Genomic DNA, 66984 nt, shown 5'->3' with positions numbered 1-66984 from the left:
AATCATCACCTTTAATGAAACCAATAGTGAACCTACCCACTTGCTGTTATGATTCACTGACCACAACTTATATTTAAACATATGAAGAATATGAAACATTAACAAGTCATGAAATGAAAGCTCATACTAGTGGTTCCAGATTATACATTCATCGTCTAACTCCATAAAACACCACAGGATCACGCGAAGACATAGATCAAGAAAAAACATAAAAAACTTATTTAGATTCCAGGTTTCACCTACCTAGAACCTGGAACCTACCCGTTGAAACGGGTTCTCTAATTTTTGGAATCTGAAACCTACCTTGCATATTTTGGAACCCGTAATCTACAGGTTCCCATCGGTCAGGTTCTCGGATTCCAGGTTCTACCTTGGAACCATGCTCACCCCTAATTCGTGGTGCATCAAGTGACGTCTGCATCTCGTAAGGAACTTGGAATACGTTTGCCTCGTGAAAAACGAATAATTTGAAAAATATTATTTTAAAAGATGATCTCTTATATCACTTATAAAATCGAATGAATGAAAATATTTAAACATAAATTATTTATGATCAATTAATTACTCCAGGCAATACTAATAATTATTTTTTTTTAAAATAATTATCTAAATAATTTATTTTTCGCGAAATAAATAGTATTTTTGAGTTTCTTTTTTTGATAAATTTTTTTTTTTGGAGTTCCTTTAATTGGTAATCGTAAATAGAAAAGAGTATACTCCAATTAGGTAAAACACGTCAATTATCACGTGATGCCAGCAGCAGCCAATCGACCTGCGAGTCACGTCATCGCGGGAGGAACGGCTCCGTCCAGTGCATCTACGTGGCAACTCTTGAAAAGTCAGGATAAGGATGCCAAAAGTCAACTCGGTCCACGGCCATACACATGAGAAAAGTCGCGGGTGCTGTGGGAGGAGGAGTACGACTTTCAAGACCCCCCCTCCCCTCCCTTCTCATTGATTCTATCCAACGACAAATGTACATTGAATCCAATTCTTCAATTCATGGGCATTAAAATTCCACTCTACCCTCTAAGACTTAAGACTCCACGCTGGCTTTTCATTTTTTCGAAACATTAATTACACATTACACGGAAAACATAATGACATCCGAGAGTACCGCGATAACTCTGTCGTTGGCAAAAGTTGATACAGCATCGTAATCATCGGTCATACAGTTGATTCGACGGACGGCTCTACAGTTCCGTTTAAAGAGAAGCAAAACGTCAAAAGTCTTCTTACATATTCCACGAGGGCCGAGGAGATCGGGAGAGCTCGCATGTCTCGAGACGGGGCAACGGTTCTCTGCCCTCGACACTGACGGAGGCGGATGCGGCAACTCGGTGGGACCATCGACGCGACAACCGTTGGGATGGATATATGATTGGGCAATTCTTTTGCTTATAAAGATTTATTTCACGAGCGAACATTGTACGAAGGCACGTGATACATGTCTCGGCGCATCAGCATAAACGTTGTTCGCGTCGACCCGGCCGGTCGGAATCTACGTCTCTCTCCTACGTAGCATGAGATGGTGCGTGTGCAAAAATCTGTGTGTACCATTCAAAACCGCGTCCCTCGCCATTTGTCTCTCTCTCTCTCTCTCTACACGACCGCCTTTCTTTTTCTCTCTCTCTTCCCGTATATATATAATACAAAAACCGTCCTCCGCAAAACCTCCATTTCTACCTTATCTCTTCATCTTCAACCTCTCTCTCTCTCTCTCTCTCTCTCTCTTCGAGAACCCCCACCTAAACCCAGATTCTGTATTCGCCGCCATCGCAACCCACGACCCAGAACTTCCATCCATGGATCTTCGAAGACCGGAGGAAGTTGTAGAAGAAGAAGGAGGAGGAGAAGGAGGAGAAGACCAGATCGGTCGCATACCGGACGACCTCCTCCTCCACATCCTCGGCCGTGTCCACGACGCGAGGTCCCTCGCCCGCTGCCTCGCCGTCTCCAGGCGCTTCTCCTCCCTCGTCCCCCTCGTCCCCACCGTCTCCCTCTCCTTCCCCTCTCGCCTCCTCCGCCGAGCCTCCTCCGGCCGCTGGCGCCCCCGGAGCAGCGGCAGCTACTTGTCTCGTCTCCTCGACAAATTCGTCCGCAGCCCGCTCCGCTCCCTCTGCCGCGTCGTTTCGCCCAAATTGGCCTCGTGCTCCGGCGGAGGAGACGGCGGCGACGACTGCGACTGCGATAACGGTTCCCGTCCCACCCCGGGCGAAGTGCTGAAACCCTTCAAAGGGATCGAGTCGCTGCGCGTGGAGCTCCCCTCCTGCGTCGACGCGGTCGGGCTCAACGGCAAGCGCACGGTCCTCAGGTGGACGGCTCGATTCGGGGGCGAGATGGAGAGCTGCGTCGTCCTCGGAGCGAATTCGCTGCGGAGGAGAGACGCCGCCGCAGCCGCCGACGCCTCCTCGGGAGAGGAAGGCGCGCCGGAACCGAGTCCGAGAGCCGTCGGAGAGGTCGAGCTCGAGCCCGCGCCGGTGATCGCGGAGGAGGAGCTGAAGTTGCGAGTGGTCTGGATCATTTCCTGTCTGATCGCCGCTTCCGCGAGGCACTACCTGCTGAAGCAGATCGTAGCGGATCATCCGATGCTGAAGAGCGTGTCGATCGTCGACTCGGACAAGCAGGGGAAGGTCGGGATGCGCGAGGAAGAGATCGCCGAGATGAGGAGATCCTTGGACTCGGCGCCGGCGGCCGCCGACGACGACGCGGCGGCGGCGGAGAGGATCCGAGTTCCGGACCTGAGGATGAAGCTGTGGTACGCGCCGGAGTTGGAGCTGCCGGAGTCCGGGTACGTGATGAGAGGGGCGACGATGGTGCTGATCGCGCCGGCGAGCAAGGCCGGCGGGGAGCAGGGGAAGGCGAAGGAAGGGGGCGACCTGGGCGATGCGGCGGCGAAGAGCGCGAGCTTCGAGGGAGGCGACGGGGAGGAGGAAGCGGCGTTCGGCGAGGCGGTGAGGGAGATGAGGAAGATGAAGAAGACGTACGTGCTGGAGATGAATTCCTTCTGAGATGAGATCGGACGCGGCAGATTGTTTGTTTTTTCTTTTTTTTTTTTAATGTTTCGACTTCCTCGGTTTTTTTTTTTTTTGGCACACATGTGTATGGTCGAAGCACGGGGTCGATTTGTTGATTCATTAGTGGAACAAATAAGGTTTCAAACTCTGTCGAGACGCTCGGTGACGAGATCACGGCCTCTTCATCTTGTCCATCTCTCTCCTCCTCCTCCTCCTCCTCCACTTTTTTTCTCTTTCGTGCGGCAGATACTGCTTGTGAGGTCCGCCCCGAACCTTCGTTCCCGACGCGAAACGAGTCGTGTTGCCGACCCGCAGGCGCTTGTAATTCCCTTTCGGATAGATCGAACTCGTCGAATTAATTAGATTCTTAAGGCAGGGCCCCCGATTAAATCGTGGGAGTTTGGTTTTAAAATCCTTGAACACGTTTTTTCTTCCTTTTTTTTCCAAGTAAGACAGCTCAACATAGCTGCTGCAAAATGTACTTGCCGTCGGACAAAGGACAAAAGAAACACGTATGCGCTGCGACCACCGTAGAATGATTGGAATGGTGAGGACGGAGCTCATGATTAAAATCAACGCTGACTCGAAATAGGTCATCCGTGATGTCAAAAAGGGGCCGCTGCCCTGCTTGCTTTTGAAGAATTCGCAGCTTTCACAAGGACTTAAAATGTTGATATTCTTCTGGTTCAGAGGTCGACTAAAGAACATGAAGTTAGATCGTCTTGTCTTCTGTATTTACATTCACTCGTTCACCCGAGAGAATTAACTCTTTTTTTTTTTTCTTTGGGCTAGTAGAAAGTGGTTGGGAGGAGACTGACCGGCCGCCCCATCGGCGTTATCATGGAATTTCCACATCTTGCGGTTTTAATGTTTGGCTTGTAGATCGGTCGAATCTCGATGTTGCATCGGCCCCGCCAAACCATTGTACGATGTAGTGGCGGAGTGACCTCTAAAGACGTTTGCTTGAGATGAGCTTAAACCATTATCATGAACTAGCTGCACTGTCGATTGGACGTGAGCCTCGTCTAGTGTGGGAGCTTAGCTTAGCGATCGATCTTCACACTTGCAATACTCAAAACTCCTGTTATTTGAAGGGAAATTGCTTGAGACTTGAGAGTAGAACTGTCAAAATGGCCTCAAACCCATTTGTGAACTCAAATTTGTTAAAATGGATCATATATGGATTACCTCAAATTTGACGGGCCTAATCATGACCCATAACGGCTTCTAAAATGAAAAGCCCAAAACAAATGGATTTAAATGAGATTCTTCGTTTTCTTCTCACATTACTCGCGATTTTTATTTCATTTTGCAGATTTCTTTTATTTTTCGTTAATTTATTTTTGAAGATCCGTTGGGCATTTCTCTCTATGTTTGGGTTGGGTCATGTAAGTGGGTTTGGGTTGGGTTGGATTGGGTAGGAGCCATCTAATTTGTTTAGTAAATAAATGTGCCAATATAAGTTAGAACCCATTTATGACCCACCCAAATTCATCCCAAACCACTTACTTGCCTTCTCTACTTGAGAGTAAGTTTTTATCTAAGCCATTTGTCACCTTAATTATCTTCGACTTATGTGAACGATCTCCTCGTCATAGCATCCAACCGAGATGGGGAGGCGCGTTGATTTGAGAAATTAAACTCTACATCGCTTTCTCATCACTATTTGCATTCTCTATCGATTGCCGATCTCGTGTTATCTTTTTCACTCTCCATTTGACAATTGATGTGAGGGATGATGGATTAAAATCGGGTGGCATCTCAACCGTTGATTACGTCGATCAGATCGGAATCCGAGATCATTTAACGGTGATCGCATGCCGAAGTTGCACGCGCAAAGCGCAACTCCCAAACCATCCGGACCCCACCTCGGGCCCGTTTGGTTCGGCTTTGGGGAAATGCAAATACCTTTGGGCTAAAGGGGTTTTCCGAAATGCAAGTAGCGTTTGGTAAGTGTTTTATAAAATCAACTTGGGCTAAAGGACTTTTGCTATTTTTTTTTAAAAAAAAAACTCCGGTGGAGCTACACGGCCGGCCACCGCCTCCGGCCGGATCTGGTCGCCGCAACCGCCGACGGCCAGATCTGTCGCCGGCGACCACCGCCTAGGGTCGCGCGACCCGCAGCCGCCGCCCTGGGGTCGCGCGACCCGGCGACCGCCGCTGGGGTTGCCAAACCTCGGGCGGTCGCACAGGTCTCGCAACCCGGGCGAAGCGTTACTGGGTCGCGCGACCCGGGCGATCGCCGAGGTTCGCGACCCGAGGCGGCGGTCGCCAGGGTCGCGCGACCCCTGCGCGGTGGTCGCCGGAGTCGGGCTAGCCCTCAGGCGGCGGCCGCCGGACGTCGGTTTGGGGAAGATGAACAGTGTTGATAAATAGTGCAAGTTGCATTCCGAAAATGCAACTTCCCAAAGCACCTTCAGAGGTGCATTGGCCTAAGGTCTGTTGGCCAGCATTCCAAATGCAATTGCATTTCCCCAAAGTGAGTAAAAAAAATTGCCAAACGCCATTTGTATTTGGCCAAGGGGCTTTAGAGGCCAAATGAGCATTGGGAATGCTGAACCAAACGCCTCGTCTCCGCCGGGCGGTGGCACGGGTGCCAAGGACCGAATCCAACGACGCCACGCTTGAGATTCGCAAGTCGTCCCCCATCGTCCGTTGCAGCGTACGCATTATATCGTCAAAAGACTGGCTAAACCAAACAGAAGGAAATCACATTACTTGACCGCTTAATCCAAATTAACAGAGATTACATTTCTTTTTCAGCGGTTCAGAATAATAAAACCCGTCGTGGTTAGCGATTGATTAACATAAGAACGACGGGAGTAACAAGCCAACGGCCAAAAAAACCAGAACAGCGGCCGACGCATTAGCTGTATCCACATACACCGTAGGCTGCCTCTCGCCTTCGTTTTGACAGGGAGTATTCAGGGATTGTTAAAAAAACAGAAGAAGATCTGCAACAGCCCATGGTTGGACGACGTTCATGACAAGAGAGAGAGAGAAAGAGAGAGAGAGATCAGGAGGAATGGATTTCTCGACGGACAACCTGACCGGCGTCGTGTTGGCGCTCCTATCGAGCGGGTTCATCGGAGGTAGCTTCATCATCAAGAAGAAGGGCCTCCGGCGAGCTGCCGCCGTTTCTGGGGTGAGAGCTGGTAAATATCTTCGGATTTTCCCCGTTCCTTCAACAGAACGTAAGCTTTGACGAATTGGGTGTCTGGAATTTCTGATAAACGGGGACTGATTCGATGTCTTGATCTCTTGGTGAAAGGTGTTGGTGGGTATGCGTATCTGTTGGAGCCTCTGTGGTGGGTGGGCATGATCACGAGTAAGCTCCCGGATTTAATTTCCATCATTTATCTCTCCGGCTCGATAATTAGTGCCAATAGCTCGCTAAATCGATTCTAACCATTGAAATCAAGGTTGTTCGATGAACTTGGAGCATGTGCGTTGCTCTTTCGGCGGTGATAGTTAGTGTAAAACTGGCTTATGTTGCTTCGTGTTGCATTTTGTTGGAAATAGAGTGATAATCAGAATAGAGGAGAAACCAAGAAATTGAGCTATTAGCTTCATGCTTCAGTTTCTGAGCATCCCAGTGGTCCTGACCTGTTTCATCAGCTGAAAATTTGCAGAATTTGTTCTTGTTTTTTAATGTTTTCCGATGTAGTGATTGTTGGAGAGGTTGCGAATTTCATAGCTTACGCGTTTGCCCCGGCGGTGCTCGTCACTCCTCTCGGTGCTTTAAGTATAATTGTCAGGTAGTGTTTTTCTCCTCGGGTTATTGGCATGTTCTTGTGGGTGTTCGTTGCAGTATCTCAATATGAGCCCTTTTCGATTGTCCTCAATGTCTGTACTTTGGCTCGATTGGTTAGTGCCGTGCTGGCGCACTTCATCTTGAAGGAGAAACTACACAAGCTGGGGATCTTGGGCTGTGTGATGTGCATTGTTGGGTCTGTCATAATTGTCATCCACGCACCACAAGAGCGTCCCATCACTTCTGTTCAAGAAATATGGATTATGGCGACTCAAACAGGTCAGTCTTCGGGCTTGGTTTATTATGCGTTCTTTATACGATCACCGATTTGCTGATAACTGACTTCATTTATGGATTTTTCAGCTTTTCTGCTCTACGTCGGCTCAGTAATCATGCTGGTATTCGTCCTGGTTTTACATTTTTCACCTAGATGTGGGCACACGAATGTGCTAGTTTACACTGGCATCTGCTCGTTAATGGGCTCTCTCTCGGTAAATTACTTGCTTCGGCGTCTTTTGGATTTTTTTCTTCCTTCCGACCTATACTTTAGCGTATACGCGCCAACCAGATTGTTGGAAGCACCAATTAAACACAAGAGTTGATCTTGCATTATTAGCGTTAGGTAGATCATTGATTTGGGATACGGGGAGGCTCATCACCAGGGACACATTGTATTCTTTTCTATTTCTTTTTGTCCTGTCAAAACAAAGTTAATAAGTTACAATAATTACTGTGGACACATGCTTAATTTTCTTTTGCGTGTGGGTATTTTTTCTTTCTCAGTTCTCATCAGTTGTATGATCTGTCTGCAGGTGATGAGTGTGAAAGCCCTTGGGACTTCTTTGAAGTTGACTTTTGAGGGGAAGAATCAGTTGATCTATCCAGAGACTTGGTTTTTTATGTTGGTGGTGGCTACATGTGTTATTACCCAAATGAATTATCTCAATAAGGTCCGTTCCCTAGTTGTTATCCAATTTTGATTAGCTAACTGTTCCCAATGATGAATGTGTAAATTTTATTTTGTCATTGCCGCACAGCCACCGATAACATTTAATGACTCGCCAGATTTCCTCTTTTATTGTGACTTTTCCTTTTCCCTTATGTTGAGATTACACACAACATTGGGAGAAAAGGAAGTCATGGAATATCTGCATCTTTCTTAAGTAGATATGGTGCTTGTTGTCCTTTTTTGTGGTGCCCGATCAATTCGATGTTTCTTGTTTCTTGGGACTGTAGGACAGGTAAACCTTCTTTTTTCTTTGTTAGAAGCATTTTGTTGGTGATATGGTAAATTAACCAACTGGTTTAAAGTTAGCTCTGAAGATTATGATCATGAAGAAGTCGAATTCTTCTTTATTGACATTCTCTCTTTTTATTGTAAGGCTGTTTTGAGACTCCAGCCTCCGTACCTCTAGTCTTTATTTTGTGCATACTGATCCATTCGCAAACCTCATAAGTTGTGCTTAGAACAATCAGGAACTGTGGAGGAATTTCAGCCTTCTTTTCCTTTGAGTCTATGATAATCGAGGACTCTGAGTTTCTGACTCCTGCAATTCTTAACTAGATTTTCACATGTAAACTTGCATTAGTCTAAAACATATCTATCTTCCTGTGGCCTTTTGGCAAGGTTACTGCCCTCTATTCTTCATCGCTGAGATACAGTGGTGTAGCTTTTTCAACACCTAACTGGTAATTCTTTATGTTAGGGTCAGGGAGTCAAAGTCGTTTGCTTCAGAAACAATTTACAGTTGTTTTTTTCATGCAAAAGCTTTCTTTGCATTGCTTATGGACAAAATACTTGCTTGACGAGCTCAGTTTAAGAGCATTTCTTGGTCAGCTTGGTTTCTTTCTCATAAGTTTTGCTTTAGACATATAATAGTATCTGATAGATCGCAGTCAAAATGCGATCATCCTGTCATGCTTGCACTCCATGCTTACGACATTGTCCTGTCCTATCTTTGGTTTTGATGTTTCAGGCACTGGACACATTCAACACTGCAATTGTGTCGCCTATCTACTATGTTATGTTCACGACCCTTACAATCCTTGCCAGCGTTATAATGTTTAAGGTATGGAAAGGCACGATGCTCATTTTCATTTCATAGCGGCTTTGCTTATTCGACCTTCTAGTCTCTAGTGGAGTGGTGTCCTCGAGAGAGGATAGGCTAGCTGAAAACGGGAGCTGCAGCCACCCACCCCCACAATCCAATTATCTCGTTTTGAATCTGCACATTTCTAATACAGGATGTGCACGAGTTGACTAGTTACATAAGTTATATTTTGGGTTTTATTTGTTAAGACATGTTTACTTAAACATGTAGTCTTATAGTCTGTTAGTTGTAGTGTACTGTGTTGTAGTTACTAATATCGGCCATTTCCGTTCTAGGACTGGGATGGTCAGAGCGGTGGGGACATCATTTCAGAGATATGTGGTTTCATCGTTGTGCTCTCTGGGACCATATTGTTGCACACAACCAAGGATTTCGAAAGGAGTTCGTCCTTCAGAGGTGCGAAACTCGCTATTATTCTTTGTTTGAACCTTCATTTTCCGTTCTCTTTTAGTCCGATCAGATCATGTCATGTAACATTATAAGCAAATGCAGGTAACTTTGCGCCCGTGTCGTCTACCCTATCGACCCGGCTCTGCAGCGGAAACGGCGATTCCAAATATGACGAGGAAGGGGCACCACCACCCGAGGAAGTTTGCATGAGAAGACAATAGCGGTACTTCTTAGATGGTTTCTCGAGAAGAAATAATGGTCACTTCACTTCAAATTTACAAACTAAGCGGGAGGTAAGATGTACGGAATGCCCGTGATGATTCTTGCTCCAATTGCATCCGAATTCCAAAACATGCCGAGCCACCACGCGGCGCCCCTCAGCTCTCAGGTGTGGATTAGGTTTACTAATGATACTGCAGTTGTGGAGGCTTGTACAGCCAGTGAGTGAAGTGAAGGAAGCAAGATGTCGAAAAGAGTTGGGATCTTCAAGGCGATGCAAAAGCACACATTGTCATTCATCGGACGAGCCGAGTCTAATCCTCAAGCAGAACACGGAGCTGTCTCGAGCCCCGAGCGAACGGCGGTCGCTCTCGCACGAACCTTTTCTCGGGCACGCCCCCGGTATTGGGAAAAAAGCAACGACACTATGTGAATGAATGCCAGTTAGCTATTCTTTTCCTCCAGCAGATGACAGGGTGTTTTTGTTAGATGGATTGAGATTGATTCGTGTGGATAGAGAATTCTTTTCAAGATCGAGGTAGCTTGCCTTGTAAGTTCCAGCAAATGCTTCTAATCTGTTGTCCGCGAGGGCCCAGCGGAAGCGCGATCGCTGGATTTTATGTCCTTTTTCGACTATTAGTCGAGAAAAAAAAAAGGGTTAATCCGTGAAAAACAAAGTATACGCTAAGCTTTCGATACGAAATTCCCTATAAATTGAGACACGAAAATTAGCTTGGAGCCGATGTAATAAAAAAAGGGATAAGTGCACTAAAAGTCTTAAAATTTGTTAGGAAAGTGCAATTGGGTCCTAAAATTTTCAAGAAGTGCAAAAAAGTCCTAAAACTTATTAGGAAAGTGCACTTAAGTCTTAAAACTTTCAAAAAGTGTAAACAAGTCCTAAAACTTGTCACGAAAGTGCACACAAGTTCTAAAACTTTCAAAAAGTACAATCAATGGAAGGACTTGATTGAATCAATTTGACAAGTTTTAGGATTTGTTTGCACTTTCTTGACAAGTTTTAGGACTTGTTTGCACGTTTTGAAAGTTTTAGGACTCAAGTGCACTTTCGTGACAAGTTTTAAGATTTGTTTGCACTTTTTAAAAGTTTTAGGACTCAATTGCACTTTCGTGATAAGTTTTAGGACTTTGAACGCACTTATCTCATAAAAAAAAATTAGAAACAAAAAGTAAAAAGATGTGAAATCAAAGCAAGTAAAAACACAAGGAAAATGCGTCATCGTGAAGCGAAAGCCGAAACCGGCAGCGCTACAAGAACTCCGCCACAGCCCAACCGCTCTTTCTGAAAGTGAGATTCCATATCTCTGCTCCAATTCTGAGCTGCTTATCTCGTACTTCTCTCTCTCTCTCTCTCTCTCTAGGCGGAAGAAGCAGAGAACGATGGAAGCGAAGATGAGCAACTTCTTCGGATCGGTCTCCGACTTCTTCACCGGCGCCGATCACATCCCCTGGTGCGATCGCGACGTCATCGCGGTCAGACTCTCGCTCGAACTCCTCTGTTGTTCATTCGTCGGTTCCTTCTTGAATCGTGTAGCTATCGGAAGCTGAAACTCGCGTCCTTCTTAGTTGAACGACCTTGAACGCCGTGCTTTGCTCGCGAAACAGTTGATCGGTACTATGTTTTTGTTCGCTGCGGCGTCGGTCGGTAGTATTTTGAGAGTGTAGTGCCTGAAAACTACCGGATGTGGATGTGATTGAGAATAGAGGTACCGTTTAGAGAGCATAGCGAAGGACTGCGAAGTATAGCCCGAGCGGCTGGGGATTGCTTATCTATTGCCCTTTTTCTCAGTGATGTATGGGCTCTGCTTCGTGAACATATGATGGGGAAGCTTGGAAAATTTGAAAGTGTTAGCTCCGGCTATTACGGCGGTTGGTGGCTTTACAGCGAGTAATCGAGCGACACAACGAATCTTTCGTGAGATCGCCGCGAATGGTGTAATAATAGTTGCGTAGAGATGGGAAGTGTAAAGGACCACGATGATAGTAGATGAGCTTAGGTAATAGATCCACGCATTTGGACTCACTTGAATCGGCTCGCTGGCATTTGCATATGGATTCTGTCGTGAGCTGATTCCTTGGTTTCATTTTGTTGTATCGGTCTAAAGCACGCTTAGGTTATTGATGATATCGAATCATGCCGTGTTGCTTGTTTGTCAGGTTTGTTGATGGTTGAGGAGACTGGAGGTTGTCATTGTTGTTCAGGATAGGAGTTGGGATGATTGGTTTTGACCAGTGATGTTGTATACTCTTTGTCAGTGCTTTTATTTGAAACTTCGTGCCGTATCTCCATGTCGTGCTTATTTGCTGTTTTGTGTTGCTTTCACTGTCCTCTTTTGCTCAGGGTCATTCTGCCTGAATAGTCATAAACTTCCTCCTGTAGCATCAACAAATATCTATCAAAAGTGATTAGACTTCATTCGAACGGAACGTTCTTATTGACTCTTGTTCAAGCTTTTAGTTACTAGGCAATTGCTAACTTTCCGCCTCTTGATATGAAAAATCTCTTGCTCATTATAGCTGGCGTATATGATCTTCATTTCTTTTTGTTGTTCCCATTAAAACTTTCTCTTGATTAGGGTTGTGAGCAAGAAGTTGCCGAGGCTGAAAAAGGTTCATCTGATGAGCTTATCAGTGAATGTATTATGCGTTTATCGTGGTCACTTGTTCACTCGAGGCAACCAGAAGATGTCCAGCGTGGAATAGCAATGCTTGAAGGTAAAGAGTGGGCTGTCTCATTGTTATGGCTAGGTTCCATAGTGGCAGTTTTGTTAGAAGTATGGATCGATTACACGTAGGTATACTTTATGTAATTTCTAATTGGATAATTTTGTGACTGACATCTATCTGCAGCTTCCATTTCTGGCACTAAGAGTCCTTTGCAATTGAGAGAGCAGCTTTATCTTCTAGCTGTTGGTTATTACAGAAGTGGAGACTACACAAGGAGCAGGGACCTTGTGGAGCAGTGTCTGCGGGTCAGGCTTAAGTCTTTCATATCTGATAGCATGATTAGAGTCCTTATGTATATTGCTGCTTGCTTCAGATTGCATCTTAACCCTTAACAATATATTGCATTCTCACTCCTCAATCTCTTCGTTTATCATTGCTGTCTGGACATCAAAAATTGTTTTAACAAGTGTTGAAACACCAGTCATTTACTCCAAATGCTTAAATTCATCTGATTCTCGAATAATTTAGAGGACAATGAATGAACAATTCAACTTCTTGATGTATGATTGTTGTCTTGGTATGATATTGCTGTTAGTTACTTTATGTTCTTCATCAGATCTTTCAACAGTAGGTTTTCATATATGGGTGATATAGGACATTTACGCGATGCATCAATTACTTGATTGTCGGACAAGTTGTTAGAATTCTTATGACATATTTAACCAAATTCTACCTCAGATTGCTCCTGATTGGAGACAGGCCCTCACGCTTAAGAAAACAATCGAAGACCGTATTACAAAGGGTAAGGATCAAATGACCGATTATTATGCTCCCAGTTTGTTCCAAGTGTAGAAATCTCTGACTATCCTACCTTGTTTGATTGTAGATGGGATAATTGGCATTGGCATCGCTGCTACTGCTGTAGGATTGCTGGCAGGTGGACTTGCTGCAGTTCTCTCAAGGAAGAAATGACCCACGCACGGTCGCCCTTCAGTACTCTGTTCATATGAACGATCCATGCTAAAGTTTGTTAAATTTTTTTTCTCTCATGTTCTTCGCTAACCTCACTAGTGATGTGGTAAGTAAACCGTCTACTTTGATGAAGTTTTGTTACTTGTAGTTTGTTTAATGGACAGTGTGAGGTAAAAGTAGTTCTTTGAAATGTCTCTCTTTGCTCACCTGAACAAAAGTATGTGACGAGCTTGTGCTGCCCACTTGTTCTCTGTTCTCTTGTTCTTTTTTCTCTATCCAAGATATTGCCCATTTAGCAGAGAAATCAGCAACTCTGGACCTTCCACCATTGCTCATCTTGTATTGCGCGATGCCATTTGGAGTCTTTACAATTGAAATGTTGTATCAGGGACTTGTTACTTGTATCTTTGACCATCCCCGGTTGAGCCTTTCTCATGAAAGCTATATATTGACTATTGAAGTTCCTCGCTACCATCTTCTCTCCAATCTTCCGTGTGCCCCCCTCCCCTTTCTGTTCCACAATGTTCTCGACTAGCAGGCGTTGGTTGGAGCAAATGCGCTCTTTAGTAAATTTAAAATGCACCTCCTATCGGATGTTACTGGGAGTTCTTACCTTTTCCGCTCGTCTGCTCAGATGCATTGAACGTCCAACGACAAGAAAACCTACGCCAATCCACGGCTAGTGCCATTTGGAGGCTTTGTCGATAGTTCATGCTTCCATTCTGTTCGGACACTCAACTAGTCAATTTCTGTTGTAGCAAGTAGCCAGGATGGGAAAATGCACTTTCGCAGCCGAATTTGACAATACAATCTGATCATCATCGAGACAAAATCAAACGTAGCAGCTACTTCGGCCAAGCCACACCAACAGGATGCACAGGCTCCAGCCTTGTTCTTGTCGAGTGCAGTTAACATCGAGTTTGAAACTCATACTCCCACCAATTTAGCGGAGACCACTGTAGTAACACCAATTTTTTTCCTTTGTGCTGACATTTCTAAAGCATGGAAGTGAAGAATCCAAGAATGTCGAAGGGCCAACCAACAACTTCAGAGGCAAATTGTTAGTCTTTGAGAGTTCAAAAATTTAAAAATAAAATGAGACTTCTACAATCCCAACAGGTCTGGAAACTACAGCGACTAAAGCATTAAGTACTGTGTCAGAACAGCAGAAATTTTTTCTTCAGCTCTTCCCAATCCTTCGCCACCCGCTCAATGTCCCTCTCGGCCTTCCTCTTTTTAAGACTCCACTTCGCTTCTTCTTCAAAGTACTGCCTGAAAAGCACCCCCTTCTCTTCGGTCTCCTTGTACAGTCTCTTCATCTCGAATGAGTTTTCCACTTTCGCTTCCTTCTCCTTCTTCAGCTGGGCTTGCAGCTTGCTGATCTTGGCTTCGAGGCTCTCGATCTTCTTGTCGCATTCTGTATCGATCTTCTGTAGCCTTTCGAAATGAATGGTCTTCTCGTCAAGCTCAGCCTGCAGGGAATCTTTCAAAACGAACATCTCAGTGACTTCCCGTATATCGGTTTGTGCACGTTTGAAGTCCAAACAAAGAAAAGAAATCTGCTTGCAGATTCTGTAGAGAGCTGAGCATCCGTTAGGCGGGTGGCTCTTGTCGGACAGAAGAGCAGAGATCGCTTGCTCTAATCTATTTGAGAAATCGGGGTCAGACAGCGATTTGAAATCCATGGACTTCAAGCTCTCGAACACAGTCCTAGCCTTCTGAGTCTCCTCATCATTAGATTTGATGAGACTGGCAAGTTCTGCCTCTGCAGAGACTTCAACAGGCTTTCCGTTGATGAGTTGTCTCATGTTCGATAGCCATGTTTTCAAGTCCTCGCTCTCAGAGAGCGTGACAGTGCTGCTGGTAGCAATCTGGAAATACCCCAACACATTTAAACGGGAAAATGCCATAAGTGAAAAAAGATGAAAATGCACTAGCTTTAATTCCAGAACATATGCATATCAAAGTAAAGAAAGTACCATGTCGACGGATTTAGATGAATCAAAGGTAGTATCTGAGGTGGCTGAACTTTCAGCTGATCCTTCTGCCTTTTCCACTGTAGTCTTGTCAGAAACCTCCTCGACACAAATGGCAGATTTAGAGAGATCAAGAAGTATATTTTCAGTTGGCTCCTGCTTGAGATCTTCTTCCATATCATGCCGAGGACTGGACATTCCATTCCCACTCCGCAGTGACAGCTGAAAGGACGGAAAATTCAGAAAATATGCTCATAACAAAAAATAAACAGCCATGATGAAGTACCTCAAACTCCAAAGACTCGCTTTCTTTAAGAGGCGATGACCTTGCACCTGGTGATAAGGAACTACTGGTCTTCGAATGCTTTTTTGGACGCTCATCTACTAAAACCATCGAAAAACTGCCGAGATGGAGATCGGCGGACAGTGGCTCATTTAAGGTTGAAGCATCTGCAGAGGAATATAGATACAAAAAGCATGAGGTTGCAATGACTTGCCATGAATACATTTGTTTCATTGACATATGGTAGCCAGTTCACAAGCCAGAAAAGATGGTAATAGCATGAAGGTCACTCAAATACTAGCCATTCTGCGGATTAAATGCCACTCAAGATGCTTCCAACCGTTTTCTTGAACAGTACCAGCACAAGCATCTTAGCTTCCATTAGGATTCATGCAATTCCAATGGTGTATTTCATGTTCATCAGCATTCAGCAGGTACACTCAGCTTTTCAGCAGCATAGCCAAATTCTGGTAGATCTGATCCCTAGGAGAGGCTTCTTTAGAATTCATGAACTAATAAGGAGAACCAAAACACCAATAAGACATTTCTCTCTACCTCCAGGTTTGAACAACTAATTGATTTGGAGACTGTAATGCCAGAATCAGGAGATTGTACAGGTTCAGGATATGCTCAAGAAAAGCTTTTCATGTTTTTGCGTGGAGGTCAGCTTTTGTTGGCAACAGTACTTCCAAGAGAAGTTCCCTATGATAGAGTCCAGTTGGCAGAGTAAACCCAAGCAACAGAATAAACTCAGAGACCAACAGGGAAAACTTAATATTACCAACAGCCAGTTATGCTTCCGACGTGACTCACTTGAGTCAGATCTAGAGCCTACAATGGAAGATGAGATCTCAAACCAATTAGTTTATGCTCAAGAATAAAATGGGACAATGTTGATCTTTACTCTTCTTTAGCAGATGCAAATGGGAGCTCTAGGATAGCGCCAACAAAAAGTATACTGTTGATATCCTCACGGAAATATCATAGATCAATAAGCCTAAACTATAACCAGAGCTCATCATACTTGTCCTAATGGCATAAAGAGGTTCCCAGATAACTGAATTTCAAAGTTATTTCGATGCAGCTACACCATGCCCTACAGCTCTGCACCTTTCCTGCTTTCCCCCTCAAGTCTTTTCCTTTTTTTTTTCCTTAGCTTAAATATTAGAATGCACAACCGAAAATATTTTCGTGATACCTTCCACCACATTCCTTCGAAACCTTCCCGGTTTCCTACAAGATCACTTCAATTTTTAATCATGCTCATCAGCCTTCAAAAACCACCTTCCGCTTGAGCCACCGCTCAAACACTATGTGCAGTAAATTTACCACCTAATCTCCAAGAAACCACAGCAAATAAGTACCCGTTGAACAAAACAAAAATCAAACACAAAACCCAAATTGGGTACACCCCAAAAACCACAAAGATGGATAATTTACAGAGAAAAGTCAGACCTTTCTCAGGAGCAGCAACAGTGGTGGAAGAAGAAGAGTCCTTGGAGGAGTCCTTGGAACTCAAACCGAGAGGGAAATTCAACCTCGCAAAAGAGCCATACATTGCACTCGCGGCCTTGTCATAGGCAAGAGCAGCCTCAAGCGCCGTCGGGAACGTCCCGAGCCAGAGCCTGCTCCCTCGGCTCGGCTCTCGAATCTCGGCCACCCACTTCCCCCACGTCCTCTGCCTCACCCCTCTGTAATTGCACCTCAGATTCTCCGGCCCCCCTTTGCCCTTCATGCAGCCTTTCTTCGACCCTTTCGCATGCACCCTCCGGGTCGGCACCTGGACCGGCACCGCGACCGCCGCCGCCCCCCCCGCCGGCCGCGGCGGCGGGGGGGGGGAGGCGGCGGCGGCGGCTGCGACGACGTCGAGGATTTCGGGCTGGACCCAGATGGGGAATCGCCGCCGCCCTGGATGCACGAGTTGACCTTGTCGTTGTACTGCTTCCATTTCGCGAGGATCTCGGCGGCGGATTTGGAGATTTGGTCGATCGAAGACGCGCCGGAATCCATCTCTCTCCCCGGGGGCGGCGCAATTGGGCTCGAAGGAAGGAAGGAAGAGAGAGAGAGAGAGAGAGAGAGGAGAGAGGACGGAGGAGGGTCAGTGATCCGAGCAGCGCGAGAGAGGGAGGCGGCGGGGGAATCGCGGCGGGCCGCGGGGGAGGGAGGGCATTGGATCGTCGCCGGCGGGCGGCGGCGCACCGCCTTCACTGTCGGTGGGGTGGGGGGAAGAGACGGTAAATAAGGAGGGGAGCCGCCTCTGTTTTGGGACTTTTTGCGAGGGAGTGGAGAGTCACATGTGGTGGTGAATTTGCGGTTTTAAGACCCAAAACAAAAAAAATTGTGAGTCATTGACTTGGCAAAGTCTTTTGGCTTTTTTGGTCCTTTTCTTTTGTTCCCGGTGACACGTCATATTTAGCCGGGGGGGGTTTGTTGATCGTTATTTTATTTTATTTTTTCCTCGAATTAATTCAGGCTTTTTTTTTTTTGGAAGTTTTTGAAACATTTGTTTGTTTGGGCAGGAGTGGCGATAAGTACTAGGAACTAGGAAGCAAGCTGTTCTGCAAAGGACCGTGATTAAAGAGCTAAAATTAAGATTAAAGAACTAAAAAAGATTATCTTCTTTTCGTGATCTGGAATCTTGGACTATGAAAATGTAGAGAGAGAGAGAGAGAGAGAGGAGAAAGTGACGTCAACATTGTCTGTTATAATGGAGGGGAAAAATGCATGTTTGATTCATGAAGATTCGAGATCCGATTGAATGAACAAAAAGACTTATTGCATCTGCAACTTCACATCAAAAGGAAAGTTGGGTAATCTCCATATTTTTCCAAAGAAATGCCTGTTGAGTGGCAACAATGAGATTTTTCATTTTTCCTTTTTGGATATCCTATCTGTATTGATTGTATAGAGTGACATCTATATCCGCATGATTTGAGATATTGGCTGTTTCACAGTGTCTGTCTGAAAAAGGTATGTTTGATGTCTGACACTGGTCCCTTAGATACTCAGGAATAACTGCAATAAGTGCAATCCATGGTAAGATTTGGTGAAAAAGAGGGCGGTAAAGGCAATGCCATCAGCATGTAGGTGCCGAGATTTCACACCGATACAGTTATAAGCACTTTTGTCCTCCTCCAATTAAAGAGTTCATTGATATCAGGCATCCTCAAGATTCTCAAAAGTCGTCATCCGGGCCAATACACCAGCAAAGGCTTTCCAACTCGAGAACTGGCGAATCCCCATTACTGAAACAAGGTGTCTTTTCCCACTTTGGGTATGGAAGGGAAAGTCAAAATTCAAGCCATGGAGAAAAGGGGAAAAAAATCAATCATTTGGCAGTGCTAACTATGTTGTACTTGGACGCAATGCGACTCCACTTATTCTATCTAAAAAAACACCGCTGCGAAGGAAGAATCCTCTAAATGTCTTCACTCCCAAGTAAAGTCAGAAGGAAGTCCTTGAAGTCTCCTGAGGTGTTGTTGGCCACGGCTTCCTCGAGAGAAGTGCTGTTTCTCTTGAAGAAAAGCTCTTTGATCTCCCCCATGTCCTTCTCTGCGCAGGTGACGATGACTCTGCTAAGAGCGTCTTCGTCGGTTACGACCGCATTCACGGCAGTGCGAAGCACCTGCGTACACGCGAGTTCTGATGTTAGAACTTCGGGGACTGGTATGAAGTTTTAAGAGAAATTGGCGGAGCCGTTGACATGAAACAATTTGATCTTTTGTTATTGGCATGACATTCACTTACCTTTGCAAGGTATCTCTTCGGGTCCTTGATGCATCTGACAGCGGTCCGTAGTCCCGCTAGATACTCGTTTGCCGGGTCTCCTGACAATCCCTGTGAAAGATTGAATTCCATTACTGGCTTATCGCGCTTTTACTACATGGAATGCTATTTGATGAAATTTTCTTCTTATTGGTATGATAGGGAAATGTCTGACGAATTTCTCGACCAAGCTTAGTGCCATTTCAAAAGTCTAGTACTGAATTTCAAAGAGCAAGTGTCATTTTTCCTCTTGTTTGTAATCTGATGCACTTTTTCTCCTTTGGCGTAGAATTGTGTACCTGGGTGATAGAAGTGCCATGGATGTCTCTGTAGTGATTGAAGGTTGAATTGAGCTGCACCTTGCTTCTTGTACTCAAAATTCTGTTCAGCTCTTCATGGTTAAAAGCATTCCCATGGATTTCGTCATGAAGAATACTCGCTTCCAATTTAACCATTTCCTTATCAATGTCATCACCATCATATCTATAAGCACTCGCTAAAGCGACGAGTATCTACGCAACAACCATAGAGCCAATAGAGGAAAAAAAGTCATACTTTAACTTTGATGTTTCTCATATTGAACTATTCTTTTAGTCTTAATGCCTTGATAGAAAAGCACAAATCATGGGCTCTGAGAAGTTACTTTTCGAACATCTCCACTGGTGTGAGCGGCCACATCCTCTTCCAAGGAACGCCTGTACCGGAATTTGTACGCTCTCCTAATTCCCAACAGCTCCTCTGGGGACTTGAGACATGCGATCTCTACAATGACCCGATGATCGGGTGTCGCCTTCTTCAGCGCCAAGTTAGCAAACACCGCGTCCCGATCAGCCGGGTCCAAGATCCAGTGGCACACAGCTCTCTGCCGCGACATTTTTATCACTCGTTCAAAGAGAAGCAAGGAATTCACGGTGCTTAAACAACATCGATCCAAATCGAATATATTCAGGCCGGGTTAGCCGCGACGCAAAATGGGATGGGGCATGTACAGAGGCGGGATCGCATCACGGACCTCAAAATGACCAGAGAGCTCAGACTGGAGTTGCCTGATGAGGTCTTCGTGGTAGACTTCCTCATAGGCCAACCTGATGAGCCTTCTCTGGAACATGTTCCTGTGTCCTAGGACTGAGATTATGGCCCTCTCATCCGTTCCCCATCCTATCAAAAGAACAAAGGAAAGAGACCATGGAGGAGGACAGACGAACATAACCTCTAATGATACTTCAATGCTTTTTACAAAGGCAAGTGGTTTTGAAACATACAGCAGAAGCATTAAAGTCAGGTCTGAGAAATGGGACATGTCTGCCTCAGTAACATAATCAAACCAAGCCGATGCAAAAGTAAACCAACAATGCGAAAAACGCCGAGTAAGAGCGGAGGAAGGGGGTGTGAAACGAGACCTTGGCAAGCCTTCTTGATGGCCTCCGCATCGTCAACAGGAGAGAAGTCCTTGGGAGCAACCAGCGTGCCCATCTTTTCATTTCATTTGAAACTGAAGCTAGACCACATTTCATTGACCCTTTTTTTATAGTTGTTTTGTTAGAGTTAATCAATGACGATAATAATTAATATCCAGGCGTTTTGTCAAGTAATCAGTTTCCCGAAAATAAATCCATAATACACGGATTGTAACGTGAAAGGTTTATCTTGGGTTGAAAAAGTATTAATTGTTTCACGATTGGTAAAAGGTCAAACGCGGGACTCCATGGCCCAATGGATAAGGCGCTGGTCTACGGAACCAGAGATTCTGGGTTCGATCCCCAGTGGAGTCGCTCTTCACTCCCTTTTAGGTTTTGACTCCCTTATTCAGATTGCAAATGAAGCTTGGTTGCCTTCTTTTTGATGCCTTTACGTCCCTAAACAGGGCATGTCACGTTGCCGAGTAAAGCGAGCGAGGAAGACCGCGCAAATTTCACCGACCGCCTAACGTTTCGCGGTCACATATGCAAAAGCAATTGATGAAAATGATGATCTGCGCTAACCGCACAGCAGATAAGCTCCTTGGGGAAGCTCCCCATGCTGCTGTTTAATCTCGAGCCCCGACTTCGGTTTTCATTTCATGAGAAGTTCTGAGAAAGGCGATTCGATGAATTCCGCCGGTCCACTGTCTGCATTGTTCGAAACTACCGGATCAAACGCCGAAGGGAAGACCCCTAATGTTTTCTTTAAAAGCTCAGCACCAAATCTTTCCTCGTCAAAAGCCCTGTCAAAAACCCTATTTGCATCCGAAGGGGAAGGATGGGAACATGATGATCAAGTACTTCGATGCTAACTGTAGCAGAAACGAAACGCCAGAATCTGACAGCATCGTTCTATGACAACCGGGCTTTGCTATGGTTCAAAGACTCCCATTGATGCTGATAAAACCATTTCCGGAGAGACGAGCGAAAGTTAGTTTTGATACAACTGCAGTGACTCTTCGGGCGGATGTCGAGGAGCTCTGCAGGAGGAGGGTGTCAATGAAGATAATATGATCTCTTGAATAGAACTTCAATGTTATATGAGAATGGGGAAGCGATGAATATACCAAGAGCACAACAGCACAAGCCAGACTTGTTATTGCCTTGTTCGCTCGCTCTTGCCTGTCTTTTGCATATCGCCCAGCTTGTTTTTCATTTACATGTTCAGTCTGATCATCACGTCAAAGCTCTGCGAGTTACTCAAGTGATAAGCTTATTCATACTTCTCAATATCTATTCAAATCACTGCACTGAGCATCGACACGCACTCCGAGTTCCGCAAGGCAGCAGAGGACAACCTGCTTAACGAAAGAGTAAAATTTCTACAACCCAGATCTAGCTTTTCAGCCTCCACTTTCTCCCCTCGCTTCGTGCCAGATCTCTCAAGGAAAAAATGCAAAATGTATTTAATAAAATATTATTAAATCCCACAATTTAATTGTGAATACAGTTGATGAACAATGTCCCCAACTCTGTAGGCAAAACGATTACAGTGTCATCAGTCTATCCCTACAGGCTACAAGCAAACCCAGAGTCAGAGGTAACAAGAGAAATATACAAAGATCAATGCAAACAAAATTTGTTCTTCCCTTCTCAAATAAAACACGAACACAGAATCTAGTTTTCCCCTATTTTTGTGATGAATCAAGAAATGTCATCTGCAGATCTGTCCGCTGACCGATATCATTAACTGAACAACCATTCGCACATTGAATGGAGTCCAGGCAAAACCTGAAGTTATACCCGTTGGTCAAAGAAAGCATTGATTTACTGGATAAGCAGGACACCGAACAACTGGATAATTTCCTGAAAAGGGGAAATAATATTTCCAGGATCATAATCTCTAGAAATAATACCACAAGCACATAAACACTCCTCTACGGCACATCAGAGAACACAATAATGCTGTCTTCAATGATTTCTCCAATTTACACTGCAGATATTTCTTGTAAACTCATAAAAGAAAAACAATCTCCTAAACACACTCTTAGTGGCATCTCTCTTCACTGACGGACGATAGTGACGGACTAAATGACAATGCTGGAAAACTGGCATCATGAAACATGTTTCCAAGTTTCAACGACGTAACAACTTTCAACAGATCGTTCACCAGCCAAGAACTTTTGCAACTTAAATAAAGTTTTGACAGAAAAACTAGAAACCAAATACAGTACAAAATTCAGTAACTTTTCTAATAAAGCAATATATCAATCGTATTCAAAGTAAAACAAGCAATGAACCAGATCACATCCTGTGTACTTAAATAGGACCAAAAAAAAAAATGCCACAGATATTGATTAAACATGAAAAGAACTAAACACGGACACCGATTAGGCAACACGTAACATACCTGTACTTCATGCATTCTGCTGACCCTGGGGGTACATTTGAAGCACCCGATCAACATAACCATTGGTGCCCCCATCTGGTCCTCAACCAGATTTGGAAGGAGAAGAAACCCTTTTCCTTAGCTGCTCACCTTGTCTTAAAAGATGACACAACTGATGGTAGGAAGGATCGGTCTCCCTCAGTTTCTTAAGCAGGGCAAAGAGCCTTTTAGATATTTCATGGTTGAGGTCCGTGAAGTTATCCTGATTCTAATGATCAAAACGAAAGTCAAGAATAATTAGGAAGAAGGCAGTAAACCAATTTAACATTACATATTAAAGGAAATTAAGACAGAACAGCAGAACAAAACAATGGGGACACCTAATTGTTTACAGCGAAGTTCAGGAAAGTACAACATATTTACAAAGAACCTATCCATTTAGATAGTTGACCAAACTCACGTAAACAGTGTTCTACTTTGCTTCAAAGAGAAAATAGGAAAAGATAACCTAGAGGCCCCATACAGTAAGGTAGAATCCTCACATACCGAAAAGGAGTAAAGTCGATCTCCAGCAACAAGTATCACAATAAAACTTAGTTGCCACTTCACTCATCCAAAAGAAAGAACTCCTAGTTGCTACTCATCCAGTTGAAAGTCTCCCAGTGTTAATCTTTTCCTTCACGGTAAATTCTAGACAGAGTATACGTGACAAATTACCCAACATTTATTCCAAATTGCACCCGTTCTCTATCCATTAAACTCTACGCATACAATCAAACAAACATTAAACGATTAGGCCATAAATTAATTCACAAAAGCATCTTATCTCCCATCATTGCCCCAACAAAAAGCTTCTAAACCAAAAACAAAAAGATTAGGGAACTAAAAGAGTCCCTTGACAGAATATTAATTAACAACGGTAAAAACATAAGAGATCAACTATTGTACTCTTCAACTTGCAAATCTGATGAGCTTTTTTTCCAGCCAAAAAATTCTTACATCCAAAATTACTAACCAAAAAAAAACAAATCTCTCTCTATACACCAAAATGTAATTAAAAACCTTCCCTCTCCACCATTTCTTTTTCCCCCTCATTTCTCTATACCATTAGACATAAACAAGAAATAATACCATAAATCGAAAAAAAAAAAAAAAAAAAGCAACAAAAATTTCAAACACTATAATGAATCGTTGTATCAGACCATCATCAGAATGGGACGATGGCCTAGCTGTGAGCAAAATCGTAGGACTTCCTCATCAAATCCTCCGGCCACGAGCCTTGGAGCAGCTTCAGCAGGAGCTGGGCCTTTCTCTTCACCTTCTCCATGCTGTCGCTCTGCACCAGCAGCAGTAGCTGCGTAACCATGCCGGCGGAGACCACGTTCCTCCGGCACTGCTCCGACACAGCGCCAGCATAGCCTCCACCACGTACTCTGTTGCCCAGTCTGACACCTTCAGGATCATCCACACCAGCAGCAGGGCGCTCAAAGCGTGCAGACTAGAATAAAATAATCAATCTTATTTTTGGTATAAAAAGATAAAATGAAAAGCTAAAATGTGAAATCGTGTACAGAATTTGAGAAGTTTCTCTCTAATAAAGGTAGTTAAAGAAAATGGATAATGATCGGAAAATGAGTGAATGGGAAGACATGCGAAACTATGGTGCAAGAAGATTGGGCAGAATACGAGCCTTTTTTGTTTCCAAGGCAATTGGAGTTTTCAAGAAATGGACAAGGCATGTTTGGAAAATGCTCTTCCAATTTTTATAGGACAGGGATGGGTAAAGGGATCTACATAATATCTATTTTCACAATAGCTGACTCAAAATTTATCACAGCACGCAAAAACTACATCATGGAAGGTCCTTTATCTAGCATCTTACCTTTAGTGAAACCGACTAGCTTTGTGTCATGAGGCCTTTTTCCTTTCTTAGTGAGTGTTCTAGGGAAAGCTGCCAAAAATTTTGGATCTGCTCAAGCCTTCGGCATCACAATAATTGGACAACCATAAAACTGCAGAATGGTTGATTGTAAGCTCAGCAGATTCGGAGAAGATAGATTTTCTGTCGATGCTTTCGACTTTCTTAGAGAACTCAGCTAAGCTATTAAACAACAATGAAGCATGAGACACAGCCCACATTTGCAAGACGGCAGCAGAAAAGTTATGAAACATGTTATTAGGTAACAGCAGGATTGCCCCAACAAGCTCGGATGTAGGCAATCGAGAACAGCATAAATCTAAAAGGCCTCCCACTGCAATAGCACCCTTATCCGCATCTATTTCACCTGAGCAAAAGAATTTTAAGATCAACTTCTCTAATTGGACCTGAGAAGCCACAAGTTCCAGCCTAATCAGACTCCAGAACTTATGTTGCTCATCAGCTCCCCAGTGAAGAGAGCTTTGGATTAAATCATGAACAGTTTCCACATTCTCCCCCACTATGGATAGCTTCCTTTGCCCAATGTCAAACTTGATATTGACGATATCACCATCATTCAAGTGACTCACAAGTAATCTGATGACATGCTCCTCGCCAATGGATAAATCAGAAAGCTGAGTAAAGACACTGTGGTACAAAAACTGCGATTTTACCCCCTTCCACTCTGAGCAAGACAATACATCAAAAACCAGAAGCTCGGAGAGAGTTCTATCAGCTTCTTTAGGTAAGATGGTCGTTAGACGTAAAATGTAATGTCTGTAAGCAAAAAAAGCATCCCGTACCAATGTAACAGTTAACTCTCTGTCTATTACAGCTGCAGAGATAAGCGGTGCAGGAAAGTTCTTTCGCCTTTTATCTGAAAAGGCGAGATAACGATCAAGGTGGCCCATCAGGAATGGCACCCGGGTGTTGATCAACTTGTGAAGACTATCTCCCATGAGTTCACGAACCATATGATTTGCCATGTCTGCCTCATAAGCTAGTCTTGATGCATAATACAACAAGTGTGCTCCCACAGGAAAACCATTCCTCGACCAAAACAAAAGCATTTGAACTAACCTTTCGCTCTTAGAAAAGAGATATTTACAGATAATTAATGTTGTGGGAGACTTGCATTCATCAACATCGAGATCATCTTTTGGACGCTCGAGCGGTGCAAAGAGTTTGTATCCATTCGACTCTAGTTCCCTTGCTATAGTTAACGATAAAACCTCGGGAGATACTGAACAATGTGTGGGCAAGTCACTGCCAACATTAATATACATATCAAGAATTTGCTCTAAAGCCTGAAGACATGATTCATTTGAGTTCATAATTGCTTTGCTGAGACGTTCAACCAATTTTTGGATATCATTTTCCTGAATTTCCGAAGTGATTGTCAAGAATTTCGAAGGAAAGGAAGCAGAAGTATCAACTGACTTGGCCCCAACTTCATCGTTCTGGACGTAGGTAACATGTTCTTCAGGTAAAGCTGTTCCGACCTCCATGGGAATTAAACGACCAAGATTTTTAGCTGGTTGTATTTTTTCAGCAATCCCGAATCTCGTACCAGATAAGAAACACCTAAGCTTCTCCTTCAGAGGTGGAGAGAGTGTTTCAGCTGATGTCAAATTTTCAAGATTGCAACTCACTCCTTTGTTAATGAGCAGACTAAAAGATGATGAAACTCCGCTAGATATCATATCCTTGCGTTCCACGTCATAGTTATCCACGAGAAGAAACAAAAATTCAAGGAGAGTGTGCGTTAGTTCGATATAGTCAGGTATAGAATGAACCATTAACGACAATGCCGGTTCAATGTTCATCATCTTATCCACTCTTTCATCAAAGAAAAGCCAATCATAAAATAAGGCCAACTTCGCATTGGCTTCAACATAAATCTTCCTGCAAGACTTAAGAAGCCAACCAATGACAGCCCACCTCGGGATAATATTCGAGTGAATGATTTCTTGAGATGGGTGGTGTGCACAACATACGAAGCGAACAATATCAACTATAAGAGTCTCCCTATCCGGAGTGCAAAAGAACTTGCTGGCAAACCAGGTTTGATGCCGCTTTTGGTTCCCAAGCTTCACGTGCGTGAGCAGAAACCTTAATTGCCTTTCCGCCTCTGGGGTAAGTCGAAGCAAAAAATAACGACTTGAAGTCCTCATGGAATACAACTGCGCAATGTCCGAAAATCCAGCAACCCCAAACTCTCCTGGGTTAGAAACCAAATCCCTCCATATTGCTCGAAACTCGGGCACATGGACCAAATCTTGCAACAACCGTATTAAATCCCTCCCAATCTTCAGACACAAACCAAACTGCGCTCTTAACATCTTAACACAAAACTCAATTTCCAACCTCTTCAGCGCTTCCAACTTCGAATCAGCACCAGTCACCCGACAATGGTCAGCCAATAACCTCAGAAAGCTATACAGCGCACTAGTCAAAACCGACGGATCCTCTTCTACCAAGCAGTCCCATTTACCCAAAAACAGGCTCACCATCTCGAAACACAACCACAGATTCCCGCCGCGAAAATCGCCCCCGACAATTTGCCTCAACAGCGAGACCAGCAATTCGCCAAACCCTACTGCAGAAACATCGACCATCTCGCCAGCGGCCCACAAGACCTGAGCTTTCGCCGTCTCGGCGAGCTTATCGTACAGCTCGTTCACAATTCGAGCCAGCAGATTCACGAAGAGCGCGTACCCGTCGGTGACGATGGCGTGCAGGTGCTTGACGTGGGTTTTGGCGAGATGGGTCTCGGTCAGAGCTCCGTAGAGGATGGCCCGGGTGAGATCGGAGTACTCGTCGGAGGTCGGGATTTCGAGGGGGAAAGGCGGCCGGAGCTTGGGCTCGAGGAGGCGGAAGGCCTGGCGGAGAGAGAGCTCGAGGCGGTTCTCCGCTTCGTGAGGCGCGAGCTGGAGTAGCTTCGCGCCCATGGCATGCCCGAAGAAGAAGGAGAAGAAGAAGAAGAAGAAGAAGGAAATACTTAACGGTCGGCAGTGTGCGTAGCAAGTTGTGAAGGCTTAAGGTTTGAAGAAGAAGAAGAAAACGAATGCCGCCGCCGTGGCCGAGGGCGACGGGGCTCGCGACGGTCGTCGAAAAGGAGATGTTGGCTCGATTCATTTCCTCTTTTATTTTTATTTTTTCAGGAAAAATGACACAACTAGCCTTTGGACTTTGACTTAACAAGTAACGCGATTCCTAATTTTTAATTTGTTCAATGTGTTCCATAAACTTTAAACCAATGTGCAATATAACCTCGGAACTTTTAGTTTGTTCAATGTAATCCGTAAACTTTTGATACATGTTCAATTTAATCCATAAACTATATGAAAATGTCCAATGTAATCCTTCCATTATTTTAAGATCAAGGACTAAGGACTAAGAATTCAGGGACCACATTGAACATTATGATAAAGTTTAGAGACCATATCGAATAAATTAAAATTTCAAAGACCATATTATACATTGAGCCAAAGCTCAACGATCATTTATATCATTATATTTTTTCAAGCTCCATTCGTTTCGCTAAAAATGTTACGTTTCTGACCCGGAAGTCATTTTCCTAGAAAATGACACAATTTTCCTGGAAAATGACACAATTTTCCGGTGTTCGGCTGAAATCTGAAAAAGTTTCGGAAAATATTTTCCGTTGTTCGGTATGAAAAAGATTTTCTTCCTTGCACTACTTTTAATAATTTTTTATTTTTTTATTTAAAAATTATTTTTAATTTTCTTTTTTCTTTTATTTTCCTTCTTCTTCTTTTTCCTCAGCCGATCGTCGACCACGGCGGCGACCGGCCAGCTCGAGCCTTGCCGGCCTGTGGTGAGGCTCCAGCTTGCTTGATCCGGCGTGGCCGAGCTCGCTCGAGGTCGACGAGCTCGACGAGGCTCGAGCCTCACCTGAGGTCGCCAGAGCCTCGCCGACGTCTGGCGAGGCCCGAGTTCGCTCGACCGGCCTTGGGTGAGCTCCGCCGCGTCGGATCAAGCGAGCCGGAGCCCCACCACAAGCCGGCGAGGCTCGAGTTGGCCAATCACCGGCCTCCGCCGTGGCCGGCGACCAGTCGAGGAAGAAGAAGAAGAAGCAAAAAAAAAAAAGAAAATAGTGAAAATAAATGGTGAAAGAAGGCTTCCGGAAAAATGTTTTCCTCTTTTGAGAAAGAGGAAGTCATTTTCCTCAAAAGTGAAGGAGTTTTGTCTATAGGAAAAAAAAATGTTTTTCGTGGGAAGTTATTTTCCGTGAAACGAATACCGGAAAATCCGAAAAATATTTTCTTGGAAGTTATTTTCTGTGAAATTGAGCATCTCTTTGTTAGTTGCAAAATTTACCTTTTCAATTTCAACTTATACGACAATATAATATCTTTTTAAAAGTTATGGCAAGGAGGATAGCCGTGGAATTGATCAACTCCAAGTAATGGACTCCAAATGATAAGCCAATTAAACATGGGCTGAGTTCGGGGCATGGGCTGATTTTTACGTGAATTTAGGCTTAGCTTCATGGGTTAGCATTAAGATGTGGAACGAAGGCAATTTGGGTCAAGATAGAACTGGCATGAACGGACCCCTCTCGAATTAGCTCCCATTTTATTTGTTATATACAAGAACGAAAATTTGAATTGCTAACCAAAATTCGGGTGTCAACAGAAATACACGAACAAAGCAATGAGCTTGTTCAAGACAATGTCTCGAAGAAACCTAAAACGTGACATTGTGACATATGGTTTGCTGATCGATGGTTCCGCAGGGTCAGTGAAATGTGCAAAGATTATCAAATATGGAATGATATGATTAACAGCTACACAAGGCCGGATCACATTTCATACGCCGTTCTAATCAACGGTTTCTTTAGCCCAGGAGCATTCTAATCACATTTCATAAGAGGGTTTTCGACCAGTCTCATTGCTTGCCACACTATAATCAAAGGTTTTTGCCGGTCCGGGAGATGTATTCCAAGGCAGACGAGTTCTTTATCGAAGTGGTCGCTAAAGGAGCTCTTCCGCATAGCATCGCTTACAACGCTCTGATCAACGGAGTTGTAAGAACAGAGGACATGGATGAAGCTGCCGATCTGGTTGACACAAGGAACACACAGGAACTGTTCCCTGATGTCTTTACATAGAATGTCGTCTTGGGTAGGTTTCTGGGGGCAAGGTAGGATGCAAGAGGCTGAGCTGGTGTTGAGAAGGAGGCGTGAATCCTGATATAGCTACACACTCGGCATTGATGAATGGCAATATCGGCCAGGATGACTTGAAGGAAGCATCTCGGTTCCATGACGAAATGCTGCGGAAGTGATTGCACCGGATGGTAAATTCTAGATCTCATTCAGGTTTTAAGACTCGCCGAGCTCTTGATGGCGGGTTTAAGACTCCATTTAAAAACCCATTTCACAGCTGAGGCAAATTCATGGTGCACACTTGAAACTTGTCGATGCTTTGGGTTTGTAGGAGGGTTGGCAATCCCCAAAAAAAAAAGTCAAAAAAGTCCTAAACCTATTACATTGATGTCAATTTAATCTTAAACCTTTTGACCTAAAGTCAATTCAGTCATTCGGGCTAATTTTGATCGGATATTACCGACGTGGACACCGGCCAGCCTACGTGACACAGCCGGAGTTAATGTGGATAAATTTTTATTAATATTTTTCGAATTTTTTTCTATTTTTCTTTTCTTTTTCCTTTTGTTTTGTTCTCTTTCCCCTTTTTTTGTCCCTCCCTCCCATCTTCCTCCCGCCTAGGCAACCGGCCAGAGGCGAGGGCGAAGCTCGAGCAGTTGCCGAGGCTCTGAGATTGGGGGATGAGATGGTTAAGAGGGGTTGTCGACCGATCTCATTGCTTGCAACACCTACAATCAAAGGTAGACGAGTTCTTTATCGTTTGGACAATTTCCCCAGGTTCGCAACCACACAACGTGAGGCTCGTTTTCGGGACACGTGTGAGAACTGTCTTTTTTTTGCTAGAACTGTTAAGACACGTTTATCTTCTCCTCCTCCTTTTTATCCAAACGGAAGATACGCCATTGGGTGTCGAGATCTATAAAGCACGGAGGATAGAGAAAGCAGGATTCGGCGAATGTGGAATGTCAATTTGGAATTTTCCTTTGCGTTGACGTACAGATGAAATGATAATGCGGATAAGATTCATATGCCTAAGATAAGTTGCATTATTCTCGTACTAGAAAAAATAATAAAAAAAAAACGCAAATACTAGTAATAAATATTGTGATATGCCAAAGGTTCGTGTATGATGGCCCAGGATGGAGACAAGAGCCAAGGAACCTAAATCTCAAAGCACTTAGTACTTGGAGGTGGAACTGATCAATTGCTAAGCATATGAAGCAGGTCGATCGTGGTTGAAAAAGTTCGTTCATGAGACATAAAGCATTCGAATACGAATTTTAATTGTTCTTCCGTCGCTGTCAACTCTTCCATGTTGCATATGAATTTTTCGGTGCGTCTTCTATGAGATGTATCTGGAGGAGTTAAAAGAGCAAAATCGTAACGTGGAATTTTTTGGCGCGTCTTTCTTTTTCTTTTCTTTTCTTTTCTTTTCTTTTCAACATCATTGTGCATCTTCTTCATTGCCCACACCCTCACCGGCCGAGAGTTGCGGCCCTCGCCGGCCACAGGCTCTTCGACTCCCAGATCCTAATCCCTTGTCCTTCTCTTTCTCCTCAAACCCCGCATGGTCTGACAAAGCAAGATCAAAGCCACCTAATTTCTTATGTATGCATCAGAGGAAGAGGGAATGTAAACTGAAGAAGTATACCTAGACATGTTGTCGCTGAAGATGGTTTTCCTTTGGCTCTTTTGCCATCTTCGCTTCAGTCCCACCACCCCTTTTGCTCTTCTGATGTCGCTGAAAATGGTTTTCCTTTCGCCATTTTGAGCAAAAGCCAACAAGGCGGTTCCTTCTTTTTTGGAAATATCAAATCACATTGCGGCGTACGTACAATTTACACAAAACTGATTGAGACCATCGCCGGCCATAGACCTGGGCGAGGGCCTGCAAGCCCTCATGGTGGCCCAGGAGGGTCGTCGGCCATCGTCGAGGCCCCGGCAATCCTGCCAGCCACTTCCAAGAAGATGAACAGTGAAGAAAGGAAAAAAAAAGAAAAAAAATGAAAGATTCAGAAATATTCATAAAATTTGTCATTTTGAGTGGAATCGGACATGTCAACTTCTAGCCATGCCACATTGGACCACCACATTAGTGATTTCCAACCCAAATTGATTGGATGGACCACGTTGGAAAATCATCAAAAGATTTAGAAGGACATTGACCAAATTAAAACGTTTAGCACTAAATTGGCGGTCGCACAATAAATTTAGGACTTTCTGGATAATTTTCCAGTTATTCATGCTCGTATCAAAATCACCTCGGCCTCCTCGAGACAATTAACTCGGATTCGATTTCGAAGTCATCTTGAGCTTTTTTTTCTATGGCTTCAAATGTCTATTTTTGCACGAGTGTCAAGCACATTTTGAGCACATTTTGATCTCCAATCTTTATCCATGCACCATGACCTACTTTTATGTATCTATTATAAAACCTATCTGGAAGCAAAGAGGATCTGGTTTGCCAATAAAGTCAAGAGCCAAGATATGGGGTCCCCGCTTATGTTGGCCACCTTATTTTCCTCCACTTCTTCCTTATTGGCCTATTTTTCTCCCTATAAAATGGGCTTCTCGGCCAATTCTTGCTCCTCAGAACCAAAAGCTTAGTAGCACAGTAAAGAAACTGTAAGTGAAGGTTTTCTCCAAGGCAAATTGGGTTGCTCACTCTCCCTCAAGGGCTTCTGATTCTTACTTCGGCTTTGATACGAGATTCAAAGGGTTAGAAGTAGAAGCCATTGAGGGAGAGCGAACAAGCTTTGTCTTGCTCTTGCAGAGATCATCTGTTGAAACCAAGGCATTTCTCTACTTTGCACTCTCCCTCAAAGACTTCCAACCATGGCCGGTCCGATTCAATGAAATGAGATCGCACGGTTGGAAGTCTCTGGGGCGAGTACGAAGGATGTGTCTTGATCGAGCCGGTGAAAAAGGATCGTGCAGTCAACCTCGAACGATCAAAGCATGTACGCGATGGTCCTGCACTGCTCACTCTCACTCAAGGGCTTCCGTATTCCGCCCGCTTTGGCGACGAAGGCATGTACTAAAATCCATCACGACCGCTACTATGACGATCGTGATTTATCCAAACCCTGCGTACCGATCTTTGATTTCTCGCTTTCTCAGAGCAGAAACCGAAGTTCTTGGGGAGAGTGGATAATGTGCTAACCATGTTCAGGCCGAAGAGAAGCCATATACCACTCACCATGCATTGTTTAGGCGTATCGCAGGTAATTACCAGCTTTTTAGTTTTCTCTTGCCTTTTGGTTCTAACACATTTAGTTATCAACTTCAGACATATGCTGGCATGGGTTTCGAGCTGTTGAGAGGATGCAGAAGAAGCTGTTGAAATTTACTCAATTGATCTAAGTTGTATAATGTATATAGATCATTGACGATATATAAAAGAGGTATACGTGCCTATAAATGTATGTGTGCGGTGCACGCGCGGATGCGCACGTGTGAGTTCTCGCGGGATTTATCCATTCTTGTACTTAACTTTAGTAGCAAAATGCTTCAATGGGATTGTGGACAGCTGCTCTTATCAGCTTGTCAAATATATGTAATGGTATAGTGCCAAATAAAATTTGCTTTAGGGTCGACTAATGCTTTTTCAGAGTGTTCACTGTGTCAGCAATGCCAAAAGAGCAAAGAGGAAGATGACAAGGAAAACCAGGTAGATCAAATGGTAATTACTTTTGGAGACCACAATAAGTAAAGAAAAGAAAGAATAATAATACAAAAGAAAACGAAACTTCGATTCTATAGAATCCAATTCGATATCATATGATTGGAGAGATCCCTTCTTCTAATTGTTGTTTCAACAGTAGGCATTTCTGTTTTCAAACAAATCATTTTATCTACGATTTGGAATGAAATGGCGTTGTCATCCGCTGCCTTTAATGGGAAGCGCTATGCGTTGAAGTTGTGCAAGGGCCAACTCTTGGTCGGAGTTGGTTTGAAGGACCAAAGGGTGCCACTACAAGTTGTTTTGTTATGTAAACACCGAAAATAACTTATCATGGGAGCAGCCAAAAAAGAAGAGATACATCAACAAAGAAAGAAATGTCCTAAGTAATTTCAATTAGGTCGTACCTTGTTATATATATTCCCCTTTTCTTTAGTAGGAAATCGCAGTCCGGTAAGACGATTATCCCCAATGTTGTATTCCCAATCTATTTACTCCGTTAACAAGAGGGTTCCTTGGTTGCTGAACAATAAGAAATTCCCCTATTCAAATATAAAGTCACATTATTATTTTCAATTTTCTTTCTCAATGCTCTAGTGATTCGGAAATAAATAAATAAAAAAGTGTAGATGCAACTTTAAATTTGTATAATGGTATGCTCAAAATATTGACCGAAGCTTTTTCTTCTATGATAGATTGTAGGCCATTATGATCCAAATGTATTTTGTGTGCATGATATTCAGTCACTCTTTCCATGAGCAGCGAGCTTCGCCCGGCGATAAGATGGTGATGGCCCGTTATGCCGATTGTATTGCCTCCTTTTCGACTATCTAACTTGGATTCATACTTGCATTTGCTTCGTGGAAATCTTCTCGCAACTTAGTTTATTTTGATGTTTGAATGCCTGTGCACGAATTGAAATTTGATGGCCGTCCACTAAGTACCAAAATCTGAAACGTACTTCTTCCGCTAATTACTTTTCAACGAGCAAAACCTCCCTCGACATAGGGAAAATCACGTGAAAAATGTGGTGGAGCGTGTCTGAGTTTTATCGAAATTTTGGATGGCAAACCGCTGCGATTACGTCGCTAAATCAAGAGTAGGGGTCTTCGAAACCAATCCCGAACCGCTCAGACATTATATGGAGATTTTTTTAAAGGAGATCAATTTTCAAGAACAATGTTCGTGTTGATTGCCGAAGGTGAGCGGTAGTGTCCCTCCGCTCCGCATTTCTTTCCAGTGATGCGAGAGTGAGAGAGAAAGAGAGAGTTATTGGAGAAAGAGAGAGAGGAGCACGAAAGGCTGCCGTCGCCGTCTCGATCATCATCACCGCGAGGATGTGGATATGTGGGTTGATCCGTATCTTCACGAAGTTGAGGATGTTTACAACTGGTTTCTGAGGAGAGGACAATGATTCGTGGAGGGTTAGAGTTCAATTCAATGTGAGTTCGGTTTTAGATGGATTTCGACTTGTGTTGATATGAGCCCTCGTCCTGATCAACATCGTAGAATGCGGCGCCCTCTTGCCATTTACTATGGAGAGACGTTGAATCATTTTCATCACGATAGGGCATTGATTAAAGCATTTTGACAGCAAAGACTAGAAATTAGGAGTGATGGATTGCCTGATTAAATTTGCTTTGCTTGGGACTCGCTGGATTTCTTAGGGTCGATGTGTTTGGTAGGATGCAGCGAATGCTTTCTCGTTATACCTGGTCGAAAGGAAGTAATGTACTTACAACTGTCAAATGGGTAGGAACGGCCGGTTGAAAATGGTCGACCCAAATTGATCCATTTAATCCGTTTTGACCCATTTCCATACAACACAAATTTAGTATTCCATGTCCGACCCGACCTATATCGCTAAAATATGTTTGCACTTAACCAAATCTAGAAAAACTCATATCCAAATTGAGGTGAAAGTACAGAGTGAGCGAGTGGCAGACCGAATGAGGGCGAGAGGGAATGAAGAGAGAGTCATAGAGATAAGTTGAGTCTAAGTAAGTTATGATCACATTAGATACCCATATTTTTTTGAGTTTCACTATTATAAACCCATTTACTGAATATAATTAACACACATAACAACACAGCCTAATAAATATGAATTAAGAAATGCGTTTATGATCCATTTTGACATGCTTAAATGTCCTATACATTCCCTTGATTTCACCGAGCCATGCACTTGCATAGCATTGCATAGCGACGACAAGAGAAGGTAAATTCTTTGCAAGATGACACTCTTCTATCTTATGGGCGGTCGCAAAAACCACTCAATTTGACTTGGTCGTTCTATTCTTGAATGTATCACGTGCCCAAAATACAAGAAGTGCAATAGACGCCTTGTTTGAGGTAAGACCTTGTACGGTGATCTCGAACTTTGACGCACTGTAGATTTTGTGATCTCCAAACTGCATAACCAATTAACCATTGGCTTTTAGGTGATTCTTGATGTGTGGTTTGGACTTTGAAACGAATATTTAATTTTAGGTAAGGAATTTGTCACGCACATGTCTATACTATTTTGTCTCGAAGTCAATATATACGCATGTTCTACGACAAAGGTCAACTTAGTTGACGTGGAACGTAATCGACCAAGCATATTGGTCAATCAGAAATTATTTGGGCAGCGAAATGCAAACAGATTTTTCCCTATTAACATAAACAAAAGGGGAGAAGACAACATAAACAGAACTTGAACATTAGTTGAATTGAGATTTACAGCCTAATGACAAACTTCTCAGTAGCTGCGAGGAATATCAGATTGAGCAGCCACGGCTCTGCCAAGAGAAGAAATTGTACCTCAATCCCATTTTTATTTTTATTTTTTTGGTAACCGAGGATCCGCCACCATTCCCCGGGGACGAGCCCGCACAGGTAATCGGGGCGCCTATACCTCAACCCCATTTCATCGAAGGCAACTCCAATAATTAGCCCTAAAGTAATGTTTTATTTGCAAGACTTGGGAGTCCCACTTGCATAATATAATAAAAGTCCTCGGTTTTACTTAGACCATTTGCGTGTCGATCCTACTTTTAATGTTTCCTGGGAAAATCAAGTCTTTTGCGATGAAACTTCCATGCGACCCATTCTGTTTCGAAAAACAAACGCAAGTCATAACTAAGAAGGCACGCCAACCAATGGTGATGGTGTTCGGGCCGAGCCATCACAATGCCGGCACTTATTAGAGGGCTCGGCATGGCACGGCCTGGCCCCCCATCAATTGATGTAGTAGTAGCTTTTAAATCATATATTTACTGTCGGACGGTGAAGAAAACGATCTCCCGCTTGCCGTATAGATATTTGGAGATATATCTAACCGAAACGTAATCGTTCCATGTTGGATTTCAATTTTACATCTGGCCAAATTTAATATCACGCAGGTTAATTTTTTTTTTTTTACCATCCGCAGAGGGTAAATATGGTTAAATTCCTTTTTCTTCCTGTCTGCAAAAAGGAGGAAAGAACAAAGATACTATCTATTTAGTTCCATCACGAGGGGAATGAAACCCCAGAAACAAGGACTCCAACAACGTAAGACCCTCGTTAAAGGCAAGATTGGATTCGTTGGGAATCTTTTAATTATATAGAGTAAGCAAAGCAAAGCTAATACTAGAAGTTCTATTCAAAGCAGTATTTTCCTTCTTAAAGAATGGTCAAAGCCAGCACCTCCGAACGACCGACCGCATTCCCTTTATTTTATGGTTGATGAGGCACGAGTTGGTCTCCACGAAAGACGTAAGGTTGGACCGTATACTATCCATGCCATGCACGTTAACAATTAACATTGATCAGACATTGGTTCATCAGAGTGGAACCCAAGTAAAGCCACTCTTAAGAGTCATGATGAGTCCTCACGGAGATAACCATACTCATTTTTTTTGTAGATCGACTTGTGATCGAACTTATTCTATTCTTTTTAACCTTCAAGCTGGGTAACTATGAGGTATGGAGGATGTCTAATCCTTTTCATGGGAAAATCGTCCGAAAAATCTTCAACTTGTTGATTTTTTGCCCATTTAATTTTAAACATTTTAATTGTGTCAATTGATACCTAAATTTTTTTACGTTTTGCCAATTACGTCTATCCGGCCAATTTTGGCGGGAAATCGCTGACGTGGACGCCAGCCGTCCTATGTGGCGCGCCAGCGCTAACTTGACAATTTTTAATGATATTTTTAAATTTTAATTTTTTTTATTTTTCTTTTCGTTTTCCTTTTTTTTTCATTTTCTTCCCTTCTTCCTCTAGCCGGCCACTGAGCCTCAGCAATGATCAAAGACTGGCCAGAGGCGAGGGCCAGCAAGGTCGACCTCGCCAGTGGCCGGTAGGGGTGAGCTTGACCAGAAGCCAGCCAGGTCGACCTCGCCGGCCCTCGTCTTTGGCAGGTCGCCAAGGCCCAACAACCGGCTAGAGGAAGAAGGGAAGGAATAAAAGAAAGAAAAAAAAAAATTTTTAAAAATAAATTAATAATATTTAAAAGATATTAAAATATTATTAAAAATTATCCACGTCCGTGCCGGCCATCCTATGCCGGCGTCCACGTTAGCGATTTTTGTCCGAATGGACTCAATTGACAAAACATGAAAAGATTTAGGACTTAATTAGCACAAGTAAAAGATTTAAAAAATTTTGAATAATTTTTCAGCCTTTTGATTTCATCATCTCTTGTCTAACACCATTTATATGGGTAGTTTCATTTTGAGTAAATGATTACTAATTGCTCATTTCGACGAAGAAAGTTATGGAATGTGCAAAATAAAGTTACAATGAATACTTGTACTATCATGTCACATCCTAATGCTACAAGCATATGTGTTCGCGTGACGGCCGATACGGCGATGAGCCAGAGTTTGAGGAGGGTGCCGGGGTAGAGAGAGAAGGGGAAAAGCTTTAGGATCAATTGGGGGGATTCAATGCATCGCGAGCGAACGTAAATTGAGCGTCCACGTGTCGCCATTTCTTGCTTGGGACAGCAGATGGGACTACCCGTGGAAAATGGCAGACCTGCGTTCATCTAAGTTAACACCTTATCGGTAATCTAAAGAGTTGTTTAACTCGAGAGATGATTAAGATGTTAGTACATGGGTCGATCGTAATTCGACCGATCAAATGTCACGCATGACCAGTCCAAAGGAGTGTCCGGATACACCAATTATGGCAAAGCTAGCGAACTTTGTCTTTGGTCCAAAGCCGGCTTCGCTGACCAGACCACACCGACTTCCTCCTTTTCATAACCTACCATGAAAGACAACAATCTGCGACTTTTACTTTTGTTTGTTCTTTTTCTTTTAATATGCAAAAGCACCGAACCAGAAATGAATAAATCAATGAAAAACCTTAAAGGAAAATCAACTGGAGACACCCTCTTATTTGAGAAAAAGTGAAAATCTCTTCCCATCTTCTCTATATATTGAATCCCACAGCACACTTTTCTTGTTCTAAAGCAACACACTCCTCTCTAAATTAAACATCTCTCCTTCTGTCTCCCTCTGATCTCTCACTGATCTGTCATTCATGGGGAATGCGATATCACCTTGCTTGCATCACAACTCAAGCTCGAAGTCACAGTCCGTGAAGCTAATCTTTTGGGAAGGAACCACGAGGATGTTAACCGGAAACCGCTCCCGAGTAGCTGGCGATATCATGTTTGAGTGTCCCGACATGATGGTCTTGCATGCGGACTCTTTCTTCCTCGGCCGCCAGATCCCGCTGCTCGCCATTGACGACGAGCTCATCCGCGGTCAGACCTACTTTGTCCTTCCCATCGACTTCTTCTCCTGCAACACCCTATCTTCCTCCACGATCGCATCCCTATGCTCGAATCCTCGCAAACAGTCCCTCGTGAGCTTTGGCGGTAGCAACGGTCCTTTCGAGTATGTCAAAAGCGGAGACGGGAAGGTCTTGATTAAGGTTGTCCCAGAGTTCATTACGAGGCTGATTGCCGCCAAGAATAATAAGGACGACATCGCATGTGGTAATGTTGACGCAGCTGGGAGTCGCGGTTTTCTTTGCAGCACACCGGAGTTGCAGAAGCATTACGACCAGTTAGTAGGGTCTAGAGTGCAAGTTTGGTCGCCGAAATTGGAGACGATATCGGAGTACAAAACTAGGGTTTTGCCTGGCAAACTTCTAAGGTTGGAGTGGAAGAAGAAAGAAAGGCAATAGTTTACAAGTTCCTCTTTTTTTTCCTTTTCTACGCTATGATTATAGTTTCCTGATGTGGCTGAAGAGAATGAAAGAGTATAGCTGGTTAATAGTTACAAGTAAATACAGTCATGTTAACCAAATTTGCATCACTTCTAATTTGCCTCTCAATTGTACAAAAAGGATGGAAACAGCGGTTGATCCAGAAATATTTTGACAAATAATTCAATGTTCAGAATTCAATGAACGTCATATCTATTTTGGATTCATTAGCATCATCAGTTTCATTCCTTTTGAAGATGGTTTTCTTTCTTGGATTCATTAGCATCAAATGTTTGTTTCCTGTTAATCACGTGTTTCATTTCAGCATCGACCGATTCATCGTTCAGGACGTCATGTCGCTTAGGAGATATGGTTGGTCACCGATCGAATGCTAACTGATTAAAGGTGTTTGAACCTTACCTTAACCACAATTTTTCTTGGTTAGTTACGATGACTCTGATCAAAATAATCGGAATTCCAATAACTCACCTGCAAAAGTTACCAACCATAAAAAATTAACAAAAGCATGATGTCGCTTAGAAGATATGGTTGGTCACCGATCTAACCCTAACCGATTAAAGGTGTTTGAACCTTACCTTAACCACAATTTTTCTCGGTTAGTTATGATGACTCTGATCAAAATAATTGGAATTCCAATAACTCACCTGCAAAAGTTACCAACCATAAAAAATTAACAAAAGCATGATGGCAGCAATAGTTGACAAATCGGAAAAGAGAAGATAAATGAAAATGTCATGTTGAAAACTTTTGAGGAATCATATTATGTTCTTGCTGTTGTCACAGACAATGGCGTCCGAGGATTTTGGCTTATTGAAAGAGGAATCACAAAATGTACACATCACCATAGAGTTCAAACTACATAAAGCTTAAACGACTAATTATCTTTCCCGGAGCTCGAAAACAATGCATACGCTAAATAGAATGGTTTATGCCACTGGTTTCGGATAAGTAAACAATTATCTATGTGAGGCTCGCAGATCATTCGATCATGGACATTATTATTGATTATCGCGTTAAGCAATTTGTGTCTGTCAAATGACAGCATGTTCCATTTTAGATCGGTTTTTATGTAGTCAAGTTCATCTTTTTATGCTTTTTATGATTCTTGGATATCAGAGAATCAATCGACGACTAAAGTACGACAGAGTTGAAAGATTATATGCCTAGGATTAAGGTCTGTCACATGACAAAAGAAGGCCGTGCAGCAACGAGAATCAATATATTTCTGGCTGTATGGTTAAGTTAAAAATTTGCTCATCCGTCAATGATGCAGATGCTCTGCCTTAACATCCGTTGCTATGAACTCTATTGGGGATCAAATCTCTAAACAAGAAACTGCATACCAATTTCCTGTTTCCGTATCAGGTTATGTTATTGCGTTGTTGCACATAAAACGCACGATCACATCGAGATCTTCAAGTGGATTGCTTTAGGTGATTGAATGTGGAATACTGGAGATGCATGACGTGTTGTCTGCATATGAAAGGAAAGAAACAAGCAATTTTCCTATCTATAGTACGTGCTTTATCTGAGAAATGGAGGGTATTCAGGTGACAGGACAGGTTACAGCGTAAATCAATTCTTAAGCAAGCACCAAATGAATCTCAGCAAAGGTGATAACACTAGTGACAAGTCATAAATATTGCGATAAAACTAAGAGCTCCTGATTATTACACGAGTATGCCGTCTATGGCATGCTCTTCATTTAGTCATTTCATACATCGTTAGGACGAGCGACAAAAGAAAATTTTCATTCTCAAAGAAATACTAAAGATCTAGTCTACTCAGTCGCTCGAAATATAAAGGACTAAAGACTCTTCTGTATTGATTCCTTCAATTTCTCGTCTTCTGAAAATGTCTGCCTGTCTGCAGCATTGGGCCGCTTTCCATATTTGATGAATTATGTATAGCTCATGATATCACGAAGTTGAGGTTTCGGCAATCAACTATGAGAACCACCACGTAATATAACTAGAATCTCTCATCACATAAGCCTAGCATTTCTCCCATGATGAAACGCAGAAAATCTAGATAGCTACAAGCATATCGTCCCAATTCTCTCTTCATCAGGACATGCTACCACCAGTTAGTTCAACTTGCGCTGCGGCGGCATTGATTGCGTCGACTACATCCAATTTCCCCCTGCTCACTGCCTCATCGATTGGCGTCCGCTAGTGACTGCACATTACCCGGTGGGATTAGCGAACGCAGAAAAATGTCAAACACGCCACACGCGTTGCTTCGAGCGGCGTCCCGTGCTATCAACTTCGGTCTAAAAAATAACTGACCCGTTCAACAAGCGTGCATTTGCTCCGGCCAGAATCAAATTATGGACCACCTCCAATGTCAATGTGCTAATCAAATGTTGAATTCTGATAAGAATTTGTCATGCGCGTGTATATTATGACTCGAAGTCAATATACCCATGTCCTACGTAGGTCAACATAATTGACATGGAACGCAATCAGCCAAGCATATCAGTCAACGAGAAAATACCAAGGCAGTTCATAGGGCAGCGAAATGCAAACGAATTTCCCCTATTAACGTGATGAAAACTAAAAAGATAAAAGTAAACAGGACATCAAATTAGAAATTGAGATTTATAGCGCGATGACAAACTTCTCAGTAGCTGCGAGGAATATCATATTGAGCAGCCACGTCTTGCCAAGAGAAGAGATCATACATCAACCCCTTCATCAAAGGCAACTACAATAATTAGTCCTAAAACAATGGTTATTTGCAAGATTTGGGAGTTTAACTTAGCATTCCTCAGTTGACTAAAACATTTGCAAGTCGATCCTACTTTTAGTTTTTCCGGAGAAAATGGAATTTTCGCGAAGAAACTTCCATTCGACCCTTCTATTTCGAGAAAACAATGCAAGCCACAAATAAGAAGGCACACCCACCGATGGTTATGGCGTCAGGCCGAGCCGCTACAATGTCAGCACTTATTAGAGGGTCCGGCCCGACCCACTAATTAATGTAGTAGCTTTCATATCATATACGTACCATCGGTGAAGAAAACAATCTCCTGCCTACGGTATAAAAATCTAGAAACAAGGACCACAGCATAGGACCCTCATTAATGGCAGATTGGATTCTTTCGAAATCTTTCAATGAAGCAAAGCTACTACTAGAAGTTCTATTCAAAGCAGCATTTTCTTGCTTAAAGAATGGTCAAAGCCAGCTCGAAGGATCGACTGCTTTCTTTTATTTTCTTTCGGTGACATGGTCTCGATGACAGACGTAAGGTTGGACCATACCCTTGCCATGCCATGCACGTTAACATCGATCAGACATTAGTTTATCAGAGTAGAGTGGTTGTTGCCTAAGCAAAAGCAATTCTAGAGTCGTGACGAGTCTTCACGGAGATCACCAAACTCGTTTTCAGTAGATCTGACATATGATCGCATCCTTGATCCTCAAATTTAATCTTTTTTTTCTTTTTTAACCATCGAGCGGTACCCTCGGCTAAATTTTCGCACACCAGACGAAGTTCGGTCCTTTCGAAAGCACTCCATACGCGACGAGACTCGGGAATTGGATGGAATTGACTATACATTGTCGCCGAGCAGTCGTGACAATTAGGAATAAATCAGAACCCGAGACCTCATGCCTCTTGTTTAGTGATTTGATTTTCCCGTTTTAGCTGATATTCGAATTATCTGGAAGCATCTTATAGCAACGGTTGCGGTAGAACTTGAGCAAGGATTCCCATTGTTGATGCGCTCAAAATTTGGTTGTTACTTATCTCTCTTGACATTGATTCTCCAAATTGACGTCAGATTATAAGGTTTACAAGCTGCGTAATTATGAGGTATGGAGGATGTGTAATTCTCTTTTTCTTTCATTCCACGTATAACACCATTTATACGGGTAGTTTTATTTTAAGTTCATACTAATTGCTCATTTCAACAGTGAGAGCTATAGAATGTGTGAAATAAAGTTACAATGATTGCATATACTATCATCATCACATCCTGCTAATAAACAAATAAGAACGCTACAAGCGTAAGTATGTGTTTGGCTATGCTCGCCGGTATCGGCAAGGCCAACGACATCGAGGGTGACCAAGGCTGTGGCGGCATGACTCTGAGTCAGAATTTGAGAAGGGGTGGGAATATAGAGAGAAGGGGAAAAAATTTTAGAGTTGAGTGAGCGGATATGATGTAGCGTGAACGAACACAAATTGAGAGTTTATGTATTGTCATTTGGTGCTTGGAGACAGCAGATGGGACTAACATGGAAAATGGCAAAATATACGTTCATCTAAGTTAATGTCTTGTTGGTAACGTCAGAGCTGATTAAGAAGTAGTATATGGGTTAATGTTAATGATAAAAGGGTTAATGCTCCTGTGACTTCGACCAATCAAATTTTCGACCAATCAAATGTAACGAATGACCAAGTCCATGGGAGTGTCCGGCCACACCAATTAAAGGAAAGCGAGAGAGATTGTTTGTGGTCCAAAGCCGGCTTCGCTGACCAGACCACACCGGCTTCCTCAAGAAAAATCAAAAACCTAAAGGAAAATCAACTGGAGAGACTCTCTTATTTGAGAAAAAGTCAAAATCTCTTCCCATCTTCTTTATATATTGAATCACACAGCACCCTCTTTCTTGTTCCAAAGCAAGACCCTCCTCTCTAAAATCAAACATCTCTCCCTCTCCTTCTGTTCTCTCACTGATCAGTCATCCATGGGCAATGCAATATCACCTTGCTTGCATCCCAACTCAAGCTCGAAGTCACAGTCTCTGAAGCTAATCTTCTGGGAAGGAACCACGAGGACGTTGACCGGAAACCGCCCCCGCGTAGCCGGCGATATCATGTTCGAGTGTCCCAACATGATGGTCTTGCACGCAGACTCGTTCTTCCTCAGCCGCCCAATCCCATTGCTCGCCGTAGACGACGAGCTCATCCCCGGTCAAACCTACTTTGTTCTTCCGATCGACTTCTTCTCCGGTGACACCCTATCTTCCTCCACCATTGCATCCCTTTGCTCGAACCCTGGAAAACTGTCCCTCGTGAGCTTCGGCGATAGCAACGGTCCTTTCCAGTACGTGAAAGGTGAAGACGGGAAGGTCTTGATTAAGGTTGTCCCAGAGTTCATCACGAGGTTGATCGTCGCCAAGAACAATAAGGACAGTATTGCATGCGGTAATGTCGACGTGGCTGGGAGTCGCGGTTTTCTTTGTAGCACACCAGAGTTGCAAAAGCATTACGATCGGTTGGTAGGGTCTAAAGTGCAAGTTTGGTCGCCAAACTTGGAGACTATATCGGAGTACAAAACTAGGGCTTTGCCTTGCAAACTTGTAAGGTTGCAGTGGAAGAAGAAAGAAAGGGTTTAATTTACAAGTTCTTTTATTTTTTGTTCCTTTTTGACAATATGATTATAGTTTCCTGATGTTATTGAAGAAAATGGAAGAGCATAGATAGCTAGTAGTTGCTACTGAAAACAGTCATGTTAACCAAGTTTTTGTCACTTCTAATTTGCCTCTCAATTGTACAAAAGAGGAGGGAAACAGCTGTTGATCTAGAAATATTTGACGGACTGTTTAATTTTCAGAATTCAATGAACCTCATCTCTTTTTTGGATTCACTGTTTTCACCAGTTGCATTCCTTTTGATGATAGTCTTCGTTTTTACTTGAAGTCAAATGTTTGTTTCCTGTTAATCACATGTTTCGTCTGGGGGCCTGCTGATTGACCTTTCTGGGCATCATATCGCTTCGAAAATGGTTGGTCACCAATCTAATGCTAACCAATTGATTAGTGTTTGAATTTCAACTTAACGAAAATTTTTCTTGGTTAGTAACAACGCTGATCCAAATGATAGAAATTCCCGAGACTCGCCGGCGAAAGTTGCCAACCATAGAAAAAACAAAAGCATGATGGCTGCAATGTTTGAAGAACCGGAAAAGAGAAGATAAATGAAAATGTCATATGAAAGCTTTTGAAGAATCATAGAATTGACATGGTACTATGTTCTTGCAGTTGTCACCAACGAGACAATCGCGTGATCAGACGATTTTGGCTAATTGAAAGGGGAATCGCACAATGTACACATTACCATAGAGCTCAAACAACACGAAGCTTAAGCAGACAAATGATCTTTCCCCGAGCTCAAAACAATGTATACGCTATATAGGGAAAAAGTGCCAAAAAAGTCATAAACCTTTTGCATTTGTGCCAATTTAGTCCTAAACCTTTTGCATTTGTGCCAATTTAGTCTTAAACCTTTTTTTGGTACCAATTCAGTCTTAAACCTTTTGTATTGGTGCCAATTTAGTCCTAAACCATTTTTTGATGCCAATTTAATCCTAAGTCTTTTTGTCTTTGTGCCAATTCAGTCATTCCAGTCATTTTTGGCTGGATTTTGCTGACATGGACACCAGCCGGCCGGCGGCCGATCACCAGCGCTGACGTTGACAACTTTTTAATAATATTTTAATATTTTTTTGAATATTTATTTTTTTTTTTTCTTCTTTTTCTTCTTTTTTTTTTCCCTCTCCTCCCTCCTTCCTCTAGTCGGTTGCCGGACCGGCGACCTACCAGAGGCCGGAGGCCGGCGAGGACTAACCCGACCTCGCCGACCACTGGCGAGGCTCGCCCTCGCCAACGACGGCGAAGGCAAGCCTCGCCATGGCTGGGCGAGGCCGAACCTCGCCAGATCTGGCAAGGTCGTGCCTCGCCCAGCCTCCGGCGAGGTCAACCTCGCCGTCCTCTGGCCTCTAGCCGATCCGGTGACCGGAGGAGGGAGGGAAAAAAAAGAATAAATAAAAATTCCAAAATTATTAAAATATTATTAAGAATTGTCCACGTCATCGCCGATGACCGCCTGGCGACCACGTCAGCAAAATCCTACTAAAATTGACCGGAAAGACTGAATTGGCACAAAGACAAAAAGATTTAGGACTGAATTGACACCAATGCAAAAGGTTTAGAACTGAATTGGCATCGAAAAAAGGTTTAAGACTAAATTGGCACCAATGCAAATGGTTTAGAACTGAATTGGCACCAAAAAAAGGTTTAGGACTAAATTGGCACCAATACAAAAGGTTTATAACTTTCTTGGTACTTTTCCCCGCTATATAGAATGGTCTTTGCCACTGGTTTCAGATAAGTAAACAATCATCTGTGTGAGGTTCGCAGATTGTTCCATCACTGACATTACTGATGATTATCGCGTTGATCAAGTTGTGTTTGTTGAATGAGAACATGTTCTCCTTCAGATCGATATTCACGTAGTCGGGTTCATCTTTTTGTGCTCTTTATTATTCTTAGATATCGGAGAATTGGTCAGCGAGTAAAGTAAGACAGATTATGTACCTAGGATCAAGATCCGTCGCATGGTAAAACAAGGCCGTCTAGCAACAAGAATCAAAACATATCTGGCAAGTCGATGATGCAGATGCTGCACCTTAACATCGTTGCTAGAACTCCAATTAAAGATGAAATATTCACGAGCACTACTAAACAAGACGCTGCGTATCCATTTCCTGTTTCCACATTAGGTTATGTTATTGCATCACGGCACTTAGACGCATGACCACATCAAGATCTTCAAGAACATTGCTTTAGGTGATTGAATACTGAATACTGGACATGCATAAATTGTCTTCTCCAACGGAAATCGTCGTAATATATCATATCATCACGAACACGCCCAAAGTTACAAGCAAAAGAAAAGTAAGTTCGATTGGTTTCTCAGTGAAAGGTAAGACTGAGCAATTTTTCCACTGAACAAAATCGAGGTTCTTACATGTGACACACCAAATGACTCTCGGCATAGATGATATCGGTAATGAAATGTCATGAATGTCACGACAAAACTAAGTGCTCCTGGTTGTAGTACACAAGCATGTCATCCGTGTCACGCTTGTCATTTGTCATTACATACGTCGCTAAAATGAGCGCCAAATTAAAAGATCTTCACTTTCATGAAATACTAAAGATCTAGTCTAGGCAGTCACTCAAAATTTAAAGGACTAAATACTCAATCTTCTCTATTGATTCCTTCGATTTATCTAGTCTTTTGAGAATGTCTTGCAGTCAGCAACATTGGACCGCTCTCGATATTTGATGAATATCTTATAGCTCCTGACATCACAAAATTGAGGCATTGGCAATAGACTGCGAGAACCACCACGTAATATAACTAGAATCTCTCACCACATGAGCCTAGCATTTCTCCCATGAAGAAACGCAAAATTGAGATAGCTACAAGCATATCATCCCAATTTTCTCTCCATCATGACATGCTTGTGCCATTCAGTTCAAGTTGCGCTGCAGCGGCATTGATTGCGTCAACGACATCCAATTTCCCCCTGCTTACTGCCTCATCGATTGGCGTCCGCTCGTGGCTGCACATTACCCAGTTGGATTAGTGAGTGCAGAAATATGTCAAACGCATAGTAGGTATTGCTTCGAGCAGCATCCCGTGCTATCAACTTCAGTCTAAAAATCAACTGACCTGTTCAGCAAGCTTGCATTTGCTCTGGCCAGAATCAAGCTATGGACCACCTGCAATGTCGATGTGCTAAGGAATTTGATAAAGATGCACTGGAATCTTTGCAATATGATGAAACAATCACCTGAACATGACCGTTAAGACAAGCCCAATGAAGAGGAGTATTCTTCTCCACATTAGCAGCATTAACATCCTGAAATTGGAAGATTCCAGATTTTAAGGAATGTCTATTTTTACATGTGACTACACAACAAATAGCTGCACTCAGGACCTCGTATCAACACTAGTTCCAATAAGACACTGATATCAAGCACAAATCAGAACAACCCCAGAGCAATCATCAGAAACGTGCTCACTAACACTTGAGAAAACTTATCTGGGTTTCTCAAATCAATAGAGCACAACTGAATATTGTCAGAGCCGAGAGTGGTAAGTACTAGAGCAAGCAATAAACATCAACGTCTCCGAGAGAGAGAGAGAGAGAGAGAGTTTTCCTGATAAGCATCTATATAGCATAAAATAGTTGATTGAATTTAGTCAGATTATTGCAAAACACGGTTTGGTCGGAAGAATATGAACGGAAAGCAGGAGGCAAACAAGACCGGATCTTTCTAAGGAATGTCTATTTTTACATGTGACTACACAACAAATAGCTGCACTCAGGACCTCGTATCAACACTAGTTCCAATAAGACACTGGTATCAAGCACAAATCAGAACAACCCCAGAGCAATCATCAGAAATGTGCTCACCGACACTTGAGAAAACTTATCTGGGTTTGTCAAATCAATAGAGCACGACTGAATATTGTCAGAGCCGAGAGTGGTAAGCACTAGAGCAAGCAAAAAACATCAACGTCTCCGAGAGAGAGAGAGAGAGAGAGAGAGAGAGAGAGAGAGAGTTTTCCCGATAAGCATCTATATGAGCATAAAATAGTTGATTGAATTTAGTCAGGTTGTTGCAAAACACAGTTTGGTCGGAAGAATATGAACGGAAAGCAGGAGCCAAACAAGACCGGATCTTTCTAAGTCCAACTTTAACAGGTACACTCGAGATCAGCAATAAAACATGAACATGATGAAGGGAACGCGACTAAATCCTCCGAAATTTAAAGAAGGAAAGAAAATGTTCTCCAAGAGATGACTTCCTCACCGCTCCTTTGCTGATGAGATAATCCACAATGTTGAGGTGCCCATTAGCCGCGGCCATGTGAAGAGCTGCAAACGACATCCATGGAAGCGGATCAAACATGGTAATCCTTTCGTGTATCTAAACAACTTTACTGAGGAATCCGATACAAAGGTGAACAGTAACTCTATTCATTACCGGAAGCCATGCCGTGATACAAACAAGAAAATTTAACGATAACAAGGTCCCTTTGTTTCGCGAAAAATAAATAATTTAAAAAAATATTTTTCTAAAAAAAGATCGCTTGTATTGCTTACAAAAATAATAAAAAAAGGAGATATTTTCGCGAAGACATTTTCATCTTTCACACATGTATTTTCATCTCGTAGACACAAATTATTATCGATCTAGGTCATTCATTTTTTGTGAAATATAGAGAGCCAAGGACGGTAAAATGCAAATAGGGAGACCAAAGGCCGAAGCCAAGAGAACAACCTGTACGGCCTTGCTCGTCCCTCGAATCGAGAGGAACGCCGGCGGTGGCTAAGCTCGTGACGTCCTCCATGTCACCGTATCTCGCAGCCTGTCAATCACCACAGAGACAAACACACGAACACAAACAGCTCCTGAATACCTCAGCCGCCAAATAACCTCAGGGAGCACGAAACCGCATGCCTAATCCCCCAAGTAAAACCCAAACATACGAAGCACCAACATCGCCCCGCACGAGTCTACCAATAATGGGTATGTAATCACGCGACGGAATCGAACTCAGTCGGTACGACTGTACCCGAGCTCATCGCCATCAGAATCAGCGAGAGGTAAAAGAAGGGGGTGCAAGAAGAAAGAAGAGGAGGAGGGAGCGAGAGAGTACATCGAGCAAGGCTTCGACGTCGTCCGGCGCGGCGGCTGCCGGAGCATGTTCGGCCGAGCTTGAATCCGCCCCCATCTTCACGCAGCAAAATTTCTTCAGAGGATTTTGGTTTCGAAGCTCGCGAGAGAGAGAGAGAGAGAGTTGAGAAGGTGAAGGAACGGAGGCGAGAGAGAGAGAAGGAAGGAGGAGTTCGGGTCGGGTTCGGACTCGGGCCGGGCCATGGTACTGGGCCTGGGCCTGCCTTTTGAATTGGGCCTCCGATGAGAGCCCACCGGCTAGTCGACTCGAACGCTGGTTGGTTTTGGCCGGGCGGGGAGCGTCCGCCCGGTTGGCTCCGAAATTCCTCGCTCCTCATCGATGTTGACCGTGAAATTTTCTTTGCACATTAGATTCTGTTCCCTCGATTGTGCTACCAAATCCAATAACTCAATACTCGAGAAACCTCACCCCTAGCGTAGAACTTTAACTAGAGAAAATTGCATTCGGGTCGCCTACTGATGGTGCTTCCTGTGCGCCCCGAGTGCCCTCGGTCTCCATCCGCGATTTCGATACCTTCGTCCTCGACGGATGTACCAATTGAAGAGTGTGATTTTATGTGTACTTGAAATACCGGTGCTTTTAGAAGTGTCGTAATTATCACGTGAATTCAGGTTTTACGCCGACTAAACAGAACGTTATGACTTGAAAAATATCAATCAATATGAAATTCCAGACTTTTAAGATCATAAACCTATTCTTACGTACCATCCGCCTGGGTGGCTCTGCTAGAGTGCGAGGGTGACTTAACCGGTGCACGTGTATGGTGGCTAGCACGTGTCGCCCCCAGGGTTTACCTCCCGGTTGTCGGCCATGCGGGGGTTCCCTGAGTCATAAAAAAAAAAAAAAACCTATTCTTACGTTATGAGCCCTTGTTGAATTTGTTTCGATGACAAACACTTCAAAACAAGAAAAAAGCAATAATATGATGATATTCAAATTATGAGAGATTTATACGTGTAAAATCTACGTCATATAAAAGGTGCAAACAAAAGATTAAAACTAGAAAAATCGAAAAACAAAGAAAAGGGGGGAAGTAAAGAGGTAGGCATCAACCAACTGCCAACTGGTGATTGAACCCGACGCCTCTTCATCTTCAATGGCATGTCGACTATTGGACCAAGATTAATAATAATAATAATGTGTTTGATGCAAGATGTAGACACACTAGACCTTTCGAAAACTTATTTATATTATTCACGAGGGCACCATGACAACATTCCACAGAGGCATAGAGGTGCGATTTGTCCTCTAATGTTCAAGATTTCCGATATTTTTGGTATGACTATTCTTGAAATCAATCATAAAAAATAATATAATCCTCAAAATCGAAACACAACTTAAGCTAATTACAATTTGTTTGCGCGATGCGTTCTCAAGCAAAATGCAGATACATCGAGTCTCCCGATTTCATCCGTACAGTACACGAACTTGCTATAAAATCCTAGACAAATCAAATTCATCCCAGCATCGGCCGCCATCTCTCTCTGGTTCAATTCCCTTGCTTGATAACAAGTATCATATATCTGTTCAGTTCACTTGAGCGTATGAATCCAAAAATACAAAGTATTTAAAATTATAATAAAATAAGACAGAACTCGATAAACTAATCGTTTTTATTTTTTATATTTTTTTTATGACCCAGGGAACCCCCGCGCGGCCCACAACCGGGAGGTAAACCCTGGGGGCGACACGTGCTAGCCACCACACACGTGCACCGATTAAGTCACCCTGCGGCACCCCGGATTCGAACACTCATCTTTTTGCGAGAGGAAGAGTGCGCGCTCCAGCAGCGCCACCCAGGCGGGTGGTCGATAAACTAATCGTCGATTGAGGGAAAACTCAATTTTCCCTTAATTTAGATGAATAGTGATATAGATGATTTAGTTGTCTATGGTTAATATTGGAACTAATTTGCAGTATTAGGTAAGATCATAGAGCCGTGCAACCTAGCAAGTTCTCCAGCATATTCCGTGATCTCCCATGCTACGAAACGAGGCATATTCGCCAAAAAGTTCTTTGTTCCCCCAATTCACAACCCAGCGTCTCACGTGCACCGTTCACGTGCACGAATTGTACTGGCCGCTGTTCTCCGACGACGGCGCCGTTTCGCGAAATGCGGGAAGTTTCGGGTCAGGTCAAAGAAGAAAGTCCGCAAGCAACAGCAAGCGCGTGGGATGGACTGCCCTTTGAATTTAGATGAAAATGAAAAATCTAAAGGTTAATACCATCGAGAACTCTAAATTAATTTTTTCACAAAAAAAAATCTCAAATCAGTATATTTGTGATAAATTTACCCTTTATTTATTTCCGTTAAGTTTTACCGTCAAACTGTCGAATTATATGACACGTGATAACTGACGGGTGTACCAATTTAAGATTTTACCCATCTGTTTGTCACAGATATATAATTTGTGATTTTTTGTAGTATTAATCAAATTTAACTGAAACTAACGGAGAGTAATTTTGTCACAACGGGTTAAATTAGTTTAGGGTAAATTTACTGTAAGTGTACTAATATTGAGTTTTTTAGTTTAGGCTAAATTTATCTTAAGTATGTCAGTTTGGGATTTTTGACACGATAAACTCAAATTTAAAATGAGAAAAGAGAGGAGGGAAAATGAATTGAATAATAATAAAAAAGGGGAAAAGAAAAAGGGAAATAGGTGCCGCCGCCGCCGCTTGCGCCCCAAGGGCGAGCCCCGCTCCGCTTCTCATGAATTCCGAACCGGCGACCCGTCAACGGAGAGATTCGAACCGTTCGATGAATTTCGATCTCCACGGCCGAGATCCGTCACCGTTCGATCCAGCGCGCGTTGGGAAAATTTGGAGGAAGAAGAAAAAACGAAGGCGCGTGTCGGGAAACCACAGGGACCGCCTCAAATTTACAGAGGAGCCCGGAAAAACTATTGATAAAAAAAAAATAATCATCAAAATCGGCGACTTCTTCTATCATAAAAAATTCATTTTTAATATTTGGACCCCCCCAAAAAAAACATCATTTTTTTTTAATACAAATCTTTTTTTTGCCATTGATTTACCGCTTTTTATATCGTCCACATCTCGTCTTCGCCCTAGCATCCTCCTCCATTAAAGGGGAGCTCTCGTCTCCTCTGTTTCTCTCTCCTCTGTTTCTCTCTGGTTTTGGAATCGGAATCATTCTCAGAGCATTATCTTTGTGTGTGTGTGTGTCTCTCTCTCTCTCTCGCTCTCCTGTGCTCTGTACAGGAAGGAGCGCCCCCTATTCGTTTATTCTTTATCTCCTTTGTGCTCTGTTGGGTCTTTTAGATTTGTAAATTAGTAGGGCGAAATCCGGGCTCTGTTCTTCCCCTGCTTGTTCCTGCAAGCCCGAATCGTTTCTTCCGTCCCTCCGTCCGCCGGATCGACATGGCCGCAGCCGTCCCACTCGACGGCGACCGCGTGGTCAACGCCCTGCAAGATTCGTCGGTTCCCGATCAGGTACGTCTCTCTCCGGTTCAATGGGGGGGGGGGGGGGGTGTGCTTCGTCGTGTTGCTGGGTTTTTCTCTTCTTCTTTTTTATTCCTCGGATTAGATCTGGGAGCGGTTTGGAGAAATGGGTCCTGTTTCTTGTTCCTGTTTGATTTTGTTTGCGTCGTGAGTGGATGAGTTTTGATTGCTAAACGTTGAGAGCGATGCTTCGGGGGTTTGGTGGGATTTGACTTTTGCTGGGCTTAGGGATTCTAGTGCTCCGTGTTGGCTCAACTGGGTTTTGACATGGGGAGCTCTGGTGGTCCGTTTCTTGCTTCGTTTTATGGGAATTGGAGATTGCTTTTTTGGGTTTGGAGATGTTTGGCGATTCTTTGAAAATGATGGTCAGATCATGGTCTCGCCCGAGAGTTTGCTTGGATGCATCTACTATAGGTGCTTGCCTTGGTCCTCTCAGCAGTTAGTTGAATCTTTGAGCTCTTGTGTTCCTGATATTCAGGAGAAAATGCCGATTGCTACAATGAGCCATGATTATGCTAATCATGGAGGGGTTTGTGCGATATGCTTGGAGAAGATTGCGCTCCAAGAAACTGCCCTTGTAAAAGGTTGCGAGCACGCCTACTGGTTTGTTTGAAACCCACCTGCCATTTTAATTTGTGATTATGGACTGAAGCACATTGTTTCCCTGGCTGTTATCTTTTGTCCGAACCTTTGTAAAGAATGTCGCCTCTGTATTCGTCTATTTCGGTCGTGGTCATGCTATAGGGCAAGGGTGTATCAATTCAGTATTGACATCATAAGATGTGTGACATTCGCATCCCACAAGATCGGTTTGTTTTTCATTTAGTGACAAGAAGGAGATGACTCACACCATCTCCCAGGTGGGGGGTGTTATTAGAATGGTTTAAGGAACTAATTCGTTTCCGTATCGGGATTGCACCTGTCCTTTTTACTTCCCGAAATGTAGGAAGTCGCAATATAAAAAAAAGTGATTTAGGCTTAGGTTAGATTTTAGAAAATTAGAAAATGGAGGAGATGTTAGTTTGCAAAGTCATGGGAGGTACCGACATATGGTAGGACTCTTGAGTTCAAATATAGGCAGCAATGGATTGCTGTTCTCATGCTTATGAAAAGCGCGACGTCTTTCCTGATCTTCTTTGTTATCTTTTGCAGTGTGACATGCATTCTCCGCTGGGCCTCATGTAAGGAAAGACCAACCTGCCCTCAGTGTAAACATCCTTTCGACTTCCTCAACGTTCATCGCTCGCTGGACGGAAGGTAAGGATCTCTTAATGCTATTAGAGGTTTTACTTGTGAGGTAACTATGAAAAATAACTGAAGCTGGAAGTTTATTTAGTGAGGGACTAGTAACGGTTTAGTTCAGTGCCACGGAAGACATTGTTTGACAAAGTTTTGGTACCGAGAGGTGTGGTGGCTTTTTTTCGCTGGAGATTCTGTTTATCGGAAAGAAAAGTGAGCAGCAAGAGGGGTGAGGGATGATTGATCCATGCTGTTTCATTTATTGCAGCATCCGTGATTACATGTTCGAGGAGAGCGTATGTCTGCTTCTGAGGGCTACATGGTTCATGCCACTAGAGGTCCATTACGAGGACACACATGATCCCCTTGAAAACTACTGTCCCTATGAGGACGAAGTAGATGATGAGGATGATGATCTTGAAGAAGCTTACTTCAACAGTCCTAATGTCCGGATCGGGAATAGGAGGTGGGGAGATAACGGTTATGTCAGGGCGGGCCGCCAAGAAGCTCGTCCAGTCTATCGGGCAAACCCTCAAGACGAGGGTGCTTCTAGTTCGTCACGCCAGCCCAAGAAAAAGGAGGTTGCAGCGAAGGAGACGGTCGGGACTGGGAGGCGGGCGAAGAGGGCTCTGAAGCGGGAGGCAGCTGATAAGGCAGCTGCGGCCAAGCATCAGCAGCATCTGGTGAGGCTGGGAAGGAACTGATTGAAGCGATCCTCTAGCAGGAGATGTGAAGAAAGCTCTGATTTCGACTTACTCTTGTACATAAGCTTAGACTGCTGTGAAATAATGACTTTTTTAGGTGGGATAAAAAAGATTATGCTGTAAATTAGTTCTCTAAGCATCAGATTTGACAATTCAGACACGGAAGATCTGGATTCTTATGCCCTTTTGTCCCTTTCATTGGTTGGTGGTATGCTTCCCTCTGAATTTGGGATGCTTCACCACTTTATTTTTATGAGACATTTTGACTGATGAATCAACGTCTTACATGCTGGACGAACCATTGTGTTTGTATTTACGAAAATACAGCGGGAAACGCAAAATAACGGAAAATTCTGAAATACAGGCGACATGTAATGGTTTTGGTTGGAGTTGGCAAATCTATTAACACTACGGCCCAAAAGGAAAATGACAGGCTATATGTTCCAAAGCAGGGGCAAGGTCTGGGGGTGATCGGGCGGGGCTTCATGTCCATAGGGTGCTACAGCGGGCTGCAATTTGGCCTTTGAAGAGTGAAAAAAAGCATTGCTTGGGGAAATTCTTGGGATTGCACCGGGAACAGAAAAGGCTGAAGCATTCTCCAGCACGTGAAGTTCTCGTACATTGGCTTCCATATAAGGCCTCGCCGCACCTATCATCATCTCCATGTATTAACATCATACTACGTCGGACTTCGATTGTATTCAGCAATGAGACATGTACACTTACTGCGTTTAGTCATCCGGATTTCTAAACAGGATAGGACTGGATAGGATAGGATAAGAAATCCTAGGATTTCTTCATATCTTGTCCACTGTTTGGTGGACTACAGATTTAAAGTCGGATAGGACAATTTTTATTTTTATTTTTTTGCTATTCACGGGTCCGGAGGAGTCAGTGAAAGAAAAAAAATCAAGAAATTTTTTTGGTGAAAACGCACAAGGTGTGGGGATGAAAATGACGGCGAGTGGAGTGTAGGGTTTTTGGAAAAATAGGCATTAGAAATCCTATCCGGGTCTATCCCACCCCCCTCCCCGGATTTTTTTATCCGGGCTATATCCGGTCTATATCCGACCTTATCCTATCCTGGACAACCACCAAACACAGGATAGTATAAAACATATCCTATCCTGGCTTTTATCCGGTTGACCAAACGCATTAGCTGCGTGCTCTACTCTCTCGATTTTGTGGTTTTCCAAGGAATTCTGCAGCTTCTTTGAACTGAAAACACTGTTAAGTTCGATACGTGCAGGATGAGGACATCTCCGGCCCATGTTTTCCATGGGTTTTACTGTAATAGTCATCGGGTACCCTCTCGAGTCTGTCGTCTCGCAATTTGAAGATTCTCGACCCGGCTTCTTGTTCAGCCCCGCCTTTGCTCGCTAACTGTTTGTGAAAATGACCGAGGGAACGACCCGGAGAAATTTCGCGCTGGGAGTCGCGACTGGAGGAGGCGTCATCACGACTCGTGAGTTTTATTTACCTAACACATTTGCCTTCGCTTGCGGAGTGCGAGCGGGGGTTGGTCCTCGTACGGATAATTTGTTCTTCTTTTTTTTTGAATAATCAAGGGGTATATGTCCGGCTCGGGCTCTAAGCCTGCGCAAGAGATTACAATTTGCGTGCTGTTAAAATTCGAATCGATAACAATCGATTCCTTAATTGAAAATCTCTTCACGTCTCGACCAACTGCGTTGATCTCGAATGCGTTAGGCCTCCCTGCCTTGCTCTCAAACGCCGAATTCGTGATCGATGGAGAGCCTAAAGCACGCCATTGGACGTGGGACCCTGTCCGAGCAGAGCTAGCCATGTGGTCGATACCAACTTGCCCAACCGAAGTTGAATTTTTAACTACTGAAAATGGGAGGGGATTCCGTTGGCTCAAAAGAACTGTCACATGCGACAGGCTTTCGTGGAAGTCTTGGGTAATCATGTCCATGTCCATGTCCATGTCCATGTCCATGTCCGAAGATGATTGTGTCCTAGTCAAGGCAGAACGAGAGAAGAGTAGTAGCGTCTGGTCTGAAACCAGTAGCGACGCGGAGCAGCTCCATTTATGTGGCATGCTCTGTGTTCAAGATGGCTCACCCAGAGAGAACTGTACTTGATGGCCGTGCAGAGAGTACTACTGTATTTACTATTCATGCAGAGTATGCTCGAAGAAGCCGGGCGAGGAGCATTATATATTGATTGACGACGGATCGGATAAAACTAGTAATTAGACAAGTTATGACATTATGACTCGTGATATAAAGCGCGACTCCTTGGCATTACATTAGCAAATAGACTAGAGTCGTGTCAATGAAAAGTGATTTGTGACGGCCTAACCAATGTAAAGACGAGTGCACTGTCTCGCACCTCAGAACTACTATTGAAAGGCCCGTTTTCACTGCAGTCTTGGTTTAATATACAAAAATCTTGTCCGAACAATTCAATGTACGTAGAATTAGGGAACATACTTTATTGACACGACTACGCGTGAGTGATTTCTTTCAAATGAGGACATAATCCGCGTTCACACAAACAATGTGTTAGATTCTAAGGCGTGTTTGCAAAAGTCATAGAGTTGCAAATACACTATGCTTTTTTCCCTTGAACTAGGTCGCACCACATTAGTGAGAGGGAGCAATAGTAACCCAAACCATGTTTTTGGCATGAAAGCAAATGAGTAGAGATACACTAACAAAGAGCATCCAACCCAAGCGTGGGGCCTCCTCCAACAGGGACTGGATATCAATCAGTGGGGGAGCTTGCCTTGAGTCACTTGAAGTGGAAGCAAGCCAAGCAAAACCACCTCCACCTCCACCCACCCCTCCCTCCCTCCCTCCCTCCCCATGTAGCACCAGCAGCATCAAGAAAAAGGAAATCGAGAAATCGAGATTTCGACATCATGCAAGAAAAGGCGACAGCCCTTCGAGGGAATATCATATTGAGTGTGTACGCATAATCACGCAAAAAAGCAAAAAAAAATGTTCAAAGATCCCTCAAATTTGCATCATCACCTTTCTTCTTCCTCCTCCTCCTCCTCCTCTTCTTCTTTAGTTTCTTAAACTCTCTCCATTCTCACCTACTACCATACCTTACCCTACCCACCATCTCTCTGTCTCTCTCTCTGTGTCTCTCAAAGTCCAAAGTTCAACAGTGAAACACAGCTCGAATTCTTGATTCTTCTGCTATTCATTCGAACGGAAGTCCTTTGCTTTCTCTCTCTCTCTCTCTCTCTCTCTCTCACGCACGCATCAAACCAATCATGGCGATCGAGCACTCCTGGGAAGCACCCACTCATTGACAGCCAGCTCCACAAAAAGACCCTTTTACTTCGTTTGCCTCCTCCTTGCGAGAGCGGAGCGGAGCTGAGCTGAGCTGAGCTGATCGGACTATGTCCATGACGTCCCAGAGTCAACTCCGTCCCTAAGAAGCGTTTTAGTCTCCGGGTATCGAGAGAGAAAACGATTCATGGACTCGTTCGCGCACCCCTCGGCCTTTAGCATGGTCGGCGGCGACGGCGACGGCGACGGCGACGGGGACGCGAGCTTCGCCGGCGTCCTGGAGGTCCACGTCCACCACGCGAGGAACATCCACAACATCTGCATCTACGACAACCAGGACGTGTACGCCAAGTTCTCCCTCACCTACAGCCCCGACGACGCCCTCTCCACCCGCGTCGCCTGCGGCGGCGGCAAGAACCCGGAATTCAACGAGTCCCTCGTCCTCGAGGTGGCGCAGCCCGACTCGGTCCTCAAGTGCGAGGTGTGGATGCTGAGCCGCGCGCGGCACTTCATGGAGGACCAGCTCCTTGGGTTCGCCCTCGTCCCGCTGTCGCAGATCGCCGGCAAGGGCAAGGTCACCCGCGACTACAGCCTCTCGTCCACCGACCTCTTCCACTCCCCTGCTGGGACCGTCCGGCTCGGCCTCCAGCTCACCGCGTCGGCCCCGGTCGACTCGGCGGCCAACTCGTCGATCAGCTCCGAGGTGGTGCTGCTCGACCGGAAAGTCTCGGAGGTGATCCCCGACCCGGTCGAGTATGCCAAGATCGAGTTCCCCGAAATCAGCGTCGTGAGGGAGAATCAGAAGATGGTGTCCGAGTACTTTGACCTGGCGAGTCAGGGCTCGACGAGCTCCGGCTCGAAGCCCAACAGCAATGGCGGGTTCTTCGGGTCCTTTCTCCATCTGGGCTCGTCCCCGACCGCGATCGACGATTGCGAGATGGGTCAAAATCACGCCTTGGAGCGATCCGACTTCTCCATCTCGCCGGACGGGAGTTGCCGGAACTCCGGGTTCCTGAGCTCGACTACCACCAGCTTGAGCGACGATCGGAACTCGGCCGAGTCAACGGTCGAGAAGAAGGCACGGTCCGGCTCAGGTTCGGGCATCGACGCGTTGAATTCAGCGAATCCCGAGGCCAGCCAGGGCTGTGGAGCCTGCCCTGACACTCCGACTTCGAAGAAGGCGTGCGAGATCATCAAGATCGTGAAAAATGAGAACGAGGAGTGTGATTCCGAGGAAGGAGCGATCAAGGGAAGTAATAATGAAGAAGGGGATGCGGATGTGAAAGTGAACACGGATCGTGCGAAGTTCGGTCATCATCACCAGGTGTTTTCTGCGCCAATTGCGAACATGAATCTCGAGGCAGAGCAATCGGCGATGCAACAGCAGATTGTGGACATGTACATGAGAAGCATGCATCAATTCACGGAGTCCCTGGCTAAAATGAAGCTCCCTATGGACATCGACAAGCCTGAGATCAAAGAAGAGCTGGCCACCACCGGCGAGATCCGGACTCAAGTAGGCAACTTGGATTTGGAGAACAATAACAACAGTAACAGCAACAGGAAGGATCAGTCGCGGGTTTTCTATGGTAGCCGCGCATTCTTCTGATCAATAACCGCAAATAGGATGCCGATTTACGCACGCGTCGATCCTGTCGAGCAGGGCTGCGAGGATATTAACTTGTTAGTGCTGTTGCAATAGTACTCGAATTAATTTATGACCCCCCCCAGAGCATATGTCCTCTGAGTTTGAATTCAAGTCTAATGGTCGCCCACCAGCCACCACAACAGACAGAGTGATTGTCTAAATTGTGTTCATTGTGCTATAAGTATCGTGATTCCAGGTTCAAGAAAGTTAAGTGTTGGGTGATTATTGCTTCTTGTTCCAGTCCTCGATAGCTTCCGACCGATCCGGCGCTGTTCTAATAGCCAAACGGGACCAACTTGCATCGTGGGTGTCCTCTGAAATCACAAGTTAACCGTTCCAATGTCTAATCCGGGGCAGCTTTCCGTCCCCCAGGACTGATGACTTGCGATGTCCGTTTGTTTCTTCCATCTTTCCCTCGACTCTTAGTGCGGCCGCTCTCGTGCCTTTGAAGCAAAAACAACCGAGTTCATAAGAAAACTCCCGCTAAAATTCTCTTGAAAGTTTCTTGATTCTGCTGATGACACAGTTCAAGATTTACAGCAAAGTGGCGCATTCGTAAAGCATGCATGGTTCGAATGGACATTGTGAAACTTGTATGGTGATGTTCGAGATATCAGAACACCAACCACCGCTTCCCATTACCACCTTGTTTTGCCGTTAAAAGAGGAAAAAACAAAGGTGGAGGTAAACCTGACACATTTCTGGTTAAGGAAGCAGCTATAAATTCTTTTGTAATCTAGGGTCTGAAAAGGGCGTTTTTTTTTTTTTTCTTATTAAGAGTGCTTTGTGTCACGTAAGCATCTATATGCTTTTCTTGATTTTTCAATTTTTAATATCTGAATTAATTACAAAAAATCTAAAAGCTTGCCCTTTCTCATTACAAAAAGAACTTTTTTTTTTAGCAATATTTGGATATTGTGCATGATGAAGTAAAAACTTTCCTAGTTAACGTACTGTTTTAGTCATGTAAATTAAGAATTTAAATTCCTGAAACAAAATGGACATTAAAAGGAAGCAAATTGTCTTAAGAGCCAGATCGATCTTAATTATTGAGATGCTTTGGGAATGACAGAATTTCGTTATTTGAATAATTAGCAAGTGCCTAGGGTAGGGACACTGATTAAAGAAATCACATATACATTGTGTTGTGTTGTGTGCACGCGTTGTGCCAAGTAGTGAAAAGACTGCAGTGGAAGAAAAAAAAAATGCGATATGGGTTGTTTCGTAAGATAAATTTTAATGATTGTAAATCTATATACAAAAGATTTACTAAATAGCACGGTAAATATTTTGGCATTTTAAGTTATTGTTTTTGTTAGTTTCTCAGTGCTAATAACAATCGACATTTCTTTTCCTTTTTTTTGCATGTATTGGCATTTAAAAATATTTCATGATGCGTATCTTCATATCATAGTAAGAACAACTCGGGCCACATAAAGCATCTAGTTTATTGTATCAAGAATACTAAAAACACGAATTAGCGTCGCGTTACTTGTAAAGCTAATTGTCTCTTTTCGACCGGTGATTTTATCTTTTGAGAATTCTTTATAGTTACGCATCGTTTTTTTAATTAAGTAACCAGTAATGATTTTAGGGATTCTGTCGATATGAATTGTTTGAGAATGTTACAGTACAATACACTTTTAGATTACATAGCTAATACTCATGCTAATTAGGAAGCTTCAATTTATCATACACAACACCCGATGTTTGCTAAAACAAATCTAATTTGTGTGCTATAAAAAGGCCAAGTTATAGAATTACTTTTCTTTATTGATTGTGATATTAAAGATAGAAAAGTTAAGAAAAAACCACTTGAAATTAAAAAACTGAAAAATTGAAAAAAATGATTATTAAACGGGCCTCGTGTCGTGATGACACCGAGGAGAGGACGAAGCCAAGGAGCGCCCGCTGTCTACCTCGCTCCCTCTATTTTTATTTTATTTATTTTAACTGTTTCGGGGGGTTGGTGTGGGTCAAAATTATTATGAAGTTCGTTTGACTAAAGTTTTTCTTTTTTCTTTTTTTCTTTTTTCTTTTTCCCTTCTCTGTCTTCATCCAAAATGCTTTGAGGACCGCAATAATTCGGCAGTGGTGCATGAAAATGGACCTAATTTCCTAAAAAAATATATAATTTTAAACTCCGTTTGTTTCGATAAAAATAAATAATAAAATAATTTAACGAAAAATGTTTTGTTTTCAACATCAATTTATGTCTTAATACTATCATGGTCGTTGAAAATATATATTTCGTTCATTCATTTTTTGTACGCGACACGTACGGTCATCTTTAGGAAAAATGTTTTCTGAATCATTTATCTTTCGTGAAGCAGACGCACCAGGTTCAATCCCAACTCTGTCCCGAACTTTTATTTTGTCAAAAAAAAAGATCCTCCTATCTTTCACTGTGGCCCCAAAATCCGCCCACGCATCGAAATATCGCCACCGGTTTCACCAAATCGACAACATCGGTGCTAGTTAGAGATCCGTTATCGGAACCCGCGTCTTCACCAACACCCAGCTTTCGTGCGGAACCAACAATAGGTTTTAGACGCGTGGGCAGATTTTGGGATTATATTGAAAGTTGAGAATTTCTCGAGACATAATTGAGATTCGACTCAAAGTTAAAAGATTTGTTTAGATGGGACGCTCGCGATAACGAGAAAAAGTTAGGTCCTTTATATTCTAAGCGAGCGACCCGTTGTCAAAGGGAAGGACCGTGGATGATCCAAAGTCAAGAAACAATCGGGGAGGATAGTTCGTGCCCCGTGGTGGGTGGTGGGGTACATTCCCCCCCACATTTTCTTTCGAATGGCCATTGGCATTTCAAACAAGAAAGGACACGAAACCTCCCACAAGAAGACGTAAAAAGCCTGCAGTGAGCAAAATGGAATCCGAGGAACAACCCAATTTTGTAATTGGACGTTGGGCCTGTTTGGTTCAGCTTTCAAATGCTGCTTTGGGGGTCTAAAGTTCCTTGTGCAAATGCGAAGTTGGTTGGTAAATTTTTTGGGAAGTTTTGAGGAGATGCAATTCCATCTCCAAAGCTTTCCAAGGGTCTTTGGCTGAATGGAGCCCGTGAGGAGCTTTGAGAAGTTGCATTTTCGGAATGCAATCGGATACTGTTTATCGCGCACTGTTCATCGTCTTCCAAGGAGCTGATCCGGCGGCCGGTCACCGCCGCTTGAGGACCAGCGCCCCGGCGACCGCCGCCTAGGGGTCGCGCGACCCCGGCGACCGCCGCCTGAGGTCCGGCAGAGGTCGCCGGGGTCACGCGACCCCCAGGCGGCGATCGCCGAGGTCGGACGACGCCGCCTGAGGTCACCGGCGACCAGATCTGGCCGGCGGTGGTGGTCGGTGGCCAGCTTTTTTTTTTTTTTTAAATATCAACAAAATTTTTTTACAAATAATTTTACCAAACGGTATTTAGGTCAAAGTTGCTTTCAAATGTGATTTTAAAATACACATTATCAAACACTACTTGCATTTCGAAAAACCCTTTTAGCTCAAAGGTTTTTGCATTTTGCCAAATGCATTTCCCAAAAGCCGAACCAAACAAACCCGTTGTCGTGGACGAAAAGATAAAATTTGAAAAGGATAAGAAGACTTGTATTATTATCCTCCCTTGTTTCCTTTTTTGATCGACTAGAGAAAGCTCGTTGTGCGATATTTCGCGGATCGTTCTCTGATGAAGCGGACGTCGATGATGACGGGGATCGATCGGTAGCGGGTCTCGAGTCCGAATCTCGCCGGCTACACTCTCGCCTCACGCGATCAAAGGATCGGTACGTGAAGAAGTTCAGTGGCGTGGGATATTACGACGCGGGCGAAAAGAGGAGAAGAAAGAGAAGGGGGAAGTGCGAGATGGCAATTCAGGGGGGTGGGGGCAATGCGCCCATGCATGTGATGTCCTTTGCTCTACTGTCGTGGAAGTGAGTTTGGTGAGGAGGACCAGTCGTCCTTTCTCTCCCATCTTCTCAATGCCTCTTTGTATTTCCACGACGTGACGTCGTGCGAGCCAGCGTCGCAATGAGTACCCGAAAAGAGATAGAGCGAGAGAGACTTTTTTAGGCCGAAAGCAACCCAAAAACGCCACCACACCAAAAGGGGGCTCGGGGGATAAACGCTACTAAAACGGGGCGAAACAGAGCACGGGCCCGTGGTGAACCGCACGGCGTGTTCACGAGCCCGTCCGCATTCGGATCTCTCCGGTCGTGTATCTCGGTTCGCTACTGCCGAGTGTTCGGCATCGAGAGCTTTGCAATCGAATGGGGCATTAAAGTGATCGACCGTCGTTAATAGATCGAGCTCCCTGAAACGGGGCCGAAATCCCGACCGGCGAAACCGGACATACAGTTCTTGACGGCCCTTGGAAATCGAACGGGAGAGATAGCACAGCCTCCATGGTCGGATTTAGCAAACCATATCTGCCCACTAGTTTTAGCGAAGATAAGAGATCAGCAAACTAACGCGTCGAAGATGGAACATCGGCCCGACCGATCTTCACAAACGCATGCAAACCATCTCGTCCTCGTACATCGGCTGCGGACTCAAACCCCGAGAACACTTTGCCTCAAGAGTAACCCATCTTGGTCCGATGGGCCAAGAACAGATGCATCATGGACTCATCATATTGGGTTGGCGAAAACAGGAAAAGGACCGATCGAGACTCCGTCGCGTCGTCTCTTCTTCAAGATCCGAGCTCCAAAAGAGACCATCACTGACCGCGAGACGGCCCGCAACGTTCACCCTTTCTCAAGTTTGCGCATGACAACCACTTTACAATGACACTGCGATGAAACGAACGTGAGTACGGCACGATTGAGAAATTGATCTTGAGAAGCGCCCAAAACGTTAGATTCGCTTTTAAAATATCTATAAGGGCAACAAAATCGCGGTTCGACCACTAAACCGTGTTGGAGTTGGCGAATACTTCGGGGACCCTTGTTTCTCACACCGGGTACGCCCACGTGAGCTTAGGGAAACTGAAGAGTTGTCCGACGACACGTGACCCATGCATGCGGAATGCGGGGTTCGAGGCGCGCGCCCCGACACGGTGCCCATTGCCGGTCGGCGGGCGGGGTTCGGGCGCGCCCCCGACGGGGTTCCATTGCCGTCGTGGGCCAATGGATCCACCCCGCCGTCGCCGTGAGCGGGGCGGGGCTTCAGGGCGGCGCCCCGAAACCTCAACGGGTTTGGGCTGGCCCGTATGGTGCGAGATTAAAAGATTTCATATAGGTTTAGGTTTTAGGCCCGTTTGGGGCATATATATATTTTACTCGTTTTTCTGATCATTGTAACGAGTTGAGTGGCTGTAAACCTAAAAACATAGTGAAATCTCTTTGCAGGACGTAACCCTAATCGAGGGTGAACCTGGGTAAATTCGTGCATCGTCTATTTTCTCTGTTTTCTGCGTGATCGTTCTGTTTTGGTTCTCGATACGTCCCTTCAATTGGTATCAGAGCCGAGGTTGTTCGAGGAATTAGGGTTTATTCGAGATGTCAGGAGGATCACGAATTGAGATAGAAAAATTCGACGGAACGCGGTTTGATCTGTGGAAGATGAAGATGGAGGATCTTCTCTGTGATCGAGATCTTTGGTCGGCAATCGAAACGGAAAGGCCTGTTGCTGCGCAACCTGGTGTCGTGATAGGCAAGGAAGCGGTGAGGGAAACGGATTCAACTTCCAAACCGGCAGATCCAAAGGAGATTGAAGACTGGAATCGGATTGATCGAAGAGCAAAGGGTTTGATTCGGCTTTGTCTCGCAGACTCGATTCTGACAAACGTGATGGGGGAACCTACGCCCGGGGACCTATGGCGAAACTGGAGTCGCCGTATCAAAGTAAGTCGCTGGTTAATAAGCTGTTTTTGAGAAAAAGTCGTATAATCTTCGGATGCATGAGGGCGACTCGTTTTCTGCACATCTGTATAACTTTAACACATTGATTAGTCAACTCGTATCAATCGGTGTTAAGTTCCAAGATGATGATAAGGCAATAACACTGCTCTGTTCACTGCCGGATTCATAGGATAACCTGATTGTGGTGATCGGTGGTGGGGATAAGGAATTATCGTATGAAAGTGTGTGTTTTGCCTTGTTATCGGAGGAGACACGAAGAAAGGGATCGGGAAATTCCGGTAAAGAGGCATTGGCGGCCAGGGGAAGGCCAGCAGATAAGACTCTGAATCCGAGAGGATCCAGATCCAAATCTCGTGGGCGATCGAAGAGTAGGGAGAGAAGGGTACAGTGC

The 66984-nt window shown here is 43.9% G+C and overlaps 11 protein-coding genes and 1 non-coding gene across 15 annotated transcripts; 8 read left to right on the top strand and 4 right to left on the bottom strand.

Annotated features, from left to right (window-relative positions):
- The first annotated feature begins 1683 nt into the window (after positions 1 to 1683).
- LOC115679296 (F-box protein At4g18380-like) lies at positions 1684 to 3885 on the top strand. The gene has a single exon (XM_030602900.2). It carries the CDS (start codon positions 1806 to 1808, stop codon positions 3009 to 3011), a length of 1206 nt encoding a protein of 401 aa, XP_030458760.1. The 5' UTR covers positions 1684 to 1805; the 3' UTR covers positions 3012 to 3885.
- A 1919-nt stretch (positions 3886 to 5804) lies between these two features.
- On the top strand, positions 5805 to 10109 carry LOC115679208 (probable magnesium transporter NIPA6). Of its 2 annotated transcripts, XR_008816228.1 has the most exons (10): positions 5805 to 6172; positions 6289 to 6345; positions 6685 to 6775; positions 6890 to 7050; positions 7135 to 7262; positions 7584 to 7721; positions 8748 to 8840; positions 9158 to 9278; positions 9375 to 9565; positions 9692 to 10109. XR_008816228.1 is itself a non-coding variant. In XM_030602800.2 (9 exons), the coding sequence occupies exons 1-9, from the start codon at positions 6001 to 6003 to the stop codon at positions 9491 to 9493; spliced, it is 1080 nt and encodes a 359-aa protein (XP_030458660.2). In that variant the 5' UTR covers positions 5806 to 6000; the 3' UTR covers positions 9494 to 10109. The 2 variants fall into 2 exon arrangements, 1 of the variants encoding a protein (XP_030458660.2); XM_030602800.2 differs by having other exon boundaries at positions 5806 to 6172; positions 9375 to 10109.
- Positions 10110 to 10781: 672 nt separating this feature from the next.
- Positions 10782 to 13390, top strand: LOC115679209 (mitochondrial fission 1 protein A). The gene is made up of 5 exons (XM_030602804.2): positions 10782 to 10982; positions 12086 to 12224; positions 12360 to 12481; positions 12915 to 12978; positions 13063 to 13390. The coding sequence occupies exons 1-5, from the start codon at positions 10890 to 10892 to the stop codon at positions 13146 to 13148; spliced, it is 504 nt and encodes a 167-aa protein (XP_030458664.1). The 5' UTR covers positions 10782 to 10889; the 3' UTR covers positions 13149 to 13390.
- An 804-nt stretch (positions 13391 to 14194) lies between these two features.
- On the bottom strand, positions 14195 to 17708 carry LOC115679207 (uncharacterized). Its single transcript, XM_030602799.2, has 4 exons — positions 16863 to 17708; positions 15411 to 15574; positions 15128 to 15346; positions 14195 to 15019 (listed from the first exon to the last, which is right to left on the bottom strand). Exons 1-4 carry the CDS (start codon positions 17353 to 17355, stop codon positions 14306 to 14308), a joined length of 1590 nt encoding a protein of 529 aa, XP_030458659.2. The 5' UTR covers positions 17356 to 17708; the 3' UTR covers positions 14195 to 14305.
- Positions 17709 to 18602: 894 nt separating this feature from the next.
- Positions 18603 to 20660, bottom strand: LOC115679210 (annexin D8). The gene is made up of 6 exons (XM_030602805.2): positions 20573 to 20660; positions 20185 to 20330; positions 19816 to 20034; positions 19472 to 19684; positions 19155 to 19244; positions 18603 to 19032 (listed from the first exon to the last, which is right to left on the bottom strand). Exons 1-6 carry the CDS (start codon positions 20643 to 20645, stop codon positions 18826 to 18828), a joined length of 948 nt encoding a protein of 315 aa, XP_030458665.1. The 5' UTR covers positions 20646 to 20660; the 3' UTR covers positions 18603 to 18825.
- A 211-nt stretch (positions 20661 to 20871) lies between these two features.
- On the top strand, positions 20872 to 20944 carry TRNAR-ACG (transfer RNA arginine (anticodon ACG)). Its single transcript has one exon. It is a non-coding gene; the product is annotated as a tRNA-Arg (tRNA).
- Positions 20945 to 22012: 1068 nt separating this feature from the next.
- On the bottom strand, positions 22013 to 28000 carry LOC115679206 (uncharacterized). Of its 3 annotated transcripts, none has more exons than XM_056309701.1 (4): positions 24844 to 28000; positions 24164 to 24413; positions 22983 to 23229; positions 22013 to 22438 (listed from the first exon to the last, which is right to left on the bottom strand). In XM_056309701.1, the coding sequence occupies exon 1, from the start codon at positions 27828 to 27830 to the stop codon at positions 24903 to 24905; it is 2928 nt and encodes a 975-aa protein (XP_056165676.1). In that variant the 5' UTR covers positions 27831 to 28000; the 3' UTR covers positions 22013 to 22438; positions 22983 to 23229; positions 24164 to 24413; positions 24844 to 24902. The 3 variants fall into 3 exon arrangements, with proteins under 3 accessions (XP_056165676.1, XP_030458658.1, XP_030458656.1); XM_030602798.2 differs by having other exon boundaries at positions 24164 to 24459; positions 24844 to 27999; XM_030602796.2 differs by having other exon boundaries at positions 22983 to 23223; positions 24164 to 24459; positions 24844 to 27999.
- Positions 28001 to 39037: 11037 nt separating this feature from the next.
- Positions 39038 to 39983, top strand: LOC115679180 (uncharacterized). The gene has a single exon (XM_030602767.2). It carries the CDS (start codon positions 39211 to 39213, stop codon positions 39859 to 39861), a length of 651 nt encoding a protein of 216 aa, XP_030458627.1. The 5' UTR covers positions 39038 to 39210; the 3' UTR covers positions 39862 to 39983.
- A 4551-nt stretch (positions 39984 to 44534) lies between these two features.
- Positions 44535 to 45500, top strand: LOC115679297 (uncharacterized). The gene has a single exon (XM_030602901.2). It carries the CDS (start codon positions 44599 to 44601, stop codon positions 45247 to 45249), a length of 651 nt encoding a protein of 216 aa, XP_030458761.1. The 5' UTR covers positions 44535 to 44598; the 3' UTR covers positions 45250 to 45500.
- A 2193-nt stretch (positions 45501 to 47693) lies between these two features.
- Positions 47694 to 50520, bottom strand: LOC115679298 (uncharacterized). Its single transcript, XM_030602902.2, has 6 exons — positions 50372 to 50520; positions 49993 to 50080; positions 49522 to 49586; positions 48495 to 48563; positions 48374 to 48423; positions 47694 to 48263 (listed from the first exon to the last, which is right to left on the bottom strand). Exons 1-6 carry the CDS (start codon positions 50444 to 50446, stop codon positions 48152 to 48154), a joined length of 459 nt encoding a protein of 152 aa, XP_030458762.1. The 5' UTR covers positions 50447 to 50520; the 3' UTR covers positions 47694 to 48151.
- Positions 50521 to 53471: 2951 nt separating this feature from the next.
- LOC115679214 (uncharacterized) lies at positions 53472 to 56096 on the top strand. Its single transcript, XM_030602810.2, has 4 exons — positions 53472 to 53866; positions 54354 to 54478; positions 55028 to 55132; positions 55383 to 56096. Exons 1-4 carry the CDS (start codon positions 53795 to 53797, stop codon positions 55816 to 55818), a joined length of 738 nt encoding a protein of 245 aa, XP_030458670.1. The 5' UTR covers positions 53472 to 53794; the 3' UTR covers positions 55819 to 56096.
- A 2521-nt stretch (positions 56097 to 58617) lies between these two features.
- On the top strand, positions 58618 to 60938 carry LOC115679166 (uncharacterized). The gene has a single exon (XM_030602755.2). The coding sequence runs from the start codon at positions 59272 to 59274 to the stop codon at positions 60691 to 60693; it is 1422 nt and encodes a 473-aa protein (XP_030458615.1). The 5' UTR covers positions 58618 to 59271; the 3' UTR covers positions 60694 to 60938.
- Positions 60939 to 66984: the final 6046 nt, after the last annotated feature.

Source organism: Syzygium oleosum, unplaced genomic scaffold (genome assembly GCF_021117445.2).
Source record: "Syzygium oleosum isolate NSW1041296 unplaced genomic scaffold, Sole_v2.1 Sole_v2.03, whole genome shotgun sequence".
Classification (NCBI taxonomy): domain Eukaryota; kingdom Viridiplantae; phylum Streptophyta; class Magnoliopsida; order Myrtales; family Myrtaceae; genus Syzygium; species Syzygium oleosum.
The sequence above is the reverse complement of the archived record's forward strand: the minus strand, read 5'-3'. Positions and strand labels throughout refer to the sequence as shown.

Bases quoted from the DNA above. Each gene is read 5' to 3' on its own strand.
- LOC115679207 (XM_030602799.2), bottom strand. From the start codon at position 17,355: ATGGAAGCAGTACAACGACAAGGTCAACTCGTGCATCCAGGGCGGCGG. The intron at 15,347-15,410 runs GTACTTCATCAT...CCGTCCTTTCAG, and splicing joins GCGAGTCTTTGGAGTTTGAG to CTGTCACTGCGGAGTGGGAA. The intron at 15,020-15,127 runs GTACTTTCTTTA...GGGTATTTCCAG, and splicing joins CATCTAAATCCGTCGACATG to ATTGCTACCAGCAGCACTGT.
- LOC115679210 (XM_030602805.2), bottom strand. From the start codon at position 20,645: ATGGGCACGCTGGTTGCTCCCAAGGACTTCTCTCCTGTTGACGATGCG. The intron at 19,245-19,471 runs GTACACAATTCT...AATCTTTCACAG, and splicing joins ATGGCACTTCTATCACCCAG to GGATTGTCAGGAGACCCGGC. The intron at 19,033-19,154 runs GTAAGTGAATGT...GCGTGTACGCAG, and splicing joins CGAAGAGATACCTTGCAAAG to GTGCTTCGCACTGCCGTGAA.
- LOC115679214 (XM_030602810.2), top strand. From the start codon at position 53,795: ATGGCCGCAGCCGTCCCACTCGACGGCGACCGCGTGGTCAACGCCCTG. The intron at 53,867-54,353 runs GTACGTCTCTCT...CCTGATATTCAG, and splicing joins ATTCGTCGGTTCCCGATCAG to GAGAAAATGCCGATTGCTAC. The intron at 54,479-55,027 runs GTTTGTTTGAAA...TATCTTTTGCAG, and splicing joins GGTTGCGAGCACGCCTACTG to TGTGACATGCATTCTCCGCT.
- LOC115679166 (XM_030602755.2), top strand. From the start codon at position 59,272: ATGGACTCGTTCGCGCACCCCTCGGCCTTTAGCATGGTCGGCGGCGAC.
- LOC115679209 (XM_030602804.2), top strand. From the start codon at position 10,890: ATGGAAGCGAAGATGAGCAACTTCTTCGGATCGGTCTCCGACTTCTTC. The intron at 10,983-12,085 runs GTCAGACTCTCG...TCTCTTGATTAG, and splicing joins GCGATCGCGACGTCATCGCG to GGTTGTGAGCAAGAAGTTGC. The intron at 12,979-13,062 runs GTAAGGATCAAA...GTTTGATTGTAG, and splicing joins CGAAGACCGTATTACAAAGG to ATGGGATAATTGGCATTGGC.
- LOC115679296 (XM_030602900.2), top strand. From the start codon at position 1,806: ATGGATCTTCGAAGACCGGAGGAAGTTGTAGAAGAAGAAGGAGGAGGA.
- LOC115679298 (XM_030602902.2), bottom strand. From the start codon at position 50,446: ATGGGGGCGGATTCAAGCTCGGCCGAACATGCTCCGGCAGCCGCCGCG. The intron at 49,587-49,992 runs GTTGTTCTCTTG...TGTCGTTTGCAG, and splicing joins GGACGAGCAAGGCCGTACAG to CTCTTCACATGGCCGCGGCT. The intron at 48,264-48,373 runs GTCAGTTGATTT...GGTAATGTGCAG, and splicing joins AATGCAAGCTTGCTGAACAG to CCACGAGCGGACGCCAATCG.
- LOC115679208 (XM_030602800.2), top strand. From the start codon at position 6,001: ATGACAAGAGAGAGAGAGAAAGAGAGAGAGAGATCAGGAGGAATGGAT. The intron at 6,346-6,684 runs GTAAGCTCCCGG...TTTCCGATGTAG, and splicing joins GTGGGTGGGCATGATCACGA to TGATTGTTGGAGAGGTTGCG. The intron at 7,051-7,134 runs GTCAGTCTTCGG...TGGATTTTTCAG, and splicing joins GATTATGGCGACTCAAACAG to CTTTTCTGCTCTACGTCGGC.
- LOC115679180 (XM_030602767.2), top strand. From the start codon at position 39,211: ATGGGGAATGCGATATCACCTTGCTTGCATCACAACTCAAGCTCGAAG.
- LOC115679206 (XM_056309701.1), bottom strand. From the start codon at position 27,830: ATGGGCGCGAAGCTACTCCAGCTCGCGCCTCACGAAGCGGAGAACCGC.
- LOC115679297 (XM_030602901.2), top strand. From the start codon at position 44,599: ATGGGCAATGCAATATCACCTTGCTTGCATCCCAACTCAAGCTCGAAG.